The 72,089-nt window shown below is 38.6% G+C and overlaps 1 protein-coding gene across 2 annotated transcripts; it reads left to right on the top strand.

Moving 5' to 3' along the window:
- Nucleotides 1-18,151: 18,151 nt before the first annotated feature.
- Nucleotides 18,152-41,211, top strand: YTHDF3 (YTH N6-methyladenosine RNA binding protein F3). 2 transcript variants are annotated; one of them, XM_059836155.1, is made up of 5 exons: nt 18,152-18,240; nt 20,326-20,350; nt 25,658-25,737; nt 27,155-28,747; nt 40,241-41,211. In XM_059836155.1, the coding sequence occupies exons 1-5, from the start codon at nt 18,217-18,219 to the stop codon at nt 40,262-40,264; spliced, it is 1,746 nt and encodes a 581-aa protein (XP_059692138.1). In that variant the 5' UTR covers nt 18,152-18,216; the 3' UTR covers nt 40,265-41,211. The 2 variants fall into 2 exon arrangements, with proteins under 2 accessions (XP_059692138.1, XP_059692137.1); XM_059836154.1 differs by having other exon boundaries at nt 25,652-25,737.
- Nucleotides 41,212-72,089: the final 30,878 nt, after the last annotated feature.

Genomic DNA, 72,089 nt, shown 5'->3' with positions numbered 1-72,089 from the left:
CTACTGCTAAACAGGTTTATGTTTATCTTGTCATGATTTAGTACTTAGATAAAAATCAGGCATCAATGAATGCTGTGTCTTTACTGGAAAAGAAACTGATTGGTTCCAGATAGGTATAGCACTGGTTTCAACTCTCTATAAATACTGTTTACAGATATTCTTTTGAGTAGGTGAGAAAAATAGCTACTCCTCTATCCTAATTTTCCTTCCACATTCTGGATTAAAAGCTGGTTTATGCTGCCTCCAATTGGTATTGTCTCAACACAAAGAAATATTTAAGATGAGCCATTGACAACCTAATTTCATTTAACACCAGGTTCTCTGTTTCGAGCTGAAGGTCAGTCATCTCTACTGAGTTTCATAATATACTTTTATTGAGCATGTAATAGCGTTGTCCCCTGCCTTGCCAACATAAGGTTTCACGGGCCCGGGCATTAATATTTTATTTACAAAAGAGCCCGAGTGTGAGAAGTTAGATCCACAGCCTGTTGATAGTTTTCCATTCCTTCCTCCCAACACGGTATCCATCCTGCTGGCTGATCGCCTGAGATCAAGATGAGGTAAACCTGGGAAATGAGAAATACTATCCAGTATGAACCAAGACTAGATGACAGTGCATCTGCTGCTGGTGGCATGTCACAGAGCCAGTCTAGATTGGAGAACCTTCTCGAGGGTAGGCACCAAAGTCAGCTCTTCAATACAGCTGCTGCCACTGGGACACATCACTTTTTTTTGCCCTTTGCAAGACAGCAAAATTGTGGAGGCCCAGAGAATAACTAGTTTTAAAGAAGTTCTGTTGATCCCCTTTCAGAGGAAATGCGTGGTTTTCAAGAGCATTTTTCCAGAAACTTTGCTGAGAAGTTACTGTTCACTGTTGGCTATTGCAAGTTAGCAAGTGACTGGTTTTAGATGATGAAACTAATGAAGCCTAGTCTCCAGTGGACCTGTGTTTCAAATTCCTCTACCATCCTCGGCAGAGTAGTGCCAGCTGCCTTCTCTGTGCAGTTTGCTCCTGGAGCTGAGGTGAGACCCTCTGTCTGGCAGAGATGGTGGTGCTGTGCTGGCTGTGACAGACACAAGTGCTGACCAGTGAACCTGAGTGGACAAGAGAGAAGTGAGAACAGCTGAGCTCATGCTGCAGCTCTTGAGGTTGCCTCTGCCCTTTCTCCAATCCTTATACTTTGTAAGGACTTAATACCTTTGGGCCCTTGCCTTTCTGTCAAATGTAGTCAATATGTTAGCTGTCAGGTTCAAAGTTCATGAGGGGGAGAGACAGATCAGAGACTGACTGACTGACAGACAGATGGGCAGGCAATGTGATCACATTTATTTCCTTGGGAAATCAGATCTGTAAGTCCTACGCAAAACTGTGGATTGTATGTTGGTGGGTGGGATTTTCAAAAGCTCTTAAGACCCAGACTATTAAATTTATTTATGCACCTCATCTTAACTCGGATAAAAGGAGAATTAGGTACCTAAGTAACATTAAAAGTCTAACCTAAATGACTTTAACAGGATTTGTTGTATCACTTGAGTAGCCTTAATCCCACTTGCTGTATTTAAAATGGTAGACGATAGGAGTTTTGGCACTGATTTAGAAGAGTCTATCATTTTATAAAGCTTAACTAAAAGCAATGATAATGCCTGAAAACCTTAAAAAATTTAAAGTTACAACATCAGATGCCTTAATTCACACGGATTGTCTTAAAGGCAAAATGTCACTGGAAAAACAAAGCCTTAGATTGGTGCCAAACAATCAACACTGAAGCAATGTTCCTACAAGCTTTTACATTGACCCAGGCAAATAAAAAAAAATATTGGATAAGAGCTCTCCCATTTTCTATAGCCAGTTAAAACATATAGTATGCCAGAGAAGATGACCAGTGAAATGTTGCAAAGGCACAGTCAAGGCAAGTCTTCATTTGGTTTGCATTACTGCTACATGTGAGGTGTGTAGCAGAGCCATATGCCGTGGTAGGTAAGGTGTACTGACGCTGGCAAGACCTGTGAGCACATTCTGGCTGATAACTATTTGCAAGAAGGATTGCAGAGGGAAGTGGGCAGAGTGACAAGTATAGATGTGATATCTGTGTCTGCTGGGCATTGTGAAAGTAAGACTGGTGTGCACCCTTATCAAAATTAATTTCTCCTAGTCAAATGGAAAGCAGATTCCATCAGTGGGTCCAACATACCACCCTCAGTATTTATTTTTTCCCAGTAAAGTTGCTTTTTAAGAAGAAGGCTAATTAGTTTTAAATTGTTATTTTTTTAAACTAGAACAAGGGCTTTTTTATATGTGTTTCAAATAACCAATTTAAGCTAGGGATGTAAACAAATCTGTCCAGAGGACAGCCATCCATTTATTGCATTCCAAGATTATGAAATTTGCTTTCATTTTATACTGTAAAAACCAAAACCTATGAGAGCATATTGTATCAAAATATTTGGATTTGGATTTAAAATGTTAGATGTATATTTAGATATTGCACTTGCAATGCCTAGACAGTCAACACAGGACATTTCAGGAAAAAACTCAATGCAAATTGGTACATCTCTGTGTAAGCAGATTGGTAGATCTCTGTGAAACCTTTGAGTTTAAATGAGGAATATCTTCTGCAAAGAAATTGTTCTGAGTAGTTCTACTGCAAAACCTAAATGAATAGCTTGATTTTCAAAAGTGCTTAAACTGGCACAAAGTACCAAAGGAGGATAAAGGACTTCTGAAAATTATATTTTTTCTTGAGAAGCTTATCTCTAGGAACTTATAAAGAAGTTGGGCAGAGACTAAGCAGTGCAGATAGTTTGACCCATTTAAATTCTAAGCATAAGGGCATTATTTGCCCATCTCCCTGACAGTAAAACCAAAGCTAATAAATAACCGCATTGCATCATCGTTCGTTGCTACCTTCAGGGAAATCCTGTTTACTTAGACCCTTGCCTGCCAAGTGAAACAATATTTGAGTTCTTGAATGACATATAAACTTTAATCCAGGTTGGCAATCACTGGGTATTCACTGACTCAGCTGAGTTACTAAATGAATTAGTTATTATTATTCTTGATTTTCTTTACCATTTCTTCAGTGAATTAAACTAAAAAGAATGATGATGCTGTCTATATTGCCTATACTAATCATATTCAGAGTCTCTATAGCAGCACCAGTGAAGGAAGCATACTAGAGCCATTTCTATCTTCTGTCAACGTTTTCCTTTCTTTTAGTGCATGAAGGTAGCCAGAGGACAGAACTATCCTTAGACACTGAAATAGTCCTCCACTGTGATGTCCTTTCAGCTGTCCAGGCAGGGGAACTTGGTATCATATCAGTGAAATGAAATGAAAGGCATGAGCACAGAAGGACTGAGAAGGTAGTTTTGTGATGTGGTTAACCCAAAAAAATGTCTGTGATTCCTAAAAAACATGTAAGATGAATAATATTATGTATGCATTGATGGTATTAGTACTATGGCTGATGTTACTGCACTACCCTATTCTCTTAGGTTCTGTGCAGACACAGAACAAGTTGGTCCCTGGCATCCGGCAGCCTGGATCTACATATAAAAAAGACACAAAAAGGCAGAGTTAGACAGAGGGTAAGAAAACAGTGAAACCATACTGGTCAAAACAATAAGCCTAAATTATTGCATATCTGTGGCCTAGGTCTTGAGAAGCCTGGAAATGTCCCAGACAAGAGCTTCAAGGAGGGACTGAAAGGAGAAAACTCCTTTTGTAGAGCTTTTCCCAACAGTGAGGGCAAAAGGGGGCCTGCACCTAATTCTACCTCACTGCTAAAGAAAAGCTGGTGTCATAGGTTAGACGGCAACAGTAAAAAGTGCTTTGATTTGAGGATAAGCATCTTAGGTTTCATGTGACAGAGAAATGGGAGTATAAGGATGCACACAGAGAGCTAACACTTTCAGATGTGCACAAAAAGCAGTCTTTACAGCAGCCTCATGGGTAGGTGTGAGCAGGGCAAGACTGATTTTGACAAGCCCAGAAAAAAGTCTCAATAGATGAGACAACCATAACATGAATGAGAAGTTCAGTTTTGTGAGCAGACAAAGAGAATTCTATCCTGGACACGTTATGCAGAGGGAATTAGTAAAAAAAAGAGGTATGAAATAGGGATGAAGATACAGAGGAGCCTGATAGATGTTCAGGTATAGCCAAAATGACAGGCAGAGAGATGACATCTGCCACGGCATCAAAGAGGAGGCAGAGAAGGGTTGGGCTGCAAGGGGGAGACTGTTGGCTAATCATCCATGAGAGGAAGCCAGGAAGACATACTAATATTCTAGTTGCCAGTGACAAATGTTTTGGAGGTGAGAAGTGGATGTGACAATCCTAAAAGGGTATGAGCAATTGCATAGAAATAAACAGTATTTGATATGTATCTGACAAGCCTATATAACCACAAAACAGAGCACATACCGTACTCTGAACAGTTATTAGTCAACTCTGTCTTGTTGCAAAGGGGTAAGGTATCTCATCTTTGCTTTCTAACAGGGTTATTTCCATCTCATATTAGCCTATTTTTAGACTAAGTGGGTAAAAGGTTTTGCTTCCTAACAAAAATAATATGGTCTTAATGCAGATCCCTGGGATGGCCTGTTACTAACCTCCTGTTTGGAGAAACAGCCATTCACTCCAGCTTTTTGTTTGCTTGCTTGCTTGTTTTCCTTACATATTTAATGTTTAATTCATAGCAAAGCCCATGATAATTCATCCTCTTTAATCATCTTCATTCTGTGAGAGAGCCTGTTGAAAAACTACAGAAACTATGCTTTTAGGACATCTTTACCTGCTATTTCACTAGCTTTTAAAAAGCCTGCAAAGTAAAGCATTTTTCTTCCCCTCGACAAAGGCTGTGCTGGTCTGGCTTTTCTATCAAGGTATACTTCTGTAGTTCTGTAGACTGACTTCTCTCTAAACTTTCTCCTTTCTGTCTTACAGATTGCCCCAGAAAATGTTTCTAAAACACTGACATTGCATGGAGTTACACAAAGAATGAATTTGGCCTACTTTAAAACTAATAGTCCTTTCAGAACATGGCAGGGGAAAAAATTTCCTTACTTAATCTAAACATTTTTCTAGTTAGCTTGCATTGGAAAATTTTACTGAAGAGAACATCACTTGTCCTACTTTAGCATTAAATACTAAAAAAAGCCATATGTTCTTCTTTTGATACTGAAACTTAGTTATTGCTTTTAGTTGTTTTTACAAGAAATTACGACAAATAAACTAAACCACTTGTTTAATCAAGTGAAAATTTACATAACCTTATGCCACTGAAATAGAAATTAACTTTTTCCTGTTTGTAGCTGAGGTCCTACCAAGGCGAATACAATCTGTTCAGTGCTTTTTCAGCTCTTGAACCCGAATTCTCTCTGTTCAAATTACATTACAGCTGATAACAATAAGTGCGATGTTAAAGCTCAGAGATCAGACTATGTTCCTTCTGCATCTGGATTTGGAGATGCTCCATCCTGAGCCTGGCACAGGGCGTAGCTCCCTCCCTCTTTGAGGACTCACAGAGCCAAGGGCTTCTTTCTTGGCACTCTGCTGGAGTGACCATCTATAGTTCTGGCCCTGCCTATGGGGCAGACTCACATCGCTGGTTCTTCTGGTGATTCTGCACTGACACCATCTGAGCAAATATTTTATCAGTCTCCTCTTGAGCCATGAAAATGAAGCAGAAGTGGTAAAATAAGAATTAGGCTGTTAACACCCCACCCCCCATTTAATAAATACATAAACTAATTAAAAAATAAAATCAACTAACCCTATCAACCCAAATGTGACTTTGATAGTATACATACTGAAAAATGAAGATAGATATAAAACCAAAACTGGTGTTAAACACTTTTTAAGCAGCAACAACAAACTGAAGAAAGAAAATAGGATATAAAACTTGCGCATCCATTTCTGAACTACAGTAACAAAGAAAAGGAGGAAGCCTTTGAACTATCAACTTCCTATTAATTGAGGGTTGCACTACCATTTTCTAATCTGCATATTTCAGATTACTGTTATCAGCATTATTCCAAGATGCATTGCAATTAATTAAGCCTATTTTTTCATGTCCTGTAAATCATCTTTGCACAAAATGCTGAGTTTATGATTAATTTCTTCTCTGTATCTTTCCAGTGATCCAAATCCTTTTTTTCTGTGAGATCAATATCCTTAGGCTGTTTCTTCATAGACTATGTTTTAAACATGAAAAATACCTGACAGGATGTAGGCGTACTAAGGGGGAAAGGTTAGCTTCTCATGTACATCACCCTAGTTTATATATCTTACTCTGCTTCCCACCCTTGTGGTGAGAAGAGCCTTTGTGCTTTGGCCATGAGCAAACCAGACTTTTCATTACACCTAAATGACACATTACATTTGACTGCAGTGCATTTATCAGTAACTACGTCTGAGTTCTCTGGGTTCACATGTGCACCTTTTAGAGACTTACAATAGACTATCTAGAGTCTCTTCCACTAGCAATTCACACATGCTTTTTCTTCATACCCTGCCTCAACATTAATTTTAAACATTTTTGCTATGAATAACAGAAGCCTGGCTTACTCTAAATTTGTCCTGTGTCTCTTAAACTATTCCAACTGTGGTTACTTCCAATTTCCTAATCCTTAATAGCTGCTAGTGCAGCATCTCCGATTCCTCCCCAGCCCTCAGTATTACCTTCACTTTCCGACCAGGCTCCCCCATTTCAGCTCTCCAGCTCCCTCATCCTGGAGCCCTCCTAGACCTGTCCTGGCAATCAGAGCCCTCTCATGGTCTCACCTTTGCTGGCCTACTTCTCGGGCAAGACTTGCCCAGGCAGTGCGAGTGTCAGCACTGCACGGGTATGGCCTGGGCAGCTGCCCTTGGCCACCTGCCTGCCACCGTGGGCAAGCAAAAAGGATAGGAACACATTCATCGTGTTTCCTCCCTCTCCTCTGTCTATTCCCCACTCGCCATACGGGTTAGAGGAGGTTGTTCTCCTGGGGTCTGAAGAACAGAGAAATGCCTTTTGAGGGGCACTTCCCTCAAAACCACACGCCGAGTGAAGCCTGGATCCCCAGAATTTCACCTTCAAGGCAGAGGGAGAGGAAATCGGGGTGGCCCGAGGGCTGAAGGTGTCACAGCTTCTCCTGGCAGCTGGAGGGGCTTTGGAGCTCCCACCAGGTGTTTGACAGGATGAACACCTTCTTTGACAGAGAAGCAATGTCAGGAACAAATAATTACACCAGAAGCTTTTACTGTCAGATTGAAAGGCAGGGGAGTTATCAGGCAACTGACTGGTGCATAGCTGACCGAGAAGTCTGTAGTGGCCGTGCTTTTTTTAAAGCTCTGAAGAAGTTGGCTTACATTAGGAAGAGTGATTGCACAGCAAATGGCTAAAGAATAAACTGAGAAAACAAGCCTTGGTCTCCACAAAGAACTTGGCACAGTGTCTGTAAGTCATGCCTGCATAACTGGCCATACGTGCCTTCCTGCCCCTTCCCCCGGCCATGCGCAGTAACATCGCAGCAGTCTTCCTTCATTTCTTATTGGAAATTAAACTTCTTTAAGGACTGATGAGGCACTTGGGTAATGCCAAGCTTCATCTTTATTTAATATATTTAAAGAACTACTCATCCAAATCACTTTGAGTCTGTACATAAACTTCTTCTTCAAATGCCAAAAATACTAATGGAAAATTATCTATTTTGAGAGTACCAGAAGTGAAGAAACACCGAGATTTATAATGGAGAGCAGTACATCTCCATAATGGTGAAAACTTCTGAAACAGAAAACTCGATTTTGGAAAAGGAGGAACCCAAGCACTTGGATAGCTATCTTATTCCTGTTGCCAGGAATATTCCTGTTGGAGTTTTGACTAATGAATTGTAGTTTAACATTTCACAGCCACAATAATTTCCAGTTGCTCCCAGATTTCTGAGATGGGCTTGGCAACCCTGAGTGAGTCACACCAGGGTAGCTTATTTCAAGCACCACCTAGTGGATCTATTTAAAAGACACCAAAAAAAAAAAAAAAAGCAATTAGCAAAATATTTTAGCTTTTGAAGGTAGGAATGGCAGCTGTCAGTCTCCCCTCTTTAAATGTTGCTAATCGATTGCTCATTAATAGCAAGTCGCAACAGCTCTGAAAAACGCTACATTAATAAAGGTGAAAAAATACCAGTCTGTCGAGCTGTTCCATGTACAAAATTTGGCTCTTACTGAGCCTCAGCATAGGACATTCTCTTCCTAACTCATTAGGCCTAAAACATTAAGAGATATGTCTTTAATGATCATAATTCCCCAAGTAAAGAAAAATTAACTTCTGCTTTTAAATGAAAACAAGTGAAAGACTGAGATGTCATGATTTTAATAATGAAAAATAACTAACCAAAGAAAGAAGGTACTTCTAATCTTGTTCACTGGTCAGTAAAATGTAGCTATATAATTATCTGAGTATATAATTTTTAAAATGTAGTATATTATGCTTAGAGACACTTGATAGGCCTACTATCTGAGCAATTTCCTAAAATAAAAATAATATAACATGAATCAATACAATAAGTTTATTAATACTTTTATTGGTTTTGTTGATTTAATTTAAGTATGGAGGCATGGTTTCTTATTTTAAATTCTGTATTGAGTCTGAGCATTGCATCATAATGTATGTAATTCATATGTTAAATATTACCTACGAAGAGCATTTTTCAGCAAGACTTCAGACTTATCGTTGCAAGAAACTGAGATTTGATTGAAAATATTACAATACTGAGATCTTTAAAGTGATGGGTTGCCAGCCTAAAGTAAACTGAGTTTGCCCTGACTCAGGACTGGGATCAAACCTTGAGCACCTGAGTACTCATGCCTTGTCTAATTAGGGGACTAGCCAGCGCAGACCTTGCAATTAAGATTAGGAAATAGAGATGGTCATGATCAGGCAACTAAAAAATAAAGCAGAAGGAATACTGTGAAGTGTCAACAATAAGAGAAAGTACTGTCATGCCAGAAACAGCATAACCATTTATGAGATGCAGTTACTGATGGCTGAAAGATCAAAACAGTGGCAAACAGAAATCAGTGGAAGAACTGAAAGCAGAAACTAATGCTCAGAAAAAATAATCCTGAACTTTCCACCCTGGAGACACTTTTGAGTCGACTAGAATTAATGGTGTTGATCCAGCAGCTGATCAGACATAGGATTACATAGGTTAATGAAAAGCCTTAAAAAAAATGGACAGCATCTGTGTCTGGAATGAAATATAAGGATGTGGAAAGGATTGTATATCTCTCTTTGATGAGGCTGTTAAAATAAAAATGTGTTTGTTGTTTTTTTTTTTCTTACCCTGGGGATGCTGAATGGCTGTGCTGACAAAGTAGGTATAGGGCTTATGTAACAAAGAAAACAACTTTCTCCTTCTCCAGATTTGTATTAAATATTTTAAAGTGAGCCAAATACAAAATATCATATGTTCTGATTCATAGGTCTCGTTGTACCACATACTGTGGTCAAGGCAATAGTCAAACAGAGAAATTAACTAAATTCTATCAGCCTTTGGTGATTAATTCTTTTTATTATCATACTGATAAAAGGGTGGGTGGGTGGCTGGATTTTGTGCCTTCACAGGTAAATTGCAATGATGGTTTAGCAATGCAGAACGAATCCATAATATAAATCACAAAGCTGCCTTCTGCAGCTTCTATATTTTTGAGGGTCATATTCAGCCTGGTGTCAATGGACACAATTCCACTGACACCGTACACGGATACTAGGGTTGAATTTATCCTCTTGCATTGCTCAGGGAGAATGAATGTACATCTTTTCCCTGTTTTCTGTTCAGTGAGAGACCATGGCACTCAAAGTACACAGAGAAAAATGGTGGCCTTTCTGGTCAGTCAGAACCGTGCTTCCAAGGACTCAGAAACTCTGGCTTGTATCCAGATCAGGATTTATTAACAAGACTTCAGCATCCCAGAAGGTAGGTGCTTTTAAGGAGTTATGTGCAGTATGTCATCCAAGGACAAAGAAAGTTACCATAGTTCATTGTAAAAAAGTTTGATTCTTAAAAGGTGATTCTGAACATTAAAATATTTCTTAAATAAACAAAGATGACAATATAATCTACATAATCATGCATAATGTGATGATATAAAGTGATATATATGAAATTAGCATATACCCTTAGATAGCAGAGGAACATGATACAGATGCAAAAAAAGATAATTATTATAAATATTTTTAAGGCAAATGTCTTTCAGGAACACAATTCTTCACTTATTGCCTTATTGCCCCCTTACTTGGTGGGGGTTTGTTCGACTTCCGTGGGAAAAAAGAAGTGTGGAGAAATAACCCAAAATATGAAAGTATGGCCTGAAAAATACTGCTTCTGACAGGAAGCATACCATACTGTTTTAAAGTTCAGTACATTTTATGGAGCACAATGGATATTTAGGTAGATGTTGTAGACATTAAACACTCACATAAATCATGAATTTTGACAACATCCTATAATTATATAAATGGTTTAAGAACAGTAACAGAGGACTCATCTTACATACACATACCTGTATAGAAAACAGGGTCTAGACATAGGTACAGGGTTTAGGGAGAGGGAATACTTTAACTCTCTCAGGATCTGTCAGAGCAAGGTAGCTTGGAGCTAGCACTGGAGATATCCTTCCAGTTCCTCCTCTTCTGGTTAGCAGCTAACATCTATAACATTATGCTATACGACTTTTGAATCTAACCACTAGCAAACTACATAGCAAAAAGTATCTAGGGAAAAAATGGAAGCATCACTGACAGTAGGATTTTAGAAAGTTTTGTAAGGTTATAAAACTGATAAAAATTTTCCAAGTTTAGAAATCAGATTAATGGAATGGGATGTGGAATGGATGCTGGGAGCAGAGCCAAACCCCTCATTCTACCAAAGAGCAAACTTGCAGGAGTTCTTAAGCAAGAATGGAAAACACAGAATCCTGTTAAAAAGACATACGTTTCTCCCATTTCCGAAAAAAGATTTTTAGGGGGAAAATGAAAAACAGGACACTCCTGTGACATGACAAGAGCCAGGAAGTAAAAATATTTAATTTATTTAATAAAATAGTCTAAGAGTGCAGGAGTCAAAATGCTGCAGTCACATGCAGAACATGACTTCAGAAAGGTTTACAGGTATTTTCCACCAGGCTGAACAGAAAAATATTAATAAGGTGGTAGAACCGTGTATCCTTTCCATAATCTATTTAACCCCTTTTTCCAAAATAAGTGCCAAAGTAAATTTATCGCATGTGTGGCTGTCTCAGCAAATATACATCGTGTCTCTTTCATATAGTAAACTTTAACTACAAAGATATTATTGAATCTAATGTCAGAGGTGGGAATCACAGCTTGTCTTTGAAATAATTACAGAATCCAGTTCATGACAATTGTTCTTAAACATCAAGAAAATTATAAACTTAAAGAATAGCATTCAATGCATATTCTCAGGCAAGCAGGTTACCATGTGAGGCTTAGCACCTAAAATGCTAGTTTTATGTATGTTTACCTACAGCTCATCAAAGCCAAATCTTGAAACAGGAATGAAACATGTAAGCAGCTGTGCTGGAGTACAAATGTCACAGGCTAAATGGAACTAGAGAAGCTTTTCTTACTACAGGTCACCTAAAAATATTTGGACAAAGAGTACGGTATCCGAGCACTGTCTGGACAATAATTCCATGCTTTTTCTGGTCTGGCATACGAAATAACTTCAAACAGGGTGGGAATAGGCCATGGGCTGCTGTCTACAGCACACTCTGAGAAAAGATGGTTGCTGCTTGCAGGACTGTTTGTGTTTTAAAGCCACATGCAGCAATTTTTGCTTTTTTAAAATTAGAAAATTGTTGGTTTTCCTAGATGTTATATAGTTTGCTAATGAACTGGGGAAAGTATGGTTTTAAAAGTACCACGATGTGGGCCAGAAGCACCCCAGATATATAAACTACGGCCACTTCTCTAGCACAGTGTTTGGCTGTTTCCCCACCCTTGAGGCTGCAGAGTCAGGATGATGGTGTTGCGGAGCTTCAAACATGCAATGATGATAAGTAACATTGTACACCAAAAGGGAGATTGCTCTATGAGATTAGGAGCAAAGAGAGCAAAAGATGACATTCATTTTACACAAAATACGATATAAGAAATAATGGGATTTTTTTTTTAAAGACGGTCTTTCATAAGAAGAACTAATGAGAGTAGATCTGTCAGCAGCTAATCCTTGTGGACCCACCCTATTGTGATACGTGACTACAAGCTCCCTTAAGCCAAATAGTTAGCACACACTGTTACCAAATATACTAATACTTTACTTTACTATATATCTGGAAAAGAGCTTGCCAGTGTGGAAAGCTCGTGTCTTACCTCATGCTCCCAGATAATGGACCCACCAAAAGTAACACACTGGATAACAAAGGAAATAAAATCAAAGTATCTAGGAGGTGAGATCATTGTTGTTTAATCACAGAATCACTAAGGTTGGAAAAGACCTGTAAGATCATCGAGTCCAACCATCAACTAACACCACCATGCCCATTAAACCGTGTCCCACAATGCCACGTCCACACGCTCCTCGAACACCTCCAGGGAGGGTGACTCCACCACTTCCCTGGGCAGCCTGTTCCAGTGTTGCACCACTCTCTCAGTAAAGAATTTTTTCCTAATATCCAGTCTAAACCTCCCCTGGCACAACTTGAGGCCATTTCCTCTTGTCCTGTTGCTAGTCACTTGGGAGAAGAGACCAACACCCACCTCTCTGCAACCTCCTTTCAGGTAATTGTAGAGAGCGATAAGGTCCCCCCTGAGCCTTCTCTTCTCCAGAGTAAACAACCCCAGTTCCCTCAGCCGCTCCTCATTACACCAGGAATCTCTTTTTTTAAAGACAGCATACACTAACGTAGCTGCTTAACTCTGTCACAGTGTTAGCTATGAGCTATTACATTCTATTTAATTGTCTTTCAATTATAATTTTATTCTATGATTATTTACAGTCCTTTCACACAATTTTGCAGTCCGTTCATACAATGTTTTCCTCCAAACTCTTTCCTAAGTGCAAGCCTGTATTTCCTCATTCCCAAGAACTGCATCATCAACATATTGTACAACTTTATCACTCTTTTACGGTCAGTGTATTTTCCAGAACGCCTGTTGCATATTTTGAAATTCCCTGTTCCATAGATGCTAATGTACTACTCAAAACTACTCAAACCTTGGACAAGAATGCTTGCTGGAACCTGGGACCTGCCCTGGCCTTCAGCACAGAATTGAATTTCACATAGGGTGCAGAGCAATGTAGTTGTTTAATTACCACTGACTAAATGATATAAGTCTTTATATACTCCTATTTTTAATAGCTCGGAACTATTAAATCTCACACACAAGAGAGGGAAATTGTTTATTTATCTGCAGTTAAGCTTTGTTTTTCCGCTCATTTGTAGCTGTGTTATGAGGACTTTTGCCAACACAGTGACCCTTCATGCCAGACAATGTTGGATGGCCCAGTCTCTTGACCCCAGAGCCAGGAAGCTGAGGTGCAATGTCAGGGTGCAGCTGGAGGTGTGCTAATAACTGGGACACTCTGGAAGGCATGTTCCTCAGCAGTGACCTGCACCTGCGCATTGACTTCGTCTCAAAAACCATGCACAGACTCTCTTAATCCCAGATAATCATAAAAATGTTGGTTGGTGGGGATATCTGGAGGCCACATAGTCCAGCTTACTGCTTGGAGAAGGTCTTTCACCAACGCTAAATCATAATCCACTGATACATTTTTTTTAATATATTTTTGAGGCAGTAGAAACAGAAGAACACTAGTAGCATGTGTTTTCTACTTATTTAACAAGTATTTTCATAACCTTTTTGAGCTCTTAGGCTACATTGAGAAACACAGGCATCATGCTATTCATGGTTTTTCTGTTGCCTGGTATTAGTTTATAAGAGTCTTGGGACCACTTCCTGTCAATAGCCAAGACAAAACCACCCGACAAACCACCTGTTTTACAGTCCAGTGACAGCCTCTTGAGACATATGAGAAAATAATGGTTATCTGGACTTGGTCTTCTTTACATTTACTGGCTAAGAAAAGAAACCTCACTACATTTTCTGAGTGCTTAAGAAGTTGTGTCTTAAATCTCAATCATTTTCAAAGAAGCTATTACCATAAACTTTTCCTAATTTTTAAAATACATATATTCTTCTGGTTTTATCCAGTGAAGCTGAAGAGAAAAATGCATCTCAAAAGCGTAAACTCAGTCATCCTTTTGCCCTTTCAGTTTGCCATTAAGTTGGCACAATCACTACTCTGAAAGCAGTAATGGAAAAATCCAAAAGGTTTTGTTCATGTAACAGGGAAGACTTTGGTAAGAACCTACTGATTTCATGGTTAAACAATGCGAATTGTCCTCCTGCTGGGCTCTGTTGTCATCTAGAGCTACATTTCTAGAAGGGCCCCAAGACCTTTTCAGGGTCATAAGCACACATCCGTTCGGTATGTGTTTCAAATAACCATAAGCAATAGGCATCCTGAAGAGAATGTTACTGTTGGTTGGCACTTCCTGTCTAATTAAGTACCCTTGGAGAACTGCTGGCAGAGTGGCTGAGACATAGCTCCATCTCCACCAACTCCGCAAGTCATGCACATGGATGATGCAAATCATCAACATGATAATCTGATGGCAAAGGGTGGTAGAATCAAACTACCATAGCTCAGATCACAAACGATTTTCCTGAATGTAACTAGTTAGGTGATGGAAAATTAGAGGGAAAAAAAAAAAGAGGCCTAAAAGCATTTTGAAAGATGAACTGTATATATTTCCAAAGTCTCTAGAGCCTTTAAGGCTAGAACTTGAACTATAGTATTACAGAACTAATTGCCACAGAGCATTCCAGCAAGTCCTCAGAGGCTTGCATTATTCCCCATCAAGAAGGTTCATTTGAGCCTAAGACTTTGTAAAGCTTGCAATGCAGACTGGAACCCTGCTGAACTTGCACTCGCTTTAAGGATAATTTTCACTCTACCACATTCCTAATGGTATAGAAAAAGATATAGCACAGACACTAACCTTATCAGAACTTGGAAATATTTGCAGCAGGTTGGATTTTTGTCACACAAATCACAGCAACCATTATAAACTGAATTCAAAATTCCTACTGCTTTTATTTATTCCACTATTATATTTCATAGTCAACTGAATAGATGGTATTAAGTCACTAGGTCCAGCACTTTCTCAAAGGCAATACAGTACTTCTATAAAACGAGCAATGTTTAAAACCCCTAAGATTCAAAACCAACTGTCAGCCTCAATAAATTAATGGCATTGGGTCAAAACCAATGAGATTTTAAACAAATAATAAATTTGAGTTCTCCTTTCCTGACGCCTATTTTCAAAGTTGTTGGCTGCTTACTTTCAAGACTACTTTGTCTAATCAGGAAGGCTAAAACCATTTAAAAAACTGGCCCTTTAATGTTATTTTATAATTCCAAAGATAGGGGTTTAAAAAAATACACCTCCTAGGTCTCAGGATAAAATGCCAAGGTGCTATGAACCAGACGGTTTAAAGCCCATTGTTTCATTGGCCTAGATTCCCTAATGGACTTATGTGGCAGATTCTTATCAAATGTTCCTGATGTCAAATTTAGGTCTCTAAGATCAAAACTGGAATTTTCAATGCCATATTCAACATGTAATTCTGTGGGACTTACCCATGGCCAGTAGTTCCCATGACCTAAGAAATGTTGAGATCTGAATTCTTGCCTCAGTGGGAAGAGATTAGAACCCACATTTCTCTTGGCAGTATTCTCATCACCATACCAAAAAGTATTCTGGGGTTGAAGTTATTTCACTGTGGTTAAATGAAATAAGGATAGAAGATGCCAGGAAAACAAACAAACAAATAAAAAAACCCCTCAACAAACAAAAGGTAGAAATTAATGTCTAGCTTATTGGTAAGGAGACTATCTAATGTGGACACTCTTTTCACCAAAGTACCTGTGCTCTGTTTGATTTCCTTTTACTTTTCCTCTACCTACTCAAGCTTTATTTTTTTTTTTTTATGTAAACTGGAACCACTTCACCAAGAAGTAAGAATCCTCTCATGTGATAGCTGCTTATGGAGTAGGAAAACAGGAAAAAAAAGGAAGAAATATGATTTGAAAGACTGAATCAAAGGGTGCCACCTGCTTTGTAACTGTGGTGCTACAGAGGTGGGGGTGCAGACTTACTTGCTTTGATACAGTGTTTTAAAAGAGTCCTATGCAAAGTTAAGCCTGCAGATCTACTAAGGTCAACTAGTTCATCCAGGTATCACAAAAGACCAACCTTGCCAGCAGCAGTTTAAATACATGGTATTTTGTCCTATTTGAAAGAATGCAGACAGAAATTATCACTTTCTTTTATGCATAAAAATATTTGATCTCTTTCTTCGTATCAGCCCTCATTCTTCTCCTTTTAGTCCAACCAAGGATATTCTTTCAATCTTTTCTTTTAGAACCTATTTTCCAGACCTTTCATCCTTGTTGCTTTCTTCTGGACTCTAGCATATGTTTCTTGATGGGTGGTTGTCAAAGTTACAGACTGCACTACAAAAGAATAAATGAGCACTCTGCAAGTCTTACCTACACCAATTTTGGGTAACTTCCAGTGTAACGTTTGCTTTTTGACAATAGTAAGAAATTATTATCCACTATAACCTGACTCTTTCATCCAGAACTGCTACTTACCCAGTTATTTCTCAGGATCGCTTTGTGCGATTGCTAAAAAAGAAAAAAAAAAACCCACCAAAAAACACCCTTTACTTCATGAAGAAAAAACATGTGCACCAAGTTTCAGATAGAACTCAGACTGGAAGTCTTGAGGGCTGTACCTTCCCATTGCCCTAACAGGCATGTTTACACCACAGATGGTATTGTATTTAAAGCATTCTCTCCTCAAAACTGGAAGCAGCATATTAACTACCATGCTGACTTTTCAGATTCAAGTTTATAAATGCTTCATTCTCCCCTGAGGCGTTGTTGAAGCAGTCTTGGCTTTTATTGATGGTTGCTACAGGAAGCCCCTATACAGTTGCTGAAGTTGTGTTTATACTGATTTAAGGCTTGTGCACTTCATCAATAATGGTGAAAGCAGCTATATACAGAAAAATGCATTTGATGAACCATTGTTCGTCCTCCCACCAAACCTGTATCAAAGCACAGACTTCCAAACGCAGGCTAGCGACAGAGCGAAGCACACGCGGGCTACACGATAAATGTTACAAGCAGGTAACGCCGCCATCCGCAAGTACACCCAGGCTCCAGCCCCGGGCAGCGCACCGCAGCGCCGTGCAGCAACGGCGACTCACCCCGGGCCACCACACACAGCCCCGACCGGAGGTGCCGCGGAAAAGGCAGCAAAGCCACGTCTGCCCGCGGCAGGACCCAAGGAGGAAGCGGCGGGAGCTCGGACTGCCCGGGCCGGGCCCGCGCCCACCTCCACCACAGAGCACTGACAGCCAGCAACGGCCGCTAACGGCAGCCCGACTACGACCCCAAAAACCACAACACTGCCAGCCCCCACGATACAAGCCCCTGCCTCCCGCACATGCGCACCACACTCCCCCGCTGCTCCCCCGGCACATGCGTAGTGAAGCGGAGACAATTAACGTTATTTATCGCCCCCTCCGCGAGCATTCCTCAGCTGTCCCCTAGGAGCATGCGCATGCCGTGGCTGGCGGGGGGCGGCGAAGAGAGGCACAGCACCTTCCGCCTGCACCCCACTGCGCACATGTGCAGTCCCCGCCAGGCGCTGTAAGCCCCACCCCCGCGCCATCGGAGTCGCTGGCGGCGGGCGCGCGCGGGGTTGTTTCCCTCCCCACGTGACATGGAGGCGGGGACGGGAAGGGAAAGGTCAGTGGCGACGCCGGTGGAGGGGGAGCGGAAGGTCAGGGCGCCGCGGAGCGGAAGTGGGAGCCGGAGCCTGTCCGCCATTGTGGGGAAGCGAAGCCCAGAGCAGGGGGGGAAGCGGCACTGTGTCCGGCCGGCCGGCTCCTTCCACCGGGAACCCAATCGGCAGCGGCAGCGAGACCAGGCGGCGGCGACAATCAGGCAGCGGGGAGGAGGCGGAGGCGACCGGCGCGGCGGGCGGGCGAGCGAGCGGCCCCGGTGTGCGGAATCACTCGAGGCCCAGGCGGAGCGGAGCGAGGGGATCGCGGCTCCCCGTGAAGAATGTCAGCCACCAGCGTCGACCAGGTACCGGCCGCGGGGCGGGGAGGGGGGGCGGGCGGCCGCCCGCTCCATGCCCTTTCCTCTTCCCTGGCTTGTCGTTAGCCCCGGCGGGGGGGACGGTGGCTGGGCGGCCACCTGCACCTTCCCTCGCTGCTGGGGCGGCGCGGTTCGCGGCCTTCTCCCTCCCTACTTTCCTCCCCGGCGCCACGGGGAGCGACCATCAATCGGGGCCGGCGGCGCCCGGGATGGCGGGCCCGTTTCCCAGGCCTGGCAGCCCCTATTTATAACCGCTGATCCGCGCCAGAGCCGCTCCGCCTCCCCGCCCGCAGGGCCCGGCGGCGCTCAGCACCGCGCCTCCCGGCCCACCGCCCGGCCGGCTCGGCCCCCCCGCCCCGCCTGCCCCCTTTGTGTGTTCTTGTCCCGCAAGGGAGCCGTCCCCCGCCAAGCCCCTCCGGGCTCCCGTTTCCTCTCTCAGCTCCGGGAGCGCCTTGGTGCCGGCCTCCCCGCGGCGCCCAACTCTGTCTCCTTTCCCACGCGCACCCCAAATTCTTTCTGGCTCCTCGTTACCGCATCCTTTCTCTTCGTGCCTTTCTCTCTCCTCATCCACCTCTTCTCCCTTTGGGCCTCTGGTTTCTGCTCCTTCCCCGCGGCCTCCGCTTCTTCCAGCTGTTCTCCTCTGTTTCTCTCCATGCGCTGTGCTGTACTTTTTTAGTTGGTTCTTCACGGAGCTTAGAGTTCGTAGTTTTTTACCTTTGGTAGGCCTCTGCTGGCCTTTCTTTCTTGCTGGAAGCAATTCTGTCTTGGGTCTCTGCTTCCTCCGTGGGCCTCTGCCACTCCCCAAAAGTTTTGGCCCTGCAGTCTCCTGCTTTCTTTTATTTTCTCTCTGTGCCTTTAATGTTTTGTTTCTTTTGTCTCTGTGCATGCTCTCCAGTTTCCTTTTATGCTCTTATTTCTAGCTCAGTGATCTCTTAGCTTTTCATTGCTCTGTCTTCCATGAAGGCTTCTTCTTCCCAACTTTTTTAGGTCTGTGTCTCTTGTTGGTCTCTGCATGCCTTTGTGCCTGGATTAGATTTGTCCCAAAAGATGAGGTGGTTGGTTTTTAAGGTTACAGAGATTTTTCTCTGGTTTTGGGAGAGGGAGGTGACTAACCAGTGCAGCTTTAGGTGGAGCAGTTTTAAACAGTCTTAAGATAATTCTAAGACAGATGCACATAAAACCAAGATGGATGTGGTTGCCTCCTAAACTTTCAAACCTCTGAATACTGAGTTTTTCAGGACTAAAAATTATTAGAGAGTGGTGGAGCTTGGTAACATGCTTAGTTGTACATATGTGAGAAGGTGAATTAGATTTTCAAGGGCTAGCATTTGTTTTTCTAAGCTATTTTATTTTGTTATAGAGGAATTAAGGATACTGTAACTTGTACTGTTACAGTGATTCTTGGTGCATGACAGATTAACAGTGTTTTGTAATGACTAATCCTAAAAAAAAAAAAATCCTCCTTAAGGTATTATTTCCTTGTGTGAAAGCTTCATACGGACTGTATCATTTTCTCAATATAATTGCCTAGATGAGGAATGCATAACTCGTAGTTCAGCTTAAAATATCACTATATTCCTTTGTATATCTAAAAAGCAAGGCATTGTAGGTTATTCTCTGATAAGTACCCATCAGTCAACTTAAAAGATGATGTATGATAATGAAGTTGTAATGAAGTTCTAGTACTGGCAGTAATCTTAAGTTACTAACTTTCTTTATTCTTTTACTCTATGCTTTGTTTATTGCTTATATATCTAGGGGGGGCAATCAGGATTCAGTGTTCAGGTTTTCAACACTATTTAAGCTTCACGTGCTGTAAAAGACTAGATTATTTCAATCGGTTTTGGTGAAATTCTTTGAATTGTAAAATTATTTGGTTGAAGTTTTGTTAATATTTTATATGATATTATTTTATATCATATCATATTTTTATAATATAATGTTTTAAAAATATTTTAAACTTAAAGTTGAAAAGAGCAGAATTGATAAATAAATGGAATTACCCTGAAGTAATCATTAGAGGATTCTAACTGAACTTGTTTTGCTTTTTTTTTTCCACTTTCCTATATACAGAGACCTAAAGGACAGGGAAATAAAGGTAAGTTGATTCCTTGTATTTCTGTATAACTTATGGAAGTTAATGTGTCTTCAGACAATCGTGGGAAGAGAATGTAACTATAGCATATCTTTTATTTCAGAGCAAGATGACAGGAAATTGTGTGTCAAAATGTTATTTCCCAGCATCTTTACTGTGGCACATCAGTAGTACATCAGTTTAAAATGTTATATTTTGCAAATGAAGATTAATGTCAGAAGTCAGATGATAATGTAGCTATTTCTTTTTAGCTTATCTTTGTGATATGCTTGTATAATCTCTTTAACAGTACACCTTGGGCCTTTCTGTGCAGTGAATAGAATCAGTGTACTAGAATCATCAGGAAGAATCTTTTGAACAGCTTCCTTAGCTTGCGAGACAACAGCCACGTGACTAGTTACTCATATCTGTGAGCAGAACACATCACGTTCCTTATTCTCAGAAATTTTGTGGGCTTTTCTCTTCATTTTAGCATCAGTACTGCATATTCTCTCAGTGTTTGTAGGCCTTCTGCTTTTCTACTTTTTTCATGTTTCTGTCAACATCTTAGTTTTTAAATACCGTACTCAGTGGGGTTTCTTCTCTCCCACAGAAACAAGGAACTAACTATGTAATATTCTTCTTTCTAAAATTCTTGGCAAGTCTGTCATCATAAACAGCATCTCAGATTACATCTTGCAATATATTGCTGGTCTGGAATTTGTTATCTTTGATATAAAAGCTAATATTCTATTTGGGAATTCTTTTTGCCTAATCAGTGCACTTGTGCCCATTTAATTGTTAGGTGCTCAGCAAGCTGAGCTATAGAATAGCATGCATACAGCTACCTTCCTGTATTAGTATGCTTATGATTTCTTAATGCAGATAAGAAACTTTTTTTTTTTGGAGCTTATGTACTCTTTGCCCCCGCTGTTCATTATCTGAACTAATCTAATTGTTCTCTGTGAACTGTCATTTAATGTTATCTGCAGCGTACTTATTCTATTGTTCTGTCTATGTGCAGAGTATCTGCTTCTTATTACATATATCACATATGAGGTGACACACGGTTCCTGAATCTTGCTGAATTTGGCCTGTTCCTTTTACTTTCTCTGCATTCAGAGAAAAATGAACTTGTGTTTATCTCCTCAGACCTTCTCAGTTTGGTCATTCTTGAATACGTGTTCTCTCATATTCTAATACTTCCACCTTTTTTTTCCTGCAAACTGGAGCTTTTAACTATTTCTTTGTGTCTTTGAAATAGTTTGTGTTTATACCTTCCATGTTGCCATTAAATGAGAAGAAAAGTCAGATTCATTTTAGCAAGCAGTTTGTGGCTTCAGGTTTTTTGAATTACCGTATCAGTTTGAGTGAGGTTATTGAGATGCATCTATTAGAGAATCATACAAGTAGTTTTTGAACTATACATATGAGTTGGAGTGGAAGTATTAAGCATTTCTATTTGGGTATTATGTTGCAGCCTGTTTAGTAGTGAAAATGCACAGGTCAGCCTTAATTTAACTTATTTATATTAGCATATTTTTGTGTGCTGTAATTTGTAAATGCTGCAGAATGTTTGAATCAAAACACATCTCTGGGTTTGCTATGTAAGGAAGCGATTTTTGCATTTCTGAACTTGGGTATTTATGGAGTGCATCCTTTTAAATAATGGATACTTGCTATGTATTCTCTTGGTGAGAATATGACCTAAATGAAAGCTATAGTGAAACAGAACAATAATCTCCATTCTGTTAAATTATTCGGTATAACATCTATTTAATGAAACTAAGTTATGATTTAGCATTAGATTAAAGGGCTAGGAGATTGAAGATGGTAGCACAGTGTAGCACGAGTAGTTCACTTTGAGTTAGAGACTTTTTCAAGAGGATAAATTAAGTCAGTATCAGCAAGCCTTACTGACCACATGTTAGCAGACAGTAATCTTTTTCAGGTGTCATAATAGGTCCTAGCTTAAAAGAGCTTCAAGGGAAGATGTGATACTGAGTTCACAGACTAATCTGAAGTTGGTTCTGTGCATTAAGAGTAATAATGTTAAAGAGGATGGTAAAAAAAGTTACTGTCCACATGTTTGCTAGAGCATATGAGAGAATGTGAGTGAGCAGTATAAGGGGTGAGTGCATGGAAATAGAGTATTTTTCATACTGAAACAAAAAATATTAGACCTGCAAGTGATATTGGGAGGTAGCTGATTTGTATTGTCTAGTAAAATGTTTTGAATGCTTTATTCCAGTTGATTATAAATTGGTGTATAAATTGCTGTTTCTCTTGACCAGAATCTGTGGGATTGAAGTTCTAGTGTGTAGAACAGTACTATCCATCTGTTGTGTTGGATATTAATGTTGGTATTTCAGAGACTTGAATGAGTAAATTATCCTGTCTTGAAAGTTTTCTTATTCTAGTTGTCAACTACTGTACAGTTGACATAAAACATCAGGACTGACATCAATCAAATGATGTCTTATGGGGGCTGGTGGTGGGGAGAAACTGGCATTCCTGAAACTCCCTTTTTTTTTCCCTTGTGTTTGTTGGGCCAGCGTATCATACCTGTGATAGGAAGGTGCTGACTTGTGTTTACATATACATGTATGTAATTTTTGGTTTTGTAGAAAGTTTAAATGTAAGCATTAGGTTTAAAACAAGAATGAAGTGTTACGTGTTTCTTTTAGTGTTTATTCTCCACGTTAATCAAGGTGTAACGGCTTCTTCTAATGAAGAATTTATTCTTATGCCTTTGGCCATCATTTGTGCATTTTGCAAGTGGTTGTTCAAAGGATAGTAGCAGTTAAAAGAATATAAGCTTTAAGTTCCTTTGTTTGATTAGTTGTTTCTTCCCAATATCTAACTACCTTGTATGTTTTCGTAGTGTTTGCAGAAGTATACGGTATTTTCAGGGTTGGATTGATACAGATATTTTTAGTAACTGTAGATTAGTTTTAATTAGTATTCTTCATCACTGCTCTGTTTAGTTGGAACACTTAATGTGGGATTTTGGGAATGAGGCATGCATCTTAATCTGTTTGCTCCTGTTAAATGTGTGTGTGGGCTACATTCTTCATTATTAACACATCATGTAAAGTTAGAATGAAAAGCCAAAGAAACACACTTCTAGTGATGCTATTTCACTGGGAAATGTATATATTTACTAGAACTAGTTTGTGTCACTGACTGAAGATCTCAATACATAATGAAAAGGAAAGAAAATACATTTACAAGAAGATTCTATGTTAGTTGTAATGGCAGACCAAAAATAATTCTGTCTTAAGCGACCTTTAGATACCTCTGAAACAATAAGCACAGCAGATGTACATTTTATGAAGATTAGCTGTCAGTATGGGGAGATTAATTTTGATAGGATTCTAGTCTTGACATGCAGCTGTTTATTCCTTTATTTGTGGTTGCATGCTTTTAAGAAACTTGTATGCTGCTGTCTTTGTTTTTCATTATAACATAATTGTATTTAAGAATTGTGTTCTCCATAGTTTTTGCTTAAGTCTAAGCAATGGACATGGCATGGACAACAGACTTTGAGGCTCATCCCCTCTGTGACTGTGTCAAATACAAAGAGGAATATAGTGTTCCAGCTCATTAATATGTTACCATTGTGTGTAAATTCAGGATGATTAATGATCTTAACTGAAACTCTTTATTTATGAGAAAAAAACCTGCAACACCTAACGTTAATTTAAATTTTGTATTCAGTTAGGAATATTGTTCTATCAAGTTTTAAAACCCATTGTGCTCACCATTGCTTGTCATATTTGGCTGCAGCTAGTATACAAACGCACTGTGCCAGTTCGCAGTAACTGAAGTGTCAAGTGTTCTGACTTTGAAAACTTCAAGAAGATATTCAAAACATGAGTTGCTTTCTTCCTTCCTAGATGCTTGCTTTGAAAAAAAACTGTTGTTCTGTGTTATATTATGAATTTTTAGCTCTTTTTACTGCTGTCTGAAGTTAATAAATTTTTCCAGAACTTTGGTTATTCCTTGTGATTATATCTATTCCTTTGTAATTTTTTTTTTCAGCTAGTTTCATTCCCTGGAGGCAGTTTGTTTTAGAGGTGTTAAAGTCAAATGTAAAAAAAAAATTGAAGTGACTTGGTCCGGGTACCACTAGCTTTGCAATGTGAACTTTGGGTGGCAAAACCCCCTCCCAATGAAACAGATAAAACCTCACTCTTAAACACTTAACTCCAACAAAGTTGAAGGTTTAGTTACATGGTTGTATATACTTTTCAGAAGCTTTTGCTGAAAGAGGGAAACCATGGAGTCAACTCCTAACTCATTGTCTATAGGAGTCAGAAAATCTGCTTTTTTGTTGTGACTTCTGCTGTCATGGTTTCTGAGCGACCTTACTGATCACTCTAAAACTTTTTTTTCACTGAACTTATTTGATAAAAAACAAATTGCATTTGGAAAAGCAGTAATTTATTTTTTTAGAAGGGATTTTCATCTTCAAGTTGTATAATTGCAAATTGCTGGTTTAAGTCCCTGTTCTGCTTTGCACCATGGGAAACAGTGGAACTTAGTAGAAATTTGTGCAATTTGACTTTGTTTGAATAGTAGCCTGGGGGAGAGTAGAGAGACACTTCAAGTAATTTGGTCAGCTGGAAAATCCCAGGTAGGTGTAATGCCTTAGATGAAATTAAAGGTAATAGGAGGCCAAGAGAGCAGGTAGGAAGAGATTCCAGTGTATAGTGGCATATATGTTGGGAAAAGATTGTAATCACCCTTGGGGACTTTAGCTCTTGTTTCTGTCTTGCTTTGTCCCCTCAGAGCTTCAGAGAAGCCAGTAATGCAGTACAGTGTAATAGTTGTGTAGGAAATACAGAATTAAATAGCTGAATAGTGGTGCCCTTCATGGTTGTTTTGGTGGGTAACTGCCTTTCTTCCTGGCAGGAGAAAGCTGTATGTTGCAACTTTCCCTGAACCTACTGAATATGTCTGATCTGGTTGGTCTGCACATTTGCACTTGGTCTGGTACTTCTGGAAATGCTGGATTTACTGCCTGTGCAAGTAAAGTGTGCCTACAGTTTTTCCTCTGTGGAGCTCAGGAAAGAATAGTCAGGAGTAGTCCGCTCTGGTTGCCATCTTTCCAGACCTCTCCTGAGATCTGATCGGGATCATCAGTAGAAAGAGAACTATTTTCTTTAAATTTAACAAAGCGGTGCTGAACAATAACATGTTCAGTCTCAACAAAGCACAAGTAGAAGTATTTCAATGTACAGGCCATTAAGAAGTGTTATCTAGATTAAAAGTGCAACATAGATGTTCCAGAGAGTATACCTAATACAGATTTACTTTTAGTTTCAGTACAAAACGGTTCGATTCATCAAAAGGATGCAGTAAATGATGATGATTTTGAGCCATATCTAAGTAGTCAGACAAATCAGGTAAGTGAACATTGTTTACTATCTTGAAGTTAATTTTGGAGTTCAACTGACTTCCAGACTTAAGAAATAGCATCCAAAAATTAATTAACATTGCTTACTTGCCTGAATATCCATTGAAATATAATTTTTTATCATATTGTGTCTTATCATATGGTATCTTAAACAGGTAAAGTCATCTTAATAAGTCTGGAAAAGATTCAGTTAAAAAGCATGCTCTTAAGTCTCCTGCTCTTGTGCTTGTGCTCTGACTTCAGAAGGATGCAGTTACAAGAAGCTTGAGGAGAAAAGCAAACCCAAAAACCAAAACACAAACCCTAAAACAAAACCTCACGCCTCAAATTTACAGTGAAATCATTGTATATTGGATGCAGTTCAAAACAAGAGTTTAATTTGCTCTCAGAAAATATTAACTACTTGGACATGATTTTCTTTCAAGTTGATAGAAGTAGTTCACAGCTGATGGCATAATAGATGGAAGCTTAATATTACTACAGCTTGGTATAACTCTTCTGACAGGAAGTTTAATGACTTATTTTCAGAGTTGTGAATTGTCTCTGTAGTCAAAAGTTAATATTCATTACGTTAAGTTTGTAAGTTGTAGCGGTCTTGAGAGAGGGGAAAAAGTGCAAATTATTAAAAAGCTTTGAGAATTTTGCTTGCCTTCCCATTTTTTCAATAATACAACATTAAGGAGGCATCAGCTAGGGGATGATAATGTGCATTTTTTTCCCCAAAACAACATCAGAAGTCGTATGGGGGTAGTCCTTCAAATGTCTTGAAGCTGTATCTTCTCAAGAAGTAAATGCTGTGATTTCCCAGGAGTCTTGGGAGTGGGATTTGAATTTAGCTAGCAAACTTTGTTCTACTAGGCCACAGCTTGTACTTAATGCCCATTCTCAATAGCGTGGAAAGTCAATGGTTTGATTGTTGTTCCTCCTGAAATAAACAGGCATCCTTGCATCCTTTTCACTATAATATTCTGGCAGGTGTCTCCAATTAGAAGTGAGAAATTTGACAAACAACTAAGAATACAAAAACTTTAAATCGAAGTTGCAGCTATTTTACTCTATTTATGAAACTACAGTTGTTATGACTTGTTTATTTAAAGTAGCTTGTTATTTTCTTGGTATTGTTGACATGGAGGCATTTTAAGCCTAGCTCAGTAACTGAAAATAAAGATAACATATTACAATTCAAAGCTCTTCAGTGCTTTGAAAAGGTCTTTCGAGGAAAAAATGGCCATATCTAACAGATACCTTGTTCATCTTTGGTGTTGGGAGGAGTGGTGGAAGTTACAAATGCATTCATACAATCCTTAATGTTTTGGACTGTATTACAGGTTTTTTTTTTTTTTGCCCTGAGCATAATTGTCTATATTGCTGATTTTTTTTTTTTTTTTAATTTTATTTTCTTGCAGAGTAACAGCTATCCACCAATGTCAGACCCATATATGCCTAGTTATTATGCTCCATCCATTGGATTTCCATACTCTTTAGGTGAAGCAGCATGGTCAACTGCAGGCGACCCTCCAATGCCATACTTGACAACTTATGGACAGATGAGTAATGGTGAACACCATTACATACCCGATGGTGTATTTAGTCAACCTGGGGCATTAGGAAATACCCCTCCATTTCTCGGGCAGCATGGATTTAATTTTTTTCCTGGGAATGCAGACTTCTCTACATGGGGGACAAGTGGATCTCAGGGACAATCAACGCAAAGCTCTGCTTACAGCAGCAGCTATGGCTATCCACCTAGTTCTCTTGGGAGAGCCATAGCAGATGGACAGGCTGGATTTGGCAGTGATACTCTGAGCAAGGTGCCTGGGATTAGCAGCATTGAGCAAGGCATGACTGGACTGAAAATTGGTGGAGATATGACGGCTGCTGTAACAAAAACTGTAGGTTCAGCTCTGAGCAGTACAGGTATGACAAGCATTGCAGCAAACAGTGTACCCCCAGTTAGCAGTTCAGCACCTAAACCAACCTCATGGGCTGCCATTGCAAGGAAGCCTGCTAAACCTCAGCCGAAACTCAAGCCTAAAAGTAATGTGGGCATTGGTGGCCCTGCAGTACCGCCACCACCTATAAAACACAACATGAATATTGGAACTTGGGATGACAAAGGGTCAGTGGTAAAAGCACCCCCAGCCCAACCAGTACTGCCTCCTCAGACTATAATCCAGCAGCCTCAGCCATTAATTCAACCACCACCACTGGTGCAAAGCCAACTGCCTCAACAGCAGCCTCAGCCACAGCAACCACAACAGCAACAAGGACCTCAGCAGCAGGCCCAGCCTCACCAGTTGCAGCAGCAACAGCTGCAAAACCGCTGGGTAGCTCCTCGTAATAGGGGTGTGGGCTTCAGCCAGAACAATGGAGCTGGTAGTGAGAACTTTGGTTTAGGTGTTGTATCTGTCAGCTCCTCACCTTCTGGTGTGGAAGTGCACCCAGTGCTGGAGAAACTAAAGGCCATAAACAACTACAATCCCAAAGACTTCGATTGGAATCTGAAGAATGGACGTGTGTTTATAATCAAAAGTTATTCAGAGGATGATATTCATCGCTCCATTAAGTACTCTATCTGGTGTAGTACTGAACATGGTAATAAGCGCTTGGATGCTGCTTACCGTTCCCTGAATGGAAAAGGCCCACTCTATTTACTCTTCAGTGTGAATGGCAGTGGACACTTTTGTGGAGTGGCTGAGATGAAGTCTGTTGTGGACTACAATGCATATGCTGGTGTCTGGTCTCAGGATAAGTGGAAGGGGAAGTTTGATGTCAAATGGATCTTTGTCAAAGACGTTCCCAATAACCAACTGCGGCATATTCGCTTGGAAAACAATGACAACAAACCAGTTACCAATTCGAGGGACACTCAAGAGGTACCCCTAGAAAAAGCCAAGCAAGTGCTTAAAATAATTGCTACTTTCAAGCATACCACCTCAATCTTTGATGACTTTGCACATTATGAGAAGCGTCAAGAGGAGGAGGAAGCCATGCGTAGGGTAAGAAATAAATGTCATTATAGTAGCTCTCCTGTTTTTTCTGGTTTTGGAAACCTTGTTTTTCATACAACTGGAATTTCTGTGTGCGAGTGTTGAATCAGAAAATGGTGCTTTTTACCCAAGGTGTCTGTACTTGATATAACTGGCTTTTAATGAAAAGATTTAATTTTGTTAACACAGGCATGTGTTTAACCACAATAATAACGTGGGCCTGCATAAGTGGACTTCTGACATGTTTTACTCTTCAAAGTAAACAAAAACTGAATTGAGTGTCTTTTCTGTAACTGAAGTCTTCTAGTTTAGATTTTTAGTTTCTGGATGTTGCAAAAGGGACCTGAAATTACAGGAGAAGCTTACTTTATTTAACATAACATTCCAATTCAAATTCTGCTATAACAAAATGTTAACAGCATAATTACTGTGAAAAGCACATTTTCCCCTTGATTCAATTTGTCTTTTGTACAATTGTGAAACACCGAAGTGATAAAGTGATGACTTGTACAGTGTCAGAACAATTTTTTTTGACATTTCTGAGAGTGCATATCCTAAAAAAAGTAATGTGTAGTTCATTTCTGTGAAGGAAAGTATACCTATGATAAATCTGTAGAGAAACCTTTGGATTTGGAAGTATTTCAGAAAATCAGACATGGGAAAAAGGCATTTAATTTAAGCTGTTTGATAGTACTTGTCTCCTCTGTCTTGTGTGTACTCTCCCTACTAATAACACTTGTGTTCATGATTGGCCACAATATTTACTTTTGCTGTATTTATTTTCTTTCCAGGCTTGCTAGTAACTGTAAATATATGATTTGACTAATGGTTAGAAACTTTTCAGGCACTATTGTACCAGTTAGATGATGTGTAAGTATTCAGAAATAGGAGTTTGCGTCAGTACAGTTTGGTGGTAGTGCTCTCCATTCATCCTGTCACACCACCTACTAAATAAAAAAACCCAAAAGTCTAGAGTTTATGCTAATTAGGGACCTTGTGGGATGTGAAGTCCTCAATTTGTTCACTTCTTGAAGCTACCACAATTCTGGCTGCATAAGAATTTCACCTGCTTTACAGCCTCCTTACTTCTCTTAGGTTTCTAGTACTGTAGTGGTTCCATCCCTCTTGTACATTCCTAATCCTTCAACACATGTTGCATCTCCTATAGACCAGTGTCATGCATACCCAAAATCAATTTTGTGGTTTTACTGCACAACTCTGCAATAAATTGTCACATTGGAAGTATTTTGTTTGGAGGGAAGATGAATATCCCAATTGGGCATGTAATGCCTTTTGATTTTTTTCTTTTTTTCCTAAAAAGAAAACTGAGTATTCCCTAAATCAGTATTGTGACTTCCATGCCATCTTGATGATGGGAGGACGGGCCACGTTCTTAACTAATATTCAATGTAAGGGGAAAACTTTTTGACTTTTTCAAGGTTTACTACAACTTCACTGTGATTTTGGTAATGTTTCAGAAGGACTAAGGTTATCATGTTTCTCTGTAGCCTTCATGTTTCAGTATTTTCTTAATTTTTGATGTTTGAAGAAACTTCACAAATAACTGGCTTGCTTCAAAAGTATCTACTTTTGTGAAAAAACTTACCAAAGGAGTTGTAATTCAGTCATGCCCTAGCAACTCAGCAAGATAGCGTGTTCTATTTGTGGTTTTGTTCCCTCTGTAGTAGGTGAAAGCCACGAAAAGTAATGGAGAGGGGGAACATAGGTTATAGGTTCTTGGTAGTGTTTCTATGTATGCTAAACTTAAACTTCGAAGTACTAAATTCACTATTTAGTAGCTCTGTAACTAGATGACTGTAATTATGAATATTTGTGTAATAAAGTAACATTACTGTTTCCTTTAATATCATCAGGGAAACAGACAGTATCTGTATGACTCAAGTCCTGAACTCTGCATTTCTCTGTTAACAGTTACCTTTCCCAATACTATTGGGAGAAAACATACTTGTCAAGATACTTGCATAGTAGGCATTGATTCTTCTACAGCATTGTACAAATTGGCTTTGTGACAAATGATAAAAAATTACTTTAGAGCTGCGTATCTAGTTGTGAGGTTTTCTCTTTGTAGATTGATTTGAGATATGCTTTAAGCAAATGAATATGTGCTTAAAATACAGGAAGTCCAAATTGAACTCTCAGTAGCTGTCATTAGTTTGTCTTTATCATTCTCTTATGATAGAGTATTGATTTTAAACCTCTACGTTTCTTCTTTTATCACACAGTGTACAGACAACCTGTCTTTAAATTGTAAACATACAATTGTTAACTCTTTTATGATTCAAGAATAGTTTGGAAATGCAACAATTAGTATTGTAAGCTATGGTTTATGGTTAATTGAGTAATCCTTTATTACATAGTGCCAGCTAGGCTTTTATGGAGCTGTATTTAAATTAGTGCACTTTCTACTGCCAGTAGAACTGTGTAAATTAAGGTCATGCCCATTTTCTGTGGCAGCTGTGGCAATCACTTTGTTTCCAGTGTTTCTGTCTTGAAAAATGTGCTTATTGCTGTTAATAAAATATGAAATGCATCAAGCAGCAGTAGTCATTTACATGTTCCTTAAAGTTCAGTTAATGTTTTGTTGTTGCATAGGTGGTAACAAACTTTCATACACTCAGTGATCTAAACATAGTAACCAGCATATGATATATGGATTTAATTTACTTTATAACTGTTCATCATTCTAGCTAACTTACTTTAAAATATTATAAAAGTTTAATCTTAACAACTCGGGGGGATCAATATTTAATTTCCAATATGACCTAGCAGTATGTTTTATTAAAATATGGCAGTATACTTATAAAAGTGCAATGAATAGTCTGTGATTAACATGAAACTTCAGTAACTTTGCCATTTGATAAAGGTTACTTGTAAATTACTAGAAGTAGACTCTTTAAACGTAAATTTTAGAACTCTAGTGTCTACCACTGTTTGATGTGACCACCCTGTGTGGGTAAGGTATCTACAGTTGGGGTTGGAAACAAATTGATGCAGTAATCACTAACACTTTTTGTACAGCTCAGGTTCCAGTGTCCTATTTTAAACGTGCAAGTGCTGTGATCTTTCACCAAAGGAGCAAAGAAATCAGTGATGTTTTTTCATGAGTTTTGTCAACAGTATATTGAAATAATCTGAAATTGTGTTAGTTCTTAGCTTGAACTGCTGCTGTGTGGTGTAAATGTGCATATTTGTGTGCAGATTATTTAAAAACGTGTTTGATTGTCTTTCAATAGAAAGCAGTAGCAATAAGATCTAAAAAAATGGAACAGAAGTCTTAAAATATGCCATTTAAGAGCATGTAATTACATTAGGAAAATATAAGGTATTGAAAAAAAAAAGTCTGTATTAGTAGTTATGTGCCTGATCTTCAGTAAATACAGGGATCAAAATGAAATGTGGCTCTGATTAAAAACGTGGTTGCTGGAAGATTACAACTTCCTCATCCTCAGATGGTGGCTTGTTAACCTGCAATTACCTGTTGTCCTAGGACTTCTTTTGGTGCTTATTAGTGCAGAATTCTACTTCTGTAGCATATAATAGAAAAAAGGGTCATGGTTCCACGTAAATGTAAAATGCTTTAGATGGTTTTCTTAGTGAGATAGTTCAGAAAAATAATTATTTTTCATCCATGGGAGAAGCTAGAGGAATTCAGTATATTTGTGTGTATCTGATTTGCATATGGAATTTTTACTTTTCAGGAAGTCTTTAAGTGGCAGGTAAATAAGCATTTTAAATGTTAGCTTTCTCCTGTTGTACTACATACCTTGTAATAGGAATGCTGATACAGCTAAAACTTTCTGTCACTCAAAAGGAGTAATTTAATTTTTTTCCCTCATTCTGATACTTATGTAACTTCTGTTTCGCTGATAATTGTGTCATAATCAGGCTGCAGTGTTAAGCAGTGTAACTCCTTTCCACTCCAGGACGTTGCTGATTTTATGCTTGATTTGATATTTCTTAAAAATATCTTGAAGGAGGGAAGTGAGAAAACGTCCATTAAGAGTGAACTGAAGATACTTCCTCCTCCCTTTACCCCACAACCATCAACTACTAGGTTATAATGTCCAAGTCAGATATAGATACAAGTCAAGGAAAACAGGTAGTTGACCACCGTTTTTAATGTAGTTAAATGATAGTTGTACCAGACAACTTTTTAAAGTTTGTATATTTACATATAAAAGAGGTTCAAAACAGTAAATAAAACAGGTTATATAATATCTTATGAGAAACTTGTGCATTTACTGTATGCTTTAGATGATGTTTCAAAGGCCGTTATTTTGCCACTTCCTTGAACTTGATGTTTATCTACAGATTCATCTTTATAAATGAAAATGATGTCGCAGGTCTCGTGTCTGTTTTAAGAAAAAACAATATGGTCAGAAAGTAGAACCAGAAGATAATGTTTTTGTTCCCTTCATGATCGTGAGATGAATATGTCTTGGGAGAAGAGGGTTATTTGGAGCTAGAATAACTTTAGGCATACTGGTGCAGAATTTTCATCCCCTGATGGTGTGCTTATTTACCATGTCTTTACTTGCTTTTGCATCTTTAGTCTTTTGGAGACACTTAAAAATGACCTGCAAGTTCTCTTGTTATAGCCACACAGATTTCATATGTGCCTTTTTTCTGTGTGTTTGGTAGAGTCAATTGTTTCTGGTCAGAGGTAGTGTTTAGAATTTATTACAGGATGGGGATAGTATGGGGAGGTCTCCATGTTAAAATAGGGTATCATATAGAGTGACTATGTAAGAGTTTGAGTAGTGGTGTTGCCTACCTTTCTCTAGTACGGGACAAGATGCTGCAACAGGGAAAGTGCGATATTGGACTGTTGAGTGAAAGAGATGGAATGTAATTAAACTCACAGGTGGTCTTAGTTTATAGCTACGCTTGTATGGATCTTGTTGTGTTTTTCTTTTTTGATTTGAAATTCCTACCTGCAAAATCAAGCCTAGGGAGTGCTTTTTATAGAGTGGATTTAAATTCTCTGACTCTGGGACTTGAAAGACCAATTTCTCCCCAAAATAGGGACCCTTCTCTGAAAAGCTAGGAATATCAACCAAATGGTTTACCTTAATAATTAAGAGACCACTCATTTTTGGGATCTAATTCTTTTAGTGTTCTTAAATATGAAAGTAGCTGCCTAAGACAAGACTTCAAACTTGAATTGAGCTAGATCTGTGACAGCTCCACCTTTTCTAAATGCTCTGTCTTTAAATTGTGTTTTTTAATGCAAAGGAGTAATTCTAAATCTCTTCTTCCAGAGCAAAAGCAGAATCTTGAGTATACATGAATAGCTGTTAAAATTCATGCGGCAGCCTTCTGCTTCCTGCTCAGATCTCAGAATCTCCTCAGATTGCACTGCTCTATTAAGAACAAATTGACTAGAACACTGGTGCTCTTCTGCAGTTTGCAGGGAAGAAATATGCGTGCATGTTGCAAGGAAGTCGCAACCTGTGTGACTCTCCACGCAGCACTTCAACCTTGCTTCATTGAGTCATGCCACAGATGGGTTAGTTAGCAGGAACTTGAGTGAAGATTGCTGGTGGTGCTTTGCTGGAAAAAATGGCACTTTAAAACCATACAGATTTTGCATATCTAGTAAAGCTGTTTCTGTAGATTCAGTTGAATTAAGATTTTTTAAGTTTTGTATCAAAATTGATGGGCTTTAACCTTCAGATGAATCTAGTTGAAATGCTATGTTACAAGAATTCTTATCAGATGATGAGCTGTTTAAGCCCATTTCTTTGTGAGCACCTTTTCAGAGGTCTGGTTGGGTACTTAATATTGACAGGTAATTATAATTATTGTTTTGCTTCTGTACCTAGGGATTATAGTCAGTTGTGAAAAAGTAAACATGAACTTTCATTGCACTTTCATATAGAATATAATGAGAAAACAAGATAAAGTAAGTTCATGTTTCCTCATGGCAGACTGGAATTTGAGTTACACATGTGCAAAGAGCATGAGTGGTGAGGCTTAAAGAAAAATTGAGAAATTCTTCCCCAGTGTATTCTGTAGGCTCTGCAGTGGATGTAATTTCCCTTCCAAGGCTACTGTAGATTCCTCAGCAGAGCAATTAAATAGGATCTTCTTGTTGTTGCCCATGGATGTCTGAGAAAAATTAACAAAGGTGTCAGAGTCGCCTTTCTATTTCTTTTGCTGGGACAGTGATCATCACTGAGTGCAGTTTCCGTAGATGTAGTTAGAAGCTGTCTGTTGTCAGTCTTCAAAAGCCAATGTTATACTGTGATGATCTAGAAGCTTGGGGGTTTTTTTTTGTTTGTTTGGGGTTTTTTTACTTTTTAATGAACTTGCTGAAATGGCTGTCTTGCAGCTAATTAAAATCTGATATTTCAATGTGTAACGATGCACAGCACTGAAAGGAAGCGCTTGCTACTTGTAGTTAGAATTGGCCAATCCATCACTGAAAGTATCCACCTGGGAAAAGAAGACTGGAAGGGCTTTTCTGGCTCATGGAGTTCAAGCTTGGTTTCTGCAAAGCCTTTCCTCATTGTGTGTTATCATATGGTATCCTTAAAGTAGTTAGGTTTCTTTCCCCACCTCTGCCTTCTGAATGTTCGTACCCTGTTATTTAATATGCTGTGGAATTTCAGATGTGGATTAAGTTTTTATTGCCTTTATTGTTACCATAATAAAATAATATGGTCTGTCTGTGTTCCACTAACATTGCATGTGTCTGCTCAAATTTAAATAAATTTACATTTTTTACTGTAACTTGTTCATATTTTTACTGTTGCTAAATATGTTTCAGAGATTGAAATAAGTAAAATGCCATCAAAACTGATAGGAAGGATAAATAAATCAGAAGTCTAGGTCTCATAGTTTTTTACTTTCTTTACATGCTTGAAAGCCATATTTACTGTCTGGAGTTCAAATGATCTGCAGCAGCAGGGACTCAGATGAGTATTAATTCATAAGGCTTACCGGGAGAAGGAACTGCTCTCGAGTTGTAAAACTTCATTTGACTTCCTATGTTGACTTTGATTTTTAATTTGTGCCTTACAGTTTTCATGTTGGGATAAGGAATAGGAGAAAATGAGTGTTTAGGGAGGGGATCACATCTCCACAGGAAACATTTCTAGGTCCATGTAAGGCTTCTAGAGAGCCTTCCCATCTGACCCTTCCCTCCCATCTTCCCAGAATTTCCAGAAGTGCTTCTCACAAAAATGTATTTAAATATTTTTATCTGGTTTTGAGGTAATCTCTGTCTTCAGGAGATTTACCCTCTCTAGTTTGAAATTCAAGAGTAAGAAGTTAAAAAGGGCCTTTATTTTAGACAGTTTTAAAGTTTCGGTAATGTAGTTTATGTTAACAGCCAATGAGATCCTTGTCATAAATGCAGTAAACTATTTCTAGCATTTCTTCAGTTTTCTCAGTAATCTGTTTTTCATTGTGGTTCTCAAGCACTAAGGTCAATGTTTATGCTGTCATAGCTGTAATGGTACACTGGGGTGCAATAAACTGCAGATTATGGCTGATGCCATTAATAAATGAGATTTCATGAACTTTGCTGTGGCTGCTTCTCACCATCTCTACAGCTGTCTGTTCTGCCTCTGCCAGGTGTTTCTGCCCACGCAGTGGAGTTGGCAAAGGAGATGTATGCCTGTGCCTCACTTTACAGAATGCAGTCTGACATGTTAGCTTACATTGCAGATGAGCAGGGCTTTTAAGCTGAAGATTTAATTGCAGTTTGCAGTGAAGCAACTAAGATGTGCTACATGTTCCCTTCTGAAGCTGCTGTGAGAATGCTACTTCTTGGGAGAGGGGCAAAGCAGACAGCTTCAGGCATGAACACTTTAAACATTGCAGTAAGATGCAAAAGTTAGGCAAAATTCTAGGGGTTTTTTGCAAGTATAGCTGGTTGTGCTGGAGGTGAGTGTGTGGGAACTATCTGCAATTTGCTTGTGCAAGTTTGCAATCCTGGATAGCTTTCAAAATGGACACCTTGAAATGCTTGCACTTGCAACTGCTATAAAAAAGCAAAAGTCCTTCTTTCAGGTCTACCTTCCCTCACATTGAGCTTCAGTTTGTGGGATCGTGGAGAAAAAAATACAGCTGAGGACTGTGTTAGCTTGTTGTTGTTGTTAGGCTCCCATTTACATTTTTGCTGCTAAAAATGAGACTTTTTCATTTCCCTTCTTTTTGACAAAAAATTCCAGGAGTCAGTGTTCTGTGCATCTCAGTTTCTTTGAAATCAGATCAGGAAATAGCTTTATTGCTTTGGATTTTGAAATTTTGATAGCATAGAGATTTTGTTAAATCTGAGGATAAATTGCCTTGTAGCTACTTTTCAGCACAGGATCATTCAATTAATGCCCTGAATTCAGAGAACTGAAATTTGGAAGTAAGTCAGCCGTGCAGTGCAGACCAAGTTAATTCCGTGTTTTTGTTTGCACTAGATTGATGCGTATTTCTGAGGCCCAAGCATTTTTAGGTTCACCTTCACTTGGTTTTGTCAGTAAGTGCAGAAAGTTATTTGCATGGTCTGCAGCTGGCAAGTACCTTTAACCAGCCGATGCATTCCCACATTGTTCTAATTCAAGTGGTACTTAATTTCCATGTCCTCATAAACTCCCTCTACAGCTGGGTAACCTCACTCTGGTGAGTTCTGAAGTGAAGCTGGTCTTAGGCAGGGAACGTTTATTGACTGGGGAAGCTTTTTATTCAAGAGCATTGCAAGAGATATGGCAAAGGTTTTGCTCACCTGAATGTAAGAAATAAGCGATGTTGGGTGACAGGAAAATGTAGTGGAATCCAGTCAGCATGCTGGAAACTTCATCTGCTCTGATGGTGGAAACCTGCTGGAGATAAAGTCTTCTGCTAGTTTGTCTATAATCACTGTTTATACAAAAAGAAACAATCAAAACAAAAGCCACCAAAAAAACCAGAAGAGGAATGCTTTTTGAGACAGGAAAAGGCAGTGGTAGTGAATGTGATCTGACTTAGTGCTGGGGGGGGGTTAGTTTGCTTCTACCTGCATTTTGAATAAATCGGGTTTTCTCTCTGTCCGTTTTGCTTGTACAGAGTGCCAGATATCACTGATACCAATATCTGAAGAACGTACTGTACACTTGCATTGAAAAATGTCAAGTTTGTATGCCTGCTTTAAGTATTTAAATGTAAATGTAGTAATATGTAACTTTGAGAGTATAGGAAAGGTGTGCTGTTGTCGTTTTGAAGGCTTTGTTCTCTGTAGAATTCAAAATGGACTGGATATTCATCCATTGGAAGCAGCTAGTCAGGATATCATTCCCTTTCTACTTTGAATTTTTAGGAACTTCAGTGCATTTTGAGTTTGGGGGCTACACAAAGCACAAGGTTGGTCAAGTTACTGTGTAGCAGTTTGCAAGGCAGAGAGAGGCTTTCTAGACAACTCAACTAGGTGGTTACATATGTAATACTTGCGAAGGGGCAGGAACCGCTTATTTTATTTGTATGTCAGTAGAATTTAAAATTGTTACAATATTGATATTTCGTTATTGAACATCACAGTTTCATATGCTAGTACTTAATACTGCAGTAGTGTTTTTCAGCACTTTGTGCAGTTCTTTCAGTTGAAGCCTGCTAATAGTAGAGGAATAATCTGAGATGTGCATGAGCAAGCTATATTTGAATGCCTTACATGCATAGTGAGGCATGAGGCCAGTGATCATCTGTTTTCAGCCTAGGCATGCACTGTTAACATTCCAGTTTGTATTAATGACTGATACTATCAATCTCACATTTTAAACCCAGTATCTTACTATGCAAATATTAGTCATGTCTTTTTGAACTAGGAAAGAATGATTTCTAGCAGAGTGGTGCAAGTATCACTCTCACTTTAAATATACTGAAGTTCTCCCCTGGAGCATGTACAGTCTTAGCCCGCGGTCCCAGCAGCTCTGTATCTGCTTATTGTGACCAAGAACTCTGTACGAGCTTTACTTGTTTGGTGTTCATCTTGAAGCAACTTGGAGGTCTGTCTTGGAGAGGACTAGATCATCAGCTGTACTCTAATAACCAGTATAAATGTTATGTATCCTACTCTTCCAGTGTCTTTGGCAGAATTTATTTGGGTTCATATGCTAATTTGTACTTTTCCTAAATAGTTTCTAGCATAATAAAGTGGTATCAGATAGAGTGGTTTTGAAATCATTGTTCAAATGCTTCCTGGTTTATTTTGTTTTTCCCTGCTATGTTTATGTTCCATTTATAACATGCTGTGTAATGCAATAATAATAAAAAAACTGGAAATGAGGTTTTTGTTCTCTTTTAAATGGGCGAAGTAACCTACCTCTCTTCCATGATGGTATTTTAAAACATTTGTATAACATGCTGAGTTGTACATATTAACAAAGGAAATGCTATTGGAAGATAAATTCTTAGTTTCTTAGTCAAACTACAGTGTCTTTTTACAGTCCAGAAGATATGTAATGAAGGCAACGAGATACAGTTTATTGATCTGTTTATTTTTTTCCTAGAGGTAGTCATAATGCCTAAGTGTATATTTAGCTTTACCAAAGTAGAAAAAAAGGAGGATGATGATAAAGCACTGAAAATGTTATTTACTCTGTTAGACTTGTAATGCAGAGGAATATGTCCCTGATAGACATAGAGTGCAATTAGAATTTTAGCCCTTAACCATACAAAGTTGTTTATCATTGTTTTTGTTAGAAGGATAACATTACGCACTTTGCTCCTTTACACCCAGTGCAACATCTCGCTATGCAGTGGGGCCTTTGCAGTGAATATGGTCTTGACTGCAACTCAGGCTTGCATTCAAGTGGGGTTTTTTCCCAGCCATTCCTACCTCACTGGTTTTGCATTTTATTATTAAAAGTAATTTCTAAAAAAAGTATGGATGGCTTTTTTTAAAAATTATTTTCTTGCCATTTGAGCAATGTGTTTGTGTGGAGGAAGAGATACTGGGCCAACTTGTTCCTTTACCTTTTGATCTTAAGCATGTTGAAACATTTTATTATAGTGGGCTTTGAATGAGATACCTAGAAATATGATCTTTACTTTTTCAGGGATATAATGGATGGAGAGTGGAATATTTAAATATTCATGCAGAGCATTTTTTGACACGTTAAGCAGAGGGTTTAGGGTACCTCTTTCTTGCCTTGTTTGTAGGTCCCTTGGTCTCCTTACTCAGTTCACTTTGTGCAATGTATTTTATTGGAAGTAATTAAAATAAATAACACTATAAAACCTTTTCTTTTTGATAGCTGTTTTTTGGAACATATTTGCCTTTTAGTTTGATGTGTACTTCTGTGTTTCTTCTTAAGAAGTTGATTTGAACTACATATTTCATGTCCCTGGGAAAAAAGTGAAGCTTTTTCCTTGAATGCTTGTTGCCTGATTTAGAGAAATTGCAAGCAATGCAACTGCTTTAATGAGAGGAAATCAGATAATGTTGAACTGTGTGTATTAACATGATTTTCCTTTCTGTTTTTGTTTTTGTTGTTTTTTTTTTTTCAGGAGAGAAATAGAAACAAACAATAACTATATGGAGATGTCCTGCTAGAATTACAACACTAATGATGTAGACTCTGGAAATGCCTAATATGTCTAAGAAGACGTTATTAAAGCTTTTTTCTGCTTAAGGTGACATCTTTGAACACTTTAACACAAAATTGACTCTTCTTGTAATGGTTCTCATCAGTGCATCTGCCCTTATACTCTCTCACCAAACACACTTGAGAACTGTACCTTCGTCAAGCACTTTCTGTCCTGAAGCTTTTACCAGTATCTGCTGTCTTTTGTATTTATGCATCCTAGCTAAGGCACAGGAGACGGAACGAATGCAAGGATTCATTAACTCTTTGAATTTGTTAAATACTAACATTTAACCATTAGAAGTGGTTCAATGATGTGAGATTCACATTGCTTCAACTTAATTTTTTCTTTGTAGTTTTTTTAATTGTCAGTTTTTAGCTATTCAACAGATTAAAAGCAAATCATGCCATATTTAGTCCTGGAGTAAAACTCAAGTCTAAATGTTCATGTGAAAATTATTGTAGTAATCTTTTAATATGGCAAAGCAACTTTAAGCTGCAGTTTAGCCAAATGAAACATAACATAAAATTATATTAGAATGACATTTCCCTTGTTTCAAACTGTTTGGTGTAAGAGAATATTAATATGCAGCTTGGTGGACACCACCAGTTAATGCACATTTCTTTATTTTTTTTCTGTAACATGTATACTGAAAAAAGTGCATTTGTCTGAGGAACTGTTTGTTTGCTACCACTCAATGAATCTCAGTTTTGAGTAAATGTACCTCAGTCTAAATCAGACTTTTTATGACCTTTATAACTACATTTAAAATAATCTTTAATTCCTATTTCTGGGTGTTTGCAAGCCTGACAGATTGCTATCATGAAAGTGAAAATTTACTCCTCTAGGTGATTCACTAGCTAAATAAACATAATTCTTGTTTAGCAAGCATATACTCTGTTTCTCAAATTTTTTTTGTTTCATTGTCCCAATATCCAGGTGTTTTTTCCCCTATTTGAAAATATTTTGAGAAAAATACTTTAATCCATGGAGATAACATGTTCATAGCCATGTTAACATGATTTTTGTTAGAACCATGCAACAAGAATTTTAGAATATATATTAAACTGGGTAATTCTGTACTAGTTTTTAACTTCTAAAAATTATATCTTTTGTTTCAGTTTATATAGCAACACATTCTATCTGCTGGAAGAGAATGTTAAAAAAATGTTAAGTGAGTTTATTGACTGTACAAAATACTGAACAGCCTGTACCAAACTCCAGGGATAGCTTTCTCTTTTTAGAAGGGCAGTGTAGAAGTCAGATATGTTATAGCTTAAAATAGCAATACCACATATTATTTGAATATGTTTCATGTCTTACTGTCCAACACAGATGTTTATATTGTGTTTCGAGTCCTACATTTACAGATTCTGGCAATCAGAGTTCTGGAGCTTAAGTGGCAAAGGTTTGTTTTGAATGCAGACTATTTTGCTATATTTTACTTCCTCTCTTCTTAAGCCCCTTGCACTCTTCTAACTTTGCAAACACAAAAAAGTTCAGTACACACTTCCTTCTTGCTCGTTATTTAAAATATTGTTTGAGTAGCAGATATGAATCTTAATTTTTACTGCCAGTTTTCTGGAAGCTCAAAAGGGAAGTCACTCCCATATTTTGAGAAAAGAAGCAATCTCAAACGCAAATGTGTAACAAATAGCAAGTGGGGTAAGGGAGTGGGATGCAAAGTGCATATTGTAAGAGGAGACTAGGAGATAAAGGTTTCAAGCCCAAACCCTATGTAATTTGGCTTGAGCCCAAAAATTGCTGCTTCCATGCATTTCTGTTTCTTGCTAACAGGTTTTATAGCTATTTGTTTCCCTCTGTTGGCTGACTTATGGATTACTGTCTATTATTCCAACTGTCATTGATCAGTTGAAGTGGCAAAGGTCAATGTTGTGAGTCCAAAGAATGTAGTTTTTCTGATGATCCTTCAAGGGATCAGCATGTTTCTGCTTCTTTGTTACAAAAATATCTTCTGAAAATGCACAGAAGTTTCCAGTTAAAAGAAAGCTACTGTTAAGAGTCAGGCATTCAGGAATTGATTGCATGTGCAACCTTAGTTTGCTTCTACTGCAGTATTCATATTTTTGCAGGCTTTGTTAGTATTTCCTGCTTTACCCTTTGCCTCTTTTATTCTAATAGCATGAGCATTGCTCTTGGATTGAATCAGGTTTAGTATCAAATGGGTTCATCACTCTGTTGCAGACTTTGAAAGCTTGGAAAATGAGACAGGATTGTGAGAGAAGGAGGTGATCACACTTAGAGAGCTGTGACAGTTCTTCTACTGTTCCAGGATTGTTAGCAAATCTACAAATAGAAGAGTTTCATTGCTGATGGTGTTAGTCATGTTGCGACTGATTTGCCGACTGCTGAGAGTTTAGTATGTGCAGCTGAAATTAAAAGGAATTTTATGTGCATATAAAGTGCTGTAAAAATAGTATATAACATTGTAAAATCAGCTATGAAGTGCTGTACTAGTTAATGGACATGTGACATTTCTAGCTTTCAGCTTCCTTATGCACGAGTTCTTTTCCTCCAGAAAGAAAAGGAATGGTGCTTAATATCTCAAATAAATGTAGAAATACATTTTTTGGTCTGATTTTTCAATACAGTGATGTTGTAATGGCTGCTTGCTAACTTGCTAATGGAGGAGTCAGTGGAACCCCTTTTCTGTTCCTGTTGCCTCCTCCTTGTGTCAGCATTTGTTTTCCTGTGATCTATACTGAGCCAGTTCAAGACATTTTCTGCTGGTTTAATGGTCTGAGCAGTTCTCTGTGAGGTTAGATGTTTAGAAGGGAGATGGTGGGAGGGGAAGGAAGGAGATTTGTCCTTTCAGAAGCAGGTACCCACTGTGGAATCAGCTTAGCTGCACTGTAACTACACAGCTATGGGTTAGTGAGCCAGAGATGCAGCAGAATATTTAAAACTGGAAAAGGCTCCCTGAGTTAAAAATGAATTCTGTGTTCAGTGTAAGATTTCAATAGTGTACAGTGAGATACGATGTTACTGGACACATTTAGTGATACCAGGAGGAGGGAAGAAATGCTAAGTATTTTCCATTTTGACTACTTTCTCTATTTTGAAGAGACCTGAGAATTCATATAGAAGTTATTGCTGAAAGGCTTGTCCTACCAACACAAGTGGGACAAATTAAAGTTGTATGAGCTTTGCTAACCTTGGACTGTCTCTTGACTTTGTAGCATCAGCATCTTTAACATAGGTTTTTTGGTATTTGACTTTGACAAGAAAGAATTCCTGTCAGTTGAATGCCTAAGTTGCTGGCTTAAGGAAAACACGGGCACTATTTTATTCTGAGGGACTCGAATTGGGAAAAAGTTGATACTCACAGCTAGACGAATTTCACTGCTCCATGTCTTTTGCTATTCTAGGTTTAATTTATCAAATACCTGCTTCTGTACGTCCTCTTGCTCTGTTTTCTTCTTTTTGGATACTCTGGCAGTTTCATAATGCACTGTCTGCAAAATGTAGATGCAAAAGCCCCTTGCCAAAATGGTCTTTGTCCCAGACAAATGTGTGGCACCAAACAAAAGCTAATGTTGAGCTCTTGGTCAACTTTAAATAACTTAATATTTAGGACAAAGCATCTTAAATATTTGTCACTGTTTAGTCAAAGTTCTATTTTGAAGTGCTTTCTATATCAAAGGAGAATTTGCACACTTGAAATATATTCCTTAAAAAAGAAGTTTTAAACAAACTATTTTCATGTACAGATATCAGTGCATCTTTCCTAGCTGAAACTGAGTTGAAACGACAGTATTTTGAATTCTGTAAGTAACAGTTACTTAAATTTTTTAAAATTATTGGTGGCTTTTTCACCAGAAAGGTATTTAAATACTTCAGCTGATTCTAGTGCAGTGAAAATCCAGTGTGGACAGTCTTTGAATTTTCTGCAGCACTGGTTTAAAAATGAGTAATTCCAGACATTCAAATACCAATAATCCTTTAGGAATGGATTTTATGTTATTTTCAAAGCCATTTGAACTCATTTTTTCCAACCACTTTGTTAAGGAAATAGACACCGTTTTTTCAGTGTCTTATTTATTCTTTTGCCAGGTGAAGATCCATATAATTTACTGATAAATTCAGAGAGATTGAGGGCAGTTATTTTCCATTCAGTTGCAGCAAAACCTGATTTAAATTTTGTTTGGTTTTTTTGTGCATTAGAGTAGGGTAACTTAGATGAGAATTCTTTGGCATGAGAATTGACCATTTGCTCTTATTCAACCTGTTTGAAAGTTTCAGTGAAAGTAACCTGTTCACATCCTTATTTATTCTATTTTCAGCCTGACACGTCCACCAGAGTGTAGCATGGGAGAGGAAAGAATTTCTCTATGGATCATAGGAATTTTAAGTAAATGAGTTTGGCCTCATACAAAATTACAATATTAATGTACAGCTGACATGTTTTCCTCAAAACATGTGTTCTATACTGTCTGTTCTACTTTATATATTTTAATAAAGTGCATTTTAATATGATGAATATGGACCTTTCAGTTCACAAAGTCAAATTTGTATCCAGTCCAGGCTTTTGACACTATTTCTGTGCACATAATAATCCTGAAGCATTCTTATTAATGATACTTTTAGTGTCCGGGGATCTCTAAGCCAAATATTAATAATAAAACCTGATGTTTATTAGTATAAGAGGATGCATAATGTTTGTACTACCTGTTATTTTCTGACCTTGTCCTTCCCCACAAGCGGAAATCTGACAAACAGAAGTCAAACACCAGTTGGACGTCTCCTCCAATCAATTTCCCTACGTATTTCAGAAGAAACTGTTTTGCCACACTGCAAGCAGAGTGCAGATGGGTGGGTCTTCAAGTATCTTCCTCCAGAAGTCTGTTCTTAGTCAGACATTCAAGAGGCAGTGAATTTCTTACTCCCATCTAAGTAAGCATTCCTTCCCACTTCCCTACCCTTCCTGTGAAGACTCCACTGTCATGTCTTTTGTCTGCTGCTTCCTTTGGATGCCCGTGAGGGAAGCCTGGCATTGGATGCTGTTTTTACAATCTGCAAAAAAAAGTTCCTGACTTCACTTATTTCCTTCTCTGGACAGAGGAAATCTCCTGGCTGAGTTTAGCTTGTCTCAATCTGTCTCAGCCTGTTTGCCACAATGTAAATAGAGAAATACTGCTTTAATAACTGGATTAATTCAGTCTCCTGTGTGGTGTATGCCATTTTTTTTTTAAGTTAATTCTGCAGCATTTTTGTTCAGAAGGTGGAAAGGGACATGATTTCATTGGAATTTTAAAGGGCATACAGTTATTTAAATACAAGGGTCCACTCTAAGTGTACTTCTGAATTTTAGTGGTGGTGATAACCAATGTGTTAACAGTGAGAGTTTATAAGCAGTTTGCATATTCTGTGTGCATTTGCACTTGTCATCTTAATACTGAGTTAATTTCCTTTGCCTGTAAAATTGGTTTGTAACACTTGAGAAACTTTACTTTTTTTTTTGTTTTTGAATTTCATCCACTCAGAGATACTATAACATTTCATCTGCCTGCACAAGTTAATGTGCATCTTGAGAATGAAGTGGATGTTCATGTAAAATGAAACAAGATACTCTAGATTGATGACTGTATTTTAAGTTGAACTTGTGGGCTTTCAGATGAACAAGCTGTCTTGATTTGTGCCCTCATATGTGAAGCATTACACTTTAATCTTGAACTCTGAATTTATGCATCCTTTCTTTCCTGTTTTGCAAACATCTGAAAGAACCTCAGATGTTAAAAAAAGAAATCCTTGCTTTATGCTTAGTCCAGGAATAAAAATTTCCAAACTAAGCATTTGAGCAAGGTAAATGGAGGTTTAGCTTTATTTTGAGCTAAGCTATTACATTTCAGCAAAAGGATAACATAAAAGGTTGTGGCTCTTTCATTATCAAGTGTAATTGTATATCTAATGTTAAAAAAAAAAAGCTGAAATTTTATTTCGCAAGTGTTAATATATGCAGCTGCTGTTCAGTATTACCCAAGAATCTTACAAGTATTTGCATCAGTTCAGATTAGCAGCTATGTAAAACAGAGGATAAAAGGACTGAGATTTCTTTTTCCAGGAGTACAGAATTGTTAAATTGGTTAAAATTCAGATGTTTGTGCTGTGTGACTGGAATACATTGGATGTTAAATCTATCCCTTTTCTGCTAGTTCTCTGGAAAACATTGCTACTAAATTCTTACTGTAATTTTTTTTTTTTAAACTTAAATTGGCTGCCAGTTTGTTTTCAACTGCTTAACTGGTTTGCATCTTAGTTCTCATGAGATGCTTCACTGGGTCTTGTGAGTGTGGTGCTTCATCAGAAAATGTGTAAAACTGTATTTAATTTCTTCAAGTTAATGTAACTTAATTGCTATTAACTTGAGCTGTATTCCATTCAACTTCATATTTTATGATAATGCTTGGTCTTTCAGTTGTATTGCTCTTCTTCAATTTCAAGAATACCACATGCAGAACAATTCAGAGAAGTTTTTAGTTCCTGAAATTTATGCTTATTTTAAATGTTAATAAATAACTATCGTATCTGCTCTTTGGGTTGCTAGTGAGTATTGATGATTTTTTTGAAAACTGAAAGTCACAGGTGGAGACAGGAATACTTGTCCTGGGAAGCAGAGGAAATGCTGGAACACCAAAGAGAACTGACAGCTGTACAAGACAAAGGATGTTAAACAGCCAAGAGAGTGTTTTGAGGTTGATTCTTCACTTACACTTCAGTGTAGCTTTTCATATGCTGGAAGAATCTTTTGAGCAAAGAATTAAAATTAAGTGTGTTCACATAGTCCAGTTGAACTCCTAATTTGGTCTGCTTGGCTTTTTTTTTCCTTTTTCTTTTCGTATTTCATATGTATCTCTTTCACTTTTCTCTTAACGTTATGATTTTGCTCTTGGCCTTACATCAGTTTACAGTCTTAGACTTAACTTACTGTCCAGTATAAGGTTCCCTATTTCACATTTTCTTTAAATCAGCCATGTATTTACCAAGGCTTTGAAGGTTAGTTGTGTTCAGTGCATAGGCCATTCCTCTGTCCCAAGTCACCGTTGCTGTTTACTAGACTTCCCCAGCTGATTTCATGGTCAGTGATTTTTCTAATCTTGTTTATTTTAAGTTGCTTATCTGAAGAAGTTACTTAGTTACTAGTTTATTTCTGTGAATAATTGTTAGTCTTTGGAGCAGGCTATACTGATACGTTGCATCGTTTTTTATCCTCATGCTGATTAAATGACAATGAAGTACGATTAAGTAAGTTCTAAAAAATATTGAAGGTTTCCCACACAAGCTGTCTTTTGAACATTTTCACTGCTTAGCCAACTAGAACTTGCAAGGGAGTTTTCTCTGTGCCAAATCTGTCTTAATGGTGTTCAAGACTTTTAGGTGGAGTGAAGAAGTCTCTGTTTAAACACAGCATTTCTGCAGCATTACACCATGATGAAGTTTCTCACTTAGTGTCTTTCTTTAGATCTAAGAGTAAGATTGCGACTGTTGAGGAACTTGAATCTCATTCAGTGAGCCTACCTGCTTTCTCTGCAACAGAATATTCACTTGAAAGGACACTTTAACTTTCTACCTTCTTTTTCTTTTAATCTTTTCCTCCTATTCCTTGCAATGCAATTAATCATACCTACGGCATGTAAAAGAACAATGAGCTGTTGGTTTATTTGCTTGGAACAAGTGGGAGGGAATATGGGAAATCTTTCAAGAAAATGAGAAACAGATGGAATTCTGTGATATTTCCACCTGCAGGGAGCAATCACACCAACAAAGTCCAAGGTAAAAGGTAATTGAGGAAACACTGTCCAGATGTACTCTATTTCGCTATGCATTTGTTGGTTCAGTATGGAGCTAAGTTTGTGTTGTTTTGTTTGGGGTTTTTTTGTTGGGTTTTTTGTTGGGTTTTTTTTTTTAATAATTGAAGGAGTTTGCTGATCTTAAACCTGTGGTTCTAATGATTACAAAGAATAAAAAGCTGTTTTTCAGTTGGGAGAACTTTGAAGTTTCAAATTTTTTTTTTTTTTAAGTTGGGAGGTACTTCTCAGGCCTTTCCTCCTCCTCCATCTTCAAATCCCCTAGAAAGATCTACAAGCAGTGCAGGAAAAAGTTTGTGTAATGGAGATGTTTGAACTAATTAGTTTTGAAGTTTGGGAGCTTAGAGGCAATATACCAGCCCATGAAGGAGTGTGCAGAGAGAAGCATCAGTCTGAGGTGTTGCTACCAGGGTGACCCTGGAAAATAATGCAGCTGACTTTTCAAAATGAGCATGTGAAAAGAGACTTGAAACAGAGTTTACACCTGTATCGGATCTCAGTTTAAATGAGCTGCTGCTTTTTATAATTGTGCTCCTCAGAAGTTAAGGTACCACTGAGGCACAGACTTCCCAGAGACCCCAAATGAGACCATCTCTGCTTCAGAGTATTTGTCTTTGAAATGATTCACGAAAAACAAGGGAGAAAAATACCCTATGCGTACAGATTGGGAATTAATGATTTAATGAAGCACTGGGATAACAGCGTGATGAGGTGTACAGAACAGAATAGCTACTTATTGTGCTGCACTTTTAAGTCATTCAGTGTGGTAAGTTTTCTTTAAATAAGCTAGCTGATTTTTCTTAAATCCTGGTATCAAAATACTGCTGGAGAAAGAGAAATTGTTATTGATTTGTCAGTCAAAAGGTAATCTTGAATGGGATATTTAGAACATTTCTTTCTGCAAACATCAGTGTGTGCAAATTTTGCCTGTTCATATTTTTAGAGAAACATCTTCAACTAGAATGCACAAATGTAATGCAGTAATTCTTCCACTTACACCTAGTCAACTATCAGCAGGCATCAACTCATCTATATATAATTGATAATGTAATAATCCTATTACAATAGATCACATTTTCTACAGGAGAGTTGATGGGCACGCAAAGAGTGAGACCGTTGCACTGGACTCTTCACAAATGGATGTCCCTGGACTTGAAAGCTTGTAATTAAGACAGACTGAGGAAACGGGGTTAGTTGAGGGAAGAATGTGCTGGCAGCAAATATATTGCCTTTTTTTTGGTGAAGTGAGAAAGGGGTTAAAGAGAAATCTGTAGTGGTGGGATACATGGAAACTAGGGAAGGGACTGAAGGTAGAGGAGTATTAGGGGCTGAGAAGAGTTTATTGGGGGAGGTACAGGATGAACTGCGGATAGAAAGGGTGTCAAAATGGATGCAAAGGGGTCTTTAAATGAATTTGTTGATCGTAACTGGGGATTTTTCAGTCTTGAGAGTGATTGAACTGGGAGAAAAGAACTGTAGCACAGGTATTTCATCACATAGGTAGGAGGAAAGAGTTGAAAGTATGGGTGCCTGCTCCCAGGGTGGCTGTGGTTCTCTGGTGGTTGCAACTTTCCGCATAAAGGTAAGAGCGTGACATTGAATCACTTCGGCCTGAGGAGGGAAGTCAAGAGGGAAACGTCCAGGTTGGTAAGTAATTTACCCACTGATCTGCTAGCAACATTTAAAGAAGGATGAGCTCTGTGCTGCTTTTCAAAGACAGGAACAGAAGTGCTGAGTCTTAAGGGAGACGACACCTCTGAATATGAGATTTTGTAGGAGAGATTTAAGACAGTTTTAGCCTTCCCCTGTCATCTAGCTTGTATCACAATAATAAAAGGCTCACTGTTGCCTGACTTTGATCCACTTTTGTAGTTCTGCTTGCAAGCTGTGTGGGACACTCTGATATTGCAGAAAGTTCTGGGGGCATATTCTTTTTAAGCACAAAGCTTCACAGACTTAAGTCTAGCCCAAAGTCCTTGGTCAGTTATGTCATGAAGGCTGATACACACTACAGATGAAATTAAAATCTTACTGTAATGTAAACCCAAAAAACATGTAGGAGTTCTACCCCACTAACTAAAGAAAAGAACCAAAATGTGGGATGTAAAAAAGACATATTAAATTTCACTCAGTTCATTTTTTTCCTTATTCTTTCTAAATCAGAGTACTTTTAAATACTTTCATGTGTCTTAGTATTCATAACATTGTGCTCCAAAAAGATCCTAAAAATAAATAAATGAAATATGTAAAGAAAACTGAATTTCATTTTATTGCCTGAACTGAGGTTCAGAAAGTATGAAAAGATACTTCAGTCCTAAGTTTTAACAAGTTCAAGAAGTTTGTTGCAAAAACATTTTGAAATTTCAACCCAGCCCTTTTTGCAGATATTTTACCATCAAAAGTTTCCCACAAATTACATCATATAAGAATGGATATGGCAGTTAGGCTGAAGATCTGGCTACTCTGATATCCTGCCTCTGACCATAACCAATTGTGAACACTTGAAGAACAGCGTAAGAGCCTCCGGCGTGCTCTACTAGCCTCTAGCTAGCTGGGACTTTCTAAATCGGGACCCTTTCTGGATTTTTACTTCAATGAATCAGTTCAGTTGCTTTATGATTTGTGAGTTATATAAATAGCTCAATGCAACTTCAATAGTCTCAGAAAACCTTTAAATGAAGGAAAAATCCTAAACAAAACTTTTTTTTTAATTATTAATATATCTGCAGTAGAAACATGACTCATTTGACAGCCATAAACAAAAGAGTCCATTGAGAACTTTCTCAAAAGGACTAAGGTAATAATGGATTTTCTCAGTTAAAAAGAAACTTTAACCAAATATGAAGAATATCAAGATGATAAATTGAATGTTATTCTACAGGCAAAATGGCATTTCCTTTGCAAAATTAAATCTATACTGCACATGACAGAAGCGTGGTTGGAAAGTGTCAGTTACTAGGTGTGTCTAGAAGGACTGTCCACAGACTTTCCACACTCTATTTTCCCCTGGAAAAACACCTCAGAGCTCCAGCAATTAGTTACCTTTGGAGAGCATTTGGTCAAAGTTTCCATCTTTAAATGTGTTTGGTATTCCAGAGGAAGCATACTAAAGCAACCTACAGGAGAACTAAATATAGGAGTTAGATGGGGGCAGGTGCTGCACTCCCACTGAATCAAGTGGTTCTGTCCCTGTACAAAGACAAAATGTGCTTGACGCTGGGTTAGTTACTGGCTTGGGTTTGTTCTTTCCTATTGATTTCTTCCCTCACGCTTGTGTCAGGGCCTGCGGTAATTAGCATAGGAAAACCTGTTCCCAGGGGAAAGTTGGATCCTTTGCTTTTAGCTGAAGTGTAATTGCTAGAGGAAATAATTTCTGAAATAAAGAAATGGTGCTTAGGAATCCTGGTTTTCCTTCCAGGAACTTCTGTTTCCAGAACAGGGGTGAGATGCTGTTGGGTATTACATATATTCTACAGATTTTTAACCTGACTATTCAGCCTTCTTTGCAGAAGTAGAGCCCTTTAGTAAGAGATTGACTTTCAAGTGTACCATAATTTGCACAGAGCTCAGATTATTCTACTGCTGGTATAAAGGTGTCGTTACCCAAGTGAGTTTATTATTTGTGCGAGAGTGAGAACTAGGATGGAAAAAGTCCTTTTTATATGTCTTGGGCACAGATTGTTACCTGTGCAAGTGCTCATCTAGTTGTCAGCTTTGTTACATACCTCTGCTGCCCGTGTGCCTGCTTCTGCAGCGCGGTGTCATCGGCACTGTTCTGGGCCCGAGCAATGAGCTTTGCTACTCCGATTACTCTCAGCCAGACTGGCCAGCGCAGCAGCACCCCTGGCCTGCTGCAGGCTTCTGACTCACAGCTGGATTGTGTCTGGCAAGTTTGGAGCAGGATCAGTTCAAATGTGCAAGAGCCTACCTCTACCGGGCGAGCAAATGAAGCGGCACATCTGATACAGCAGGTGCATCTGCAGTGTGGTCAAATGTTAAGATTGGACATCCAGAATTTTCTGTCTTAATTCACTGATTAACAGCATTATAGAAAAGGAGGGGACAGGGTGGGATTTTTTTCTCTGTTTTGGTACCTCAGACTTTCTGTGGAACAGCAAACATCCTTTAATCTTCATGCCTTGGTTTCACGTCAGTCATGTAGGCACTTCTTGATCTAGCAGGGGCTAGGGAATGAATTAATTGAGCATGCAAATACTGTAAAGACAAATTTCACGAACTTCTGTTTCAGACTTTCTGACACTCAGTTGATCCCAAGTCAGGATAATTATTCCAGCTCTGTAGGCAGAGTTTGGAATAGATGCAAGAGGAGCTTTGGGAGGCTGTGTTCTTGCTCCTGCCTAAAAAAGCACGGAGGATGGGTTTGCTAACTGCTTGCATTAACTAATTGTATTCCTCTTCTACCCCCTTGCTTTCCAGCATCAGATATGTTGAAGGGGCAGGTATAAGTGTGCCAAAAATTTTTTTAGCCTTGTAATATCAGCAATTCTTGTATAAAAATTGCTACTTCCAAGCCTGCCAGTCAAAAAAGCCATACCAGTAAGCATGCAGAAGTTGGACTTAACTGGAGGAAAGAAAAATACAATTTCTTACAAAGATGAGTATCAAAAGATTTAATCCGGAGGGTAAGTAAATGTGCGAACCACTCTGTTATATTTGTATGTTTGATAACACAAGGTGGCTTATGAGGAATCATGCTTTAACTTGGCCATTCTAGTTAGCTTTTTCCACTGATGCCTGTATATAGTATCTACTTCTAATAAGCTGATTTAAGTAATTTGTACTTGCAATCTAGGTAAATAAGACCAAACTTAAATTCACTAGGTATAGACTTTGATAGCAAAGAACTGTGATTACTGACTGAAGGCATTTGGGAGATTTTTAATACCATCCTATCTTAATATTATTTGGGCATCTTTCACTTGAAATATTTCAAAAGCTCTTTCAGATTTTTCTGGTTAGATTAGGATGGTCCACCTCCAAGCTAAATCTGGGATGTTAGAAGTATTATCTACTTTTGGATGGGTAGAACTTAATGCATGAGCCTAACCTAGTAAAATGAGAGAGCAAAGCCATTTCACTCTAAGAGGTTGTTAGTAATCAATTAGAGTGTTTGTATCACTTTACAAAGAATAAACTAGACTTGCTTCCTGTAGGTGAATTAGCCTACCATAATGGTAAAAATATACTGGGAAAAAGTAAAAAGAAAACAGAAGTTGAAATTTAGAGGATGGTTTTGCTCTGCCAAGGATATGGGAAGAGTGAAATTTGATGGTTTTTAGCATGTTTCCTGGAGAAAGGTGACTGAGATAGATGCAGCTTGGTATAATCTTTAGGCAAAATTAGACTGTAGCTGTTAGTGCTACCTTAGCAGTTTGAGGAGAGGGAGAAAGACTCTCTTCCACCAGCTTAAATGCACATGAAATGAAAAGTGGAGTAAGTACAGTGTGGAACATCCAGTGATCTCAATTTCACCATGAGATGAGCAAGATGACTGCTGGCTATTTAAGTGTGTACATCTAAGTATGGTTTAGACAGGGCTCCACAAATGCACCGAGAAGTCTGATGTGGAGACCTGACAGAGAAGGGTTACGGCTGGTCCTGGGCATGACAGAAGCTGCTTAATTTAGAACCGTGAGACCATCAAACATTGCAGAGTGCAGAGGTAAATATAGCTCCCGGTTTGGGAGGTATGGGGTTCAGACTAGAAGGAAGACTGAAGCAATCGGGGCAAATTCTGTGACTAGCATGGAAATATTCACTGCAGTCATTCCATTAAGCTCAGGCACCAAATATACTTTAGGGAAGCATTAGGGGAATGTGTAACTCGGCAGCCTGTGCCTCTGCCGGGTGGCCAAGGTGGCGGGAGCACTGCTTGTGGGGAAGCGCTGTGCTGGCCAAGTGGGTGCCTCCTTAGCTGCCTCCCTCCACACGTCACGTGCCTGGGGAGATGGTTTTTACAGACTGTCTAGAAAGTGAAGGGCTCAAGTATTTTGCTTTCCTCTTAAACTTACACTTCTGTGTTTTGACTGAGTGCTGCAGAAATGTGTTGATTTTTATTACCCTCCCTCTTTGTACATTGCTGGGAATAAATGGCATCCTCCAGAGTTCTTTATTCTTTTCTTTAAGTGTGGGAGGGCAGATTTTGGGGTCTGGTTCTGGTTCTTTTGTGGGACCTGTTGACTTCTGTGGTTTGGAGTTAGGTCCCTAATGGAATGCTTGTCGCTAAGTTTCCTACTATGATGCTGAGAGGCAGACGAGTCCTTGTCAGCTGTATGGCAAGACACCTTCATATATTGCTGCTTTTCTACTCACCTGTGCCAGGTAACTCCCATCATTTGTCTCTTGGGGCTGGCAAAGAGTGAGGCAAAATGCTTGCCAGAGGCAGTATAGCTCTCCAGCTTGTTTAATTTGTTGTGGAGTATTTTTTGGTTTAGGAGAAATGTATTCAGTCTCTAGGACTGTTCCCATAGCTTTGAAATTTTTGTTAGTCTCTGATAGAGTTGCTTCATGCAAAGTGATGTGGCTTTGTTAGACAGAAAATCTGTATCTCTCTCTGCAGTTAAATCCAGCTCGACCCCAAAGCTGATAAACTATTCATAAACATTTTTTCCTGATGCTACATGTAGCTGCTGTGCAAACATGAAGGGATGCTAGTGTTCCAGCCTTGACAAGCAGGTATTTAATTGCATTTTGAGGAATTTACTTTTGGATAAAGGTGTCTTTGACACTTCAGAGCTGGAACACTGTATGATATGTGAAAATACTAGATATTCGCTGAATGAGGCAGGAAAAAAAAAATTACAAACATAATGAAACTTCTAAGACACGACAGCAGAGGGAGCCATTGAGATTTGGTTTGTTTGCTTTTCTTTTAAGGAAAATAAAAAAACCTACCGGACTTCACATTGTAGCGCACTTTTCCCTTTCACATTTAACTGAACAGACAGATGAGAATTTGGGGGGGGGGGGGTGTGTGTGTGTTGGAATCCATGTTAGTTCAATACATTTTATGCTAGTGTCACTTGTGGTAGTGAAATGTGCTAGATGCTCGATTATATTAGCATTCTGGGCAGCTTTCTAAATAAATTCTGAGAACATAACTTTGTGGAGCAATCAATGACATTAGCTTGTCACATGCACGCAGTCTCTACTAGAATGTACAATATTGGTTATTAAAATCTGTACTATAAACCTGTGTTATTTTTAACCTATATTTATTACTGGCCTTATTTTTATATCTACCAATATTTCTTTCTACTGTTTTGTATTTACTTCAGTCTATATATTCCCATATGTTTGCACAGTGCCTGGAGCTGTGTGGGCTTTGCAAGAATGATAACAGAAGTTCCCAAAAGCAAGCTGTGTGTGCTCAAAATGTGTTTCCATGTTTTCAAAAGAACTTATTAACAGATAAACTGCAGCAAATGAGTAAGAAGAAAAAAGGCATTTAAATTCTTATTATTGACTCTTCTTGAGTCAATACTTGACTTGAGCACTGACTGCTAGGAATCACAACAAAAAATGCCGTCTCATAGTGCTACGCACCATCTCCACAAACATATTGAGGCATGTGCTCCCTGAATCAAACGGTGCGGCATAAACTGTGGCGTGGGAGGAGAAAACGGAGGTGGGAAGATGAAGTTAGCTGCCTAGAGGAGATGATGCCAGTTGAGATTTTACTCCAGGCATCTTAGTTCCTGTAAACTAGAGCTAGATGATAATGTTTGCTTTAGAAGCAGTGTTTAGCATGCTTACTGCATTTTGTTTGCATCAGGACTCCACTATCACGCAATGCCTGTTCTCTAGTTTTGAATTGTAGTAGTAGTAGTAGTATCACATATAGTCTTCATGATGACTCCCATTTAGTTACATCCTGAATGCACATCAGTCTCAAAAAGCAGGTATTCTTCTTCAGTTCACAGTTATTTTTTTGTGAAAACATCTAAGATAACAATGCTGATTCGATGTTTGAACACTACTTGTGTCTTTGTGAGGGGAGACTTTCATTTCATGCTTTTCTTTCCATCCCATCTTCACAATTGTTCTGGTGTACTTTCTAGAGCTACCAAATGTTTGTCGACAAACATGGATGTTGGAATGAACTTTGACAAACTACTTTTTTTTTTTTTTAACGTTTGCCTATGTGGACAGACAGCACGCAGATCTGTCTTGTTACCAAAGGGCACTGAAAGTTTTCGGTGTTTGGATGCGAAGAGTGGAAACTTCAATGTACCTTAAAGGATGGCTCATAGTCATTGTTCCGGTGCACAGAAATCAGTATAGATGTGTCAGATCTTTGAAATCAGTCCAGAGTTCTGTGCGAATTATTAAATATTTCTTTAATAATGAAAGATTTAACTGAAGGTCGTTAGGCATCAGTGGAAAAAGATTTAATGGAAGATAAAAACGCAGTCAGGACCAACAGCTATGTTCTGAGTTTAGAAAACCTACACTTGTATTTTGCACACAAAAATGAGAGTACAGAGTTTAAATGCATATGGAAGTGAGACTTCATGGACATGCTAGAAGCCCTAGTTGCAGCCAGACAGCTCGATGTTGTTTTCATGCTAGCATTTCTGCTTCTATAACACCTATAGAGCTAAATGTACTGTAAGGAGGGACAGATTTGCTGACCCTATGGCTTCTGTGCAATGATCAATTCCCTGTATGTCAGCTCTGGCAGTAGTTTTAAAACATAGAAAGTTATATGGGAAGCTAAGCTGCCAAAGGGTTTATACGTAATATGAGCTCCTTGGAGTGCATTGTATAATCAAATCTGCTGTCTGCAACTTCCAGATCCATGGAAAGCCCTTGTGCAGTAGATGAGACATGGTATGTACTCCTTCAAGAGCTTCAGCAAAGAGGCGGTGCGAAAAGGGAGAATTTTTAAATAGCTCTTGTGTTGTCTTAATCCTCTTCTGTTTTCTGGTGTCTGAGCTTCCTTATACTGTCCCTGTACCTGGATTGCTCTTATAATAACCTGTGCCTCTGACTATGGTGTTGTGATGTGTTGCATTTGCATCTGGGAGAGGGCCCGTATTGGCAGTCAGGGTGCTGCTTATGCCAGTTCCTCAGCCACAGCAAACCCCCTTGCTAGCAGGGATAAGATTAACTTGTCTGGTTGCTGCTAATTGAGGTTAATGAAGGTGATAACCACATTTATTTTAAAGAGGAGGTCTGCATCCTCTGTAAGCTTTTGGATATCTTTAACTGTGGACTAAGCTGCTGCTCAAAGAGCAGCTTCTTGAATCCTTGAGGATAGATTTAGTTCAAAATTTCTTTTAGGAAGTTTTTCAGGAATATGAAAATATCAAGAAAGATGAAGATGAACATCAGGTACAGTTATACTAAGGACCTAAGACTTTTCTGGATCACCTAAGAGTGATTTCCCCCCCCGCCCCCCCAAATGTTAAATGAGGGATCATGAGATCATGGGGTTGTCTGTACTCAGCTGTGTAGTATGGTATTTGGAAGAAGCAGAGCAAGCGATTTCTGGACATAGTATGAACAAAGGGTTAAAGTAAGCATTAAGAGAAGGTGATGGAGGCAGAGACCAAAATGCTTTCCAGTTATAAATAATAAGCAATATAACCACACAGCACCTGTATCTGGTAGGGCTGGTGGCTGCCCAGACCCAAGAAAAATGGGTAAACAGGTCGATGTCCAGTGGAACTGGTAGGAGCGAAAGCCTCCTTGTAAAAGACTTGCCTGTAGAAAATTGTGACGAGGGGAAGCTGAGTGCTTGGTTCGATGCTGATGTCTGGAATGTCTCAGCTGAAAGCCCAGATGTGATATTTCATGTTGTAGTATCTGTTGTATTGAATACATCTAAAATAACTTCACAAACTCTCAATAAAGAGATTCTAAAGTGGATATTAGTCATGTGCAGTCAAAATAATCCGGAAGTCCAGCTCTGAGTTCTATGTTAACAAATCACTGGGAAAAGGAAGAAATTCATGCTTCCCAACAGGTTTCCAATACAATTAATGAGATGTGTGCTGTTAGGTATGGTCCTGCAATATTTCTGTACTCCCAAATGACGATCACTTTCTTGAAATAGAAATGATAAAAATTCTTCTAGCTTTGATGATTCTATTAGTCTTTGTTCTAAACAATAAAATTACGCTTCCAGGAAGAAATCTGTACATGGAGAGCTCCGTAAAGAAAACGCAGTGAATTACAGTCAAGATTCTGGCCATTCACAGAGTTTTAGGTTACTATAAGTACTTGCACTGACTTCAAAATAAAAAAAAACCCATCTTATGTTTTGCCTGGATTTGGATATTTGCTCTGAAATTGGAGCATGAAAACACGGACTTGTTCTTTTGATTTTTTTAAAAGATTGTATTAACATCTAAACTTTTGAGATTTAGGCTTATGAAAATTTAGAGCTGAGCAGAAAGAGTGTTCTCTTCATTTTTTTAAATTCAATAACTCTGCCACAGCTGTAAATTGGTGGAATTTTGCATTGGGCAGCAAGGAAGAGGTAGTAGGCTTCTGTCCTTTTAAAGACTGCTCCTTCTGAAATCTAATGGTACCAATTTATCTACCTTAACAGATTTTCTACTGCTGTTCATTCAAATGGGTGTGCAGAGGTCTTGGGACATTAGTTTTTTAGGTTAAAGAAATCATAATTTTTTTAACTGCCGTTTAAGACCCTGGTGGAATCAAAATTAAAATTTACGTTCTGTATAGTAATATTTCAAATCCTGTTATACCAGCTAATTCTTTAATTGAGTTTATTGATGTTTTACTTAAATGTATAATGCCTGAACGTAGAGTATCATTTCAGAAGTGTATTTTATTTTTCAGAAGGTCGCAAGACCTTTTACAAGTCAAGTTACAGATATTCCTAATCTGCTTGATGTTTTTATTTTGAAAACTTTCTAGTGCTAGTAAAATGAGGTTTGCAAAAGGAGAGAAATCTTTTTTTCTTTAATCTTCTTATTTTAATGTATGTTTATGGCACGAGAGAGTGCTTTCAACTAAAAGAACCTTCATACCATCTTTATGGTTTGTTTTCACTCTTGCTCCCACTCATTCATTCAATTTACCCATTTGCTGGTGGATGGTTTGCCATGTTATCATCTTCCTCTTAGAAGAATTATGGCAATCATTTGTTGTCTATGGGTTTTTACAGTTGATTTGAAACAGCTCCTTAGTTGAAAATGCAAAAATCTAATAACTTGAAGTTCTAAGAACTTGCAATTAAGTTAAAGCATGTAAGTTAAAAAACAGCTTCGAAGTAATCATAAATGAGGAGAAAAGAAGGTTGAGGAATTTTGATGACTATTTTAAACAAAATTTGGGTTAATACACAGGTTTCCACTATACAATGGTAGAATTAACCTTTCTTTTTATTTCAGTAGTTTTATTAATATCATTCTTTTTTTCCTGCAAACTAATCATGCCATTCTTAATTCCTGGACAGAGCATCAAATGAAAGCTGGGGCACTCTGGCATGTCTCTCTATTGTAATTACTTTCTTAAGGTTTTTTTGGTGTTTTTTTCCTGTGGTTTTTTTGGGTTTTGGTGGTTTTGGTTTTTTTTTTTGGTGTGTGTGTTTGACAGGTTGACCTTGTGGGGTTCCAGCTGTCATGTAGTAATATACATGACAATATTTCTTCATCCTCCCATATATAATTGTCCTTCCTTATTGCCATTCACGTGTCTAGATAGTTTTCAGTTATGGCTGCTAAAATTATGAAGTTGATGCTGAAAGTCTGTCACTTCTTGCAAATGTAATGTCTGACCTTCGTAGCTGTATTCTGCCATTGGGGCCCAGAGATAAACAACTCATCTTGTTGGCACATTTATTCCTGTGGGCAGATATACACTATTGAGATCATCAGGTTGGGAGTCACTCCACAAACATCGACAACTTAGCTGCTTATTAGCAAAGCATTAAAAAGAAAAACCAAACCAAGCAAAGGAATGAACAAACAAACTTGCAGCTGTATTTGTAATAATATTGATTGGTGTTAAGCACTGAAAGTGTCAGTCCACTCTGTGGTCTGGTCCCTCGTGGAAGTAGTCTGTGGTCCATAAACCATGGTCCCCTATTGATGATATTGAGCTGGTGTGTTCTGTTAGCTCTTTGAGCTAGATCTTCATGTCCAAAACAGGATGTTGCTCTGATGCCCGGAGACCTGTGTTGCTCCTCAGAAAGGCTGAGATCTCACCTGTGCCAGTGGCATCAAAGATTGCTGATGCCTACTACTAGATTCCTCAGAGGCTTTGGCCATGTGATCTTTAATATCCTTCAACTTTAATGTTATTAAAGAAGGCTGAATGCTACCTCAATTACAGGTGCAATTGCATGAAATTTGGGTCTGTTTACTTCTCCCAGAGGCTGCTACTATTTTCAGTATTGAAATATTTGGTTATAGTCAAGTTTGGTTTAGGTTCGATTCATTCTGTCTTCAAAGAATTCTGAGTTTTTTTGAAACTGGATCATTTTATGACCATTTGTAGATATAAAAACAATGAGTAGAAATAAAGTCTCATCTAAGTTAGAAGACTTTTCCATTGGCCAAGCACAGTATGAGACTTTTTCCCTTCAGAAATTTGTTTTCTTTCTCTGATTAACTAAGAACAATAGGTGTAAACCAGTTACTATTGAAGAGTTTATCATGCATCTGATGTTACTTATTGCTGTCACAAGTGTTGCGATAGCTATCTCATGTTACTTACTTGAAAAAGGACACTGATGATATGCAGTCAGGATAGCTGCTTTCTAAATACTTGATTCAGGGACCTTTTACTGGAATAGTAAAGCATTACTTTTCAAAGATTAGGATAGAAGAGCTGCAGTCAGTTGCATCGCATTGGATGTCAGGTGATATAGTCCAATGGACAGAGTAGAACCTGAAGCGTCATGAGATGCAGTTGCTACATTAGATTTGCCATCAAGTTATTACTTAACTGTTTTAGGCCTTAGATTAGCCACTTTCTGAATGGCAATGTCAGTCCTTCACAGTTTGGGGAGTGAGCTAATCTCTCCAAATGATAAGTGTTAGAAATAAATAATCAGCCAAAAATCCATAGTTGCTCTGACACTGATAAGGGAACTAGGAAAAAATATACTTAATTTAGATAAGCATTTGTAGCATTTATTCCACTTTCAAAATACAGGGTGTAGATTTGTACTTGTTTTAGTATTGGTCGTAGAGCTTAGGGGCATGAGTGCACGACAAGTGAGATGATACAGTATTTTCCATTGCATCCAGAACAGTTCCCCAAGGTTATAAGAAGAAAAAGAAACTGCACAAATGAGGAAAAGGAAGTGCTCAACATTTTCAAGTTTATAATATTTGGAGTATGGAAGATTATTTCTGAGTTCCAAAGCATGTTATTTACCACACTCAAATTGGAGCTCATGGGAACTTTGGAGGATGCACTGCTTAAAATATAATTCAAAAGAAAATGTAATAAAAATAATTTAAAGATTAAAAATTAGTCAAATTATCAAAAAACCAAGGCTTTCCCCAAAGCATTGTATCTAAATAATTAACTACATTCACGTTTGATCTTGACACTTAATTCAGATTCAGGATAGACTCCAGACCCAAACTGAAAGAAAATGCTGATATTTTTCCTCCCTCATTTGCAAGATCTCTGCTCAATGCCATATTGCTTGTTTACTTCTCTATGATGCTCCATTTATCTAGTTATGTTCCATAACACACATGCTTTAATATTTGATCATGGAAGTTGGGCTCCTGGGCAAAGAGAAGGCTTGATCTCTTGAGACTGCCTAGATCATAGGCCTAAAAACTAAACCATAAATATGCTTTCCTTTGACTTGAATGGAAACTAATACTTCAGATTTAATTTTGGTATTAAGTACCCACTCTATATTAGCTACATGTTTTCTTCCTCTTACATCTCAGTTTGATCTACAGTCTTGTTTCAAACTTCCCTCAAAAGATCATTCACCTAACTTATTCTTTGGTAAACTGCCCTCTGTCTCCACTGCTTCATTCCCTCTTTCCAGCCATGACAGTATCTTTTCTAGCACTGCTCATTGGATACATCTCCCTTGCTTGCTCTCTGACAGTTCATCTATCAGTGTTGATTTCCTCATCTGCTCTCAGCTCTGGGGTTTTTTCCATCCCATCCTCACTTGGGCTTCTGTAAGATCACTGGAAGTCCTACCTGCTATCGCTTTAGCTTTTTTTTTCCAATTCTATGCGAGGACATTTCCTATTCTGCTTCTTTCCCTTGTACTCCTCATAAGTGACTCACAAGCTCCTGATGATTTCTTCCTAGTTCTGTTTTTAGTGGTGATAAGACTGACTTTGACTACATGTCATTTGGAAATCTGGTCTGGTTTTAGCTTTTATTCTCTCCTTTTTTTTTTAAAAAAAAATAAATGGTGTCTTAATTAAATTGTATTTGTCAGAGATTGCTATTATTTCTGTACTTGCAAACTTACTCTCTGTTGTCAAACTATCTTCTGCCCACCTGAAAAAAACCCTCATTCCATCTTTGTGATATCTCTTCATGAATGTCCAACCATTAACTGAAATCCCCAAAGGGTCTATATTTATAGCCTTTATATTTGTATAAAAATATGTTTTATTTTATATGCACATGTATAAAGCACACACATAATACATAAAAAGAAGACAAACTTTCCTTTCTGTTACATATTCACACATCCACATCCCATTTTTATCTCTGAAGGCAACTTTGCTTTCTTACTTCATTCAGACCTATAAAGGAAGGTATATTTTTGGGTATCATCTTTGCCTCTCTCGCATGTTACAGCCAGTTGTTGAAGATTTTTCTGGTGTTTCCAAGAGAAAAAGTCTTTTCAATCCAATTGCACAGGTAAAATTTTTGTAATTTTTTGTGTCAGTTATTATAGCATCTATCTGGGCATGGGAATTGCAGCCTTACTGTATTCAAATGTGCAAGACAGATGAAAAGATTTTATTTTTTTTTTCAGGCCATTGCTTAGACTTTATCACTTCTTTAGCACATCACACACAAGTTTCATTTCACAGTTCCTTCCCAGCCTACCCACCTTCTTTCTTTCACTGTGAATATGCCAACTTTTTCCTCTGAAGTAGCCTAAGATGCCAATTTCTTTCTATCTTTTAATTTTGCATATAAATGCCATCATTCTTTTTCATGCTACTAACTTATCTCCCTACTCTCCTTCAAAATCTTCATCTTCTCTGTGCCTTTATAAAGGATTGTTAGGTGATGTGAGCAGAAAGGCTGATGCTGACCAGCAGCATCTTGCTTCCTTGTACCTTCTCTGCCACGAGCTGAGGTTCAGCTGGCTTTTTTACAGCTGCCTAGTTTAAAGTAGTCATCCCTAAGTAGTGTCTACTGTCCATGGCAAGACATCAGGACGGCTCTCTGCATTCTGTGATGTGAACCCAAGGCAGCTCAGAGAAACTTCTTGCCATTGCTACCATGATGATTCACTGGCCAGCTGATGGATGGACTCCACCATTTGTGACTTCATTGTATTTCTTCTTCTGTTACCTTAGAAATCCTGCATGGTAAGGCAAGGATGGGTTTTTTTCTTTTTTTCCTATAGGTTTCTATATTGTCCTACTGCTAAAAGGAGTCCTGGACCATGACTTAAGTCTCCTAGAGCCTGTCATAAAATGAATAATGTAGATGTGTCAATTTATAGATTAAAGTTTTGGGGTTGTTGTTTGTTTCCTAAGGCACAATCTTGTTCTATTGAAAAATTCTGAAAATTCATTAAATCACAAAAATCTACATTCTTTCCCAAAAGATAGTCCCAGAGTTGGCCTTAAATTGTTTGCTAATAACAGTCATTATTATTATTATTTTATTATTTTTCTATCCCATCTAAAAGTTCATTTTTTTTAATTGAAAATTTTTAACTAGTTCTAAAGCTGTGAAGGATGCTCTGGTTTTGGGGCTGATAACTGGGTTTTCGGAACTTAATGTTTTTCCTTCTCGTCAGTTAACCCCAAAGAAATGCATAGAAAAGCTCACTGCTGGTGTTCCAATCTGTATTGATCAGCTGACTCACCCTTTGGCCAGGGCAAATCATAAAGCACTTGCACTCTAAATGTTTGCTGTAAATTATGTAGCACTTTGACACTCGGAAAGCTACCAGGAGAGTCTATTGAGGTCTCTGTCATGTATTGCTGTGCCTGTCACCAGAGACTCCTCTGCATTTCATGGAAAACCTAAACTGAATAGCGAGAGGAAGAAAATGTTGTGGTGTATTGACTTGGCTTTGTACTTTGCCTTTTTGTTTCTTCTTTTGATCACATATCTTAACAGTTAAAAAAAAAAAAGTATTATCCAACAGGTCAGTGCTTTTTAAATGTAGCCTTTAAATGACCTGTAGCTCCTGTAATAGTCAATAGGAGCTTTGTTGTTGTATTTTGATGAAGAAATATTTAAGACTTGATTTTTCTTGTGGGAAGGAGAATACCTTAAAGAATGAGCAGTAATATTTCTCAGTGCTGGTGGCAGAAGGCAATGTGCTTTCCAAGCTTGGGGTGTCTTCAGTGCTGTGGTGAAGGCAGGAGTCTTGCTACAGCCCTGGACCTTGCAAGTGCCTTAATTCCAGCCATGCTTTCTTTGCCAGCCTTATAACTTCATGGTTAAACACTACTAATTTTTCAGTATTTTTTTAAAGTGAACCTTGTTTTTTCCCTTTGCCAGCAGATGGCAGTGGTGCAGGAGTCTTTGAACATAACCATCAAAAAACCAGGGCTTTGCTACAACCATTTGCAGGCTGCCCTGTACTCAGTCTCTTCCAGCTGCGAGGGGATTATGGACATATTTCTCCTTGGTCTACATAAGTTGACTCATCTCATCAGCACTTTCTGATCAATTGATAGGTTTTTGAAAGCGTGTTTTTGGCAATTACTTTCTAGTGTGTGAAATACCATCTTGGGTATTAATGAAAACAGATGCTAATACAATAAACAGAAGTACTTTTTCTACAGCCTTTCCCTAGTGACATAGGAGCATTAAGCACCTTCAAGAGTTTTTACCTTTAGAAATGACCAGGTGAACATTTGATTTGTAAATTAGCCTTTTAAAAAAATCTGTTTGTATCATGATGCAAGATTTGAAATCGACTTGTTTTGGTAACTTTTAATTTCTAAGGATGCATCACTCTGCATTTATTAGGAGGGGCTTTATTGGAGGCGGATATAATGAGCTGTTAATTTCTTGTTTGCATGAGCGGATATGGGTCTTGCTTCCTTCTCCAGTGATGTGGTCCTGACTCCACAGCCTCCTCCCACTCAGTTCAGGGCTGGAGGGGGATGCCCATTTCCAGAATGTGCTCTGCTGCTGAGTCATGCCTGTCAACATACAGATGCCAGAAAGTATTTCAGCCTCACACTGAAACTGCCTACTCAACTGCTCTCTAAACCTGAATATACCTGCACTCTGAAAGTTTCTTGATTTTTGGATGTTAATTAACAATTATAAAATTGCATTCAACGCAAGGCTAGAATTGTTTTAATTTTGCAAGTGCCAGGCATCCCAGCACCTTGTTTGTGCTTGAGTCTTTCCAGGATTCAGAAAATCAAGTGTTTCTCTGTTTATGTCCCTGACACAGTAGGCGAGATGCAAGACTGACTAACATAGACTGACAGAATAGGGTGCCTCATAAATTCAGTTGTTGCTTCTGCTCTTCTTTTTAGCTCAGCTGATGTCTGATATCATGACTTTCTTTTATGTAACACCTTATTTCATAAGTGCACCAAGCATTTCTCAAAAGCTTTTGAAGTCATCAGCTCAGCTTCACCACACCTGTGCCAGGACCTTGCTTCCTAGTCAATAGAAGGAGAGAGGCAGGTTGTCTCCAGTGATGACTTGGGTCTTAAGAATAAGGAAACAAGTCCCAAAGGCTTTTTCATTTTTGTTGTGTAAAGAAGTTTTAAACTACTAAGCTCTAGCCTAGTGCATCTAGACTTTCAATGCAGGCTTTTTGAACAATTGGCTAAACTTAGGTGACATGAATCTCTACCACAGCTAGGAGTTTGAGTGAAGAAAGCCAACATGTGTAGCTATTCTTCATAGTCCTAGAGTTAATTTGAAAAAAAACCTCATTTGAGAAGGAATTTGAGAGACAGGCAGTTGTATAAGTAATTGGCTCAAGTGGGAGGCCTTGCACAGAATTATCAGTATGGATGAAAACATGAAAATAGCTGAGAAATTGCTAAATGTAGATCAACTTTTGAATTTATCACTAGGAGTGCAGGAGGAAGCACAAGAAAAGAAAAGAAGTAACAGGAGAGGGGAAAGTGGGGACAAGAATTTCAGCAGAGGGTTGGTGAGGTAAGGGCTGAACGAGTGTGGTCAAAAATGTTTGCAAGAAGATTTTAGGAACTGGAAAAATTATTGGCTACATAGGGAGGGAAGCAGTGAGTGCTGTTATCAAGTCAGTCAAGTAGGAGGTGGCTGAGATGACTAGTATTCTTTTTCTCTTATGCAGAAGATGACATAGGTGATATCTTCTTCCTTCACATGTCAAAAAAGCACCTTGACTCTATCTGCAAGCAAAAGTTGCTTGAAAAGTTCATGCCACATATTGCAAGTGCACATTTCTCCGTAATAAATCCTACTCTACCCCTGTTTTCTGACCAAACTGTAGTAAGTGTATGAATGTAATATACTTTAAAATGTAATTAAATATGAGACAAAATACTTCTAAGAGACTCCACATTAGACATGACAGCCCTAATTCTACTGTCTTTTCTTTATCCCCTCGGTTTGCTTCTCATGGCAATACAAATTATGGCCCTGCTGCGTGGCCATGAGGTTTAAGCCGAGGGCAACCCACAGAAGCGATATGTTGAATCACTCACTGGTCCTACTGCTTACTGGTATCTGAAACTTAAGAAGCTGTGGTTACTTCTGTTGTTTTTAAACTTCTATCATGTTTAGAGAGGCAGCGATAAGTACCAGCTGCTACAAAAAAATGCTTTGGTCTTAAATTCAGACTCTTTGGGGGGGGAAAGATTTTTCCATTACATTTTCACACTCATTTTCCTGGGGAGCAAGAGGCACCAAACACTTCTGTTGCCAAGTATCTCTTATCAGCTAAAGCCAAGCATGTAATTGCATTGTGAAATTTAAGTAGGCTACTGGCCTTTCTGCAATATGCAATAGTTAGGCTCTTCAACTTACTTCAATGTTTCATGCAGGAGCTGTGTGGAGGAATTCTGACTTCCCCTTGGTAGCCTGCAGGTCATTTTCTGCTTCAAAATAATTGAAAATATGTAGAAAAATGAGTAGTTGTCAAAGTTAGATCAGTTCTTAAAGGAAAAAAGAGTCGTACTCAAATGCAGATCATGATTTTGTGGTTGTTTGTACAGCACTGAGCACACCAGGATTCTGGGCTGGGGATACAGAATACTATTGCAATACAAATAAAGACTGCTCACAATTTAATGATCTAACATAGTGCTCACAGGCCCAGTGAACTGTATCAGTCAATGCTTTCTGTAAATACTGAAAACTGTTCACATGAATTATCAGTGTGCTTATGTAGTCCAATATTGTTTACCTTGTACTATGCCTTTTAATTTTTGATGGCACTGCCATTTCGAGAGAGAATTTATGTAGTGAATTACAGAGAAGGAGGTATGTTGTACTTAAGGTGAAAATGGGTTCACTGCATCCAAGGAAAAATAAGAATTTGAGCATCATTTCTCTATTTGCTATTGAAACCTATCTGTGAATAAAAAAGGAGGTACAAGTTTGCCCATAGAAGCATATGTGCGTGTCTCACAAATATGCAGGTACCCTTAGCCCCCACTCCAATTAACAGAATAATGGGGAAAAAATGTGCTTTCTAATCCTTGTTGGATGAAAATGATGTGCAAGGTTCAAATCCAAAGGAAGAGAGGGGTAACAGGTAGAAGATGAAGGTAGGAAAGGGAGGAGTAATGAACTGTCTGTCTACTTTTGTGGTTATTTCATCTCCTGTCTGTGAGGAGCTGTGAGGTCTCTCACTATCTAACATGGTGAAGGGTCTTAGGGGCCAGAGAGGGCAGGTGCTATGTGAGTAGAGGGCCTGGGACAGGGAAGCAGGGAGAGGGAAAAATCTTTACAGCTGATGGAAGCATTAGCAGCCAGCCTGCCAAAAGCACTGTAAAAAGAAATGAGTGACACTGCAAATGAAGACAGATGTGCTTGCAACGGCAGGCAACAATTTCAGTGAAAAGAAATGCCCTTACACCAGCAGGATAGGAGTAATGCTCCCTGTGAACCACACAGGGACAGGGCAGCGTACAGTGACCATTAGAAAGAGATGCCAATTTCCTTTAAAGGTGTTGTGTAAACATACAGTGTCTGCAGATGCCGTTGAAATAGCGTGCTTTCAATTCTGTTGCACTTGCATCAGTCACTTACCCTTTTGCTCGTGATTTGTGAAGGAGACGGAAGTTAAGCAGACAAGTAATGTTGCTATGTACTTTATATCCTGTTGATGGAAACCAGATTTTTATGAATCCAGTGATGTTTTGGAATGCAGTAAACTCTACTAGAATATGCTTTTTATGATTACCAGAAATGCTATAACATTTCAAGGTACTAGCTTCTAAGGATAGATTTATATGATTGAAAAATCTTTGAGGAGAACAGATGTGAACACTGGAACCAAATGAGAGCATGTATTTCTCACATCTGTCCCTTTAATTTTCTGCATCTTTGTGACTGTCTGGAATCGTGGGATGCTATATCTGTCATATGCCAACAGATGGCAACATTATAAGTCCATTTTTAAAGACTGTTAGAAATAACCAACCTCTCAGCTGCTCCAAATTTAGTCAGAAAAAAAATGAGGAAAATTAATTGCGTCTTTCCTTGGATGTAAAATGATTTTGTGTGCCAGTTAAAAAACCCAACAAACTACCCCAAAAAAACCTCACCAAAACCCCCACAATCACAGGTACAGTTATTTGTTCCTTCTCTTTTAACAATTCCTCCAACACCTCCCGTGTTTCTTTTACATACTTTACATTAAATTTAATATTCAGTGTTGTTTGACCTGGTTTTATTATGTTACCCTTTCACGAGTATGTATGAAAAAATGTTCGGTGATGTTTCCTAAGCCTTTTGAGATCCCAGAAGTAATAAAACTTTAATGTAGATAGACATCTCAGGTGTTTTCTGTTGGTTTCCTTTATATGTTTCTGTAATATTTTATCAGAAGCAGCAATAGCAACACAGAAGTCACAGGGTGAATTCCCATTATTTCACCTTATACAGGAACCAGATTAGATGAGCCATTGATCCTGCTAGCTTAAACTATGATGCTTTATAATAATACTGAATGAAATTCAGACCGAGCCTTTACAGTTTATGACTAAAGCAATTTGCTTGGCTTGCTGCAGCCAGCTCACTTGTATGACTGGGCCATGCATGGTGCATCAAGGGGTTGGGAAGCTCATGGCAGCTTCTCCAGCCTGCTCAGCAATTCAGCGCGTGACTCCAGGGGGTAGCACAGCAGTGCTGGGTGATGAAATGGGGGTGGAAAGTGAAGATATCTCAGGAGGGAGACCTAAAACTATTGTGGTAGAGATGCAGCCTAATTGGGCAAAATCTCTAGGGGATCACCATCTTGCCTGAAATTGTGTCTCTGCTTCAGAGTTTATTGTTTGGTTTTTTTTTTTTCCTGTGTGTGTATAGTTTTAAGATGTATATTGTACACCCAACAGGTCTGCTTTTTAGTGTAAATAATATTCTAATTTAAACATAAAATAAATACCTTCATTGAAACAAAATATTCTAAGAATACTGTTCCTTGAAATTAAATTTGTGAGTAATCAGTCTTTAGCAATAATCTGCATAAAGTCAGAGGTAAGGACATTCGGAGATGGGGGCAATATTGAGAGAGCAGGAATAGGCTGTGGGGGGTTAGGGGTAGGAGCGGTGATGGTGGATAGGCAGCCTCCAGGCTAAACTTTAGGTAGTAGCCTAGGTAAGGTCCCTTCATCTTCAGGTGGGTAGATGCACAGCAGAGGCTTGTTGGTTTGGGGTCACACTTTTACAAAGGGATTCTGAATACTTAAAGATGAAAAATTCTTTACAAATATGCGATGATTATTGCTATCATTGTACCTACTATTATGATTTGTCTGTAAGTGTCAGCACCTACTTGGAGTCCTACAGCACAGTATCATTGAACTGAAGAGTTCAGAGAATGTAATCCAGGCAGGACTCTTGATTTTGTTGCAAAGCAGAGACTAATGACACCACTGTAATTTGGCTTTAGGCCAAAACCTGTTGCCTTACATAATTAATTGGCTTGTGAAGAAGAATGCGCATAGGTTGTACTAAATGGTGTCAAGTCAATCTTAGAAGTAGGCAATACAGGGTACCTCAAGGGTCTGTTCTTGAACTTTTTCATAATCACTAGTAGGCAAGTTAGTGGAAAAAGTACTAGATATTTTTGATGGTTATGGCATCTGTGACAGCATCTGCTTTTCTTCCCACTGAATCTTAAATCCAGTTTGCTTCAAATATGAACCATTGACAGAGATGCTGCCCAAACAGTGTAGCTGGCTTTGTAAATTTATTGCACTTAGCTGTTTCACCTGCAAGACCTGAGTATAAGCTATGGGAAGAAGCTCTCTGTGGTGCGCCCCACACTACTTCTGGGGTCTACATTTCTGCCATGTCCCAGCAATGAAGGCTGAGGTGGTCCTTTCCTGTTTCCCTGCTGTAGTCCAGGTCATTTCCATTGGGGAACCAACTGGGTCACACTGTACTTCCCTCCCTGCAGCTGGATTACCTTTTAAAAAAAATAATGAATACCTGGAAGTGAGAAGGGATGGTGCCTCATCTGGTCTACTCTGACTGCATGTTTGAGGACCAAGATGAGGAGAGCACCCGGGCATGCAGGTTCCCCAACTTCATAAAAATTGTCCTGCAAGCGTCCAGTTCTGGGCATTGGCTTATGTTTCTAGGAGCTGGGGAAAAGTTGCTGCATTTCACCAAAGCAATTTCTAATTCCATTGTGTATTTGATGAGCTGTGCCCTGGATTTTGTTTGAAAGTGTCAAATCAGAAGACAGGCTGTGCTATTACCAAGCCTTAGTGCCGCTGTGCTCCACGCAGGATCTGTGGCTCTTGAGCATCAACTGGGCAAATTCTGCTGGGCAGCCTGAAAGCTGTGAGGCTGCAGCCTGAGGGAACAGCCAGCCCCTTGAAAAACCCTCAGAAGCTGCATCTGCTCACACACGTATTGACCTCAACCTTGTGGAAGCAGTTGTTCAGCTTCAAAAAAAGCCTATTTCTGAATTATTTCAGGTGCAGTGCATGATTATTTTTGTCTATGAACCCCCATAGGGGATGGGACTTGGCCTTTTTAGAAAATATCTTGAGCTACCTGCTCTTGTATGGGGCTGAACTTAAGTAAGTTCGCAATCCGTGAAAGGTATTGGACCGAAGGGTATCAGTTTATCCTGACAGGTGTCAAGTACGAGAGCTGTTATCTGTGGCACCCTTCAAAAGGCAGAGACTCACTGCGAGACTGTGGGGAAAGGTTACCTGGAAGGGAGCAAATTGGGGTTGAGAGCTGATCTCTGTGGCATTTCATTTAGAAACTGCAATGCCTAGTAATCCACTCTGCTTTGTGTAGTAGAGGATGTTTTACTAATATATTTTGTCCGGTAGTTTTGGTGGCTTTCTGGGGCCAAATACTGTGCGAACTGGAAGACAAAGGGATGCAGCCACATGTCTGCTGCTGTGACATGGTACTTGCACATGGGCCGTGCTATGGAGGAGCTACTGGTAAATCCGTGATGAAACTGCACCTGGATGTCTGAATTGTACCAAAGAGACTTTCAGAGTCTGTATCTGGAACAGTCCAAGTCAATTAGCTGACCTTTGATCAAGACCCTTTTTCTCACTTGCTTTCTCAGTTGCTACTTCCTAGCCCTTCACTCTTGACAG

Source organism: Gavia stellata, chromosome 3 (genome assembly GCF_030936135.1).
Source record: "Gavia stellata isolate bGavSte3 chromosome 3, bGavSte3.hap2, whole genome shotgun sequence".
Classification (NCBI taxonomy): Eukaryota; Metazoa; Chordata; class Aves; order Gaviiformes; family Gaviidae; genus Gavia; species Gavia stellata.
This window is presented reverse-complemented; position numbering and strand designations above follow the sequence as displayed.

Coding starts and splice junctions, on each gene's coding strand:
- YTHDF3 (XM_059836154.1), top strand. CDS start 18,217: ATGTCAGCCACCAGCGTCGACCAG. Junction 20,351..25,651: donor TAAAGGACAGGGAAATAAAG/GTAAGTTGATTC, acceptor ATTTACTTTTAG/TTTCAGTACAAAACGGTTCG. Junction 28,748..40,240: donor AGGAGGAAGCCATGCGTAGG/GTAAGAAATAAA, acceptor TTTTTTTTTCAG/GAGAGAAATAGAAACAAACA.